This window comes from Rosa rugosa, chromosome 4 (genome assembly GCF_958449725.1).
Source record: "Rosa rugosa chromosome 4, drRosRugo1.1, whole genome shotgun sequence".
Lineage (NCBI taxonomy): Eukaryota > Viridiplantae > Streptophyta > Magnoliopsida > Rosales > Rosaceae > Rosa > Rosa rugosa.
The window spans coordinates 52,162,787-52,234,875 of NC_084823.1; the positions used below are offsets into that span (position 1 = coordinate 52,162,787).

Genomic DNA, 72,089 nt, shown 5'->3' on the forward strand with positions numbered 1-72,089 from the left:
CAAAAGAAAGGGAAAAAAAAAATTTTACTTAGTATCTACAGTTCATGTTCTTTACATTCAATTAGAGTTTAGGATTTTAAAATTTAACCTTTCATATTTGGTCCATTCTTTTTCCATGATGGCTGGTCTATGATTTCCTTGGGGCTCGTCTTTATATGTTTTCAGACCACCAACACTCTAAAACTAACACAGAATCATTCACTGCAAGACATGGAAAAGACAGAAGCAAGATAATATTTAAAAAGATTATATGTTTTCTGTCTAAACTAACAGCTAGCTTAAACAGATTGGTTTGGAGGTGAGAATAGAAAACAAGGAAACAAAGGAGAAAAAGGAATGTGTCAGGTGTCATCTAGAGTTCCCTTGACCACTTCATTTATATATCATCAATAATATTTAAGGTATCATATCCATCAAAGCTAGCACACAGAGAATAACACTACCTCTAACACTACCTCTCCAGTACAATTCATATTTTCAATTGCCTAAACCGAAGCAACAGAACTCACAATCCTTTTCCAATTGATAGAACTCAAAATCTAAATATCCAAGTATCCAACCACAATCTCATTTGTACCCCCACACCATTTCACCACCTCTCTCAGAGCCTAAAATTTGATCACAACTACCCCAATCATACATGCATAACCCAACTAAAGATAAAGTTGTCATTTTTCAAGTAATGAATCTTAGGAAAAGAACAGAAAAGAAACCATACCATTTACAGTACTTATGGGACACTCCCCGAGGCCAAGTTAAAATCCTACATGTATGCAGAGGATACATGAAGACAATGAGATTCTTTAATTGAAAAAAGAAATGAAACACAGGCATAGAAATATAAGCCATGATCAATTTAAGAATGAGAATTACATTTGTGACAGACAAAGTTTGCAGCAGGCAGGCAAAGTGGTAATACCAATCAACATATTAATACAGCAAAAATGGATGACACAACTTTTCAGCTTATCAGACACTATCGACTAACACAAGTTCAATGTCACACGATACATAACCAATTTCAACATAACAGTCAACTCAATCTTAGGCAAGATAGGACAAGCAATGAGAAACATAATAAAAATGCACTAATTTAACTAAAGAGCAGTATAACTTACATCTTCTTCCATTAGCCTGCTGGACATCCTGAGCTGAAGGTAAGGTCTTCTAGACTTGATCCAGGAACTGCACGTCAAAACCTGCCAAAGAATACATCAACCAGATAAATCAAATCGACATATCCAGAGTATAAATAACATCTTAGAAACAGACAGTATGGGTATCTCATAGTATAAAACTTACAAGAACATACATAACAAGAACATATATCATTCCTAAACTATAGATACTGTCATCATAAAAGGTATAAGTTAACATAACTTAGCCCAACAACTATGACCATCACTCGAAGCTCTTAACAACTGAATTAACAAAGTAACAAATACTTCATAAAAATATCAAAATCATACAACCAAAAAAGCACAAAGAGCATCAATCCCTATATAAACAAACAGTATTGTGTGTATGTATAATTATTCACATATATTGTACGCATAATGAAGCCTCTTCAGTTCAAGTCTCCAAAAATTTTCCTCATGGATAATCTCGGAAGAACGAAACTATATTTGAATCCTCATCAAAGGCGGTTATCTAAAACACTATATTTCAAACCCTAAAAGACAATCAGGCTGGTATAGCACAAGAGCTACCTAAAATCACAAAAGAGCTATTGATTCCTATTATCAAAGCTGTGAAAGTCACATACAAACTGTGAAAGTCAAAGAGCAAAAAAAATTATCAAACACTCTTTTGCAAATAAATTCTTGTCATCTCTCTCAGGACTTTTATCAAACATATGGTATGCACAACTCACTAACTCAGATTGGCCTGTAACAAAACTCATATTCAAAAGAAGTGCAGGGAATTGTGAACGGGCATACATGAACCTTCCTCCAGAACTCTAACCATTTCCAAACCCAGAAATGCACAACTCTCAAAAACAACTTCAACTTCAAAATGAATTTTCAGCTTAAATTTCCTCAATTAACTACAAAATAGAAACAGAAAACCAAAACTCGGAGAGATAACTTGGCCCTCACTTAGTTCTACAATCATTCCACACAATCAAACCCTAATCGAACCACAAAATCAACAAGAAATTCAAAACGAGCTGAATCAACAAAATGCAGGAGAAGAGCTAGTGAGAATTCAAAGCAGGAAATCGAAGATGCAGAGAAGACGTTCGATGAAATTACCGAGAGAGAGAGAGACTGGTCCTGAGCTCAAGATGAAATTACCGAGAGAGAGAGACTGGTCCGACTGGTCCTGAGCTCAAGATGAAACTACCGAGAGAGAGAGAGAGAGAGAGAGACTAGTCTGACTGGTCCTGAGCTCAAGATGAAACTACCGAGAGAGAGAGAGACTGGTCCTTGAGAACTTGAGCGGGAAATAGATGTGGTTTTGGCGCCAGAACGGTGAAGACGAAGTGAGCTTGACGAAGTGAGAGAATATGGCAGCTGAAATTTGAAGAAGAAGTGATTGAAATGATAACGTAACGTAAAGAATTGAAATCAGATCCCTCTTTTTTGTTTTTCTTTTTTCAATAAGAAAAGAGAAGTTTTAAATACACACCCCTAATTACTTAATACACACTGCTTACTCAATACACATACCATTTAATTTCTCATTCTAACATTTTACTAAATACACAACCCAAATTACCTAAAATATCCTTAAACTTAAAAAACCATGAAATACACTATTATTTAACTACATTAAGGCTACTGTTTAATTTGATTAGTATATATAATTGACCATATTAATTACTTGTTTTAGTTATTGGGAAATCCATAAGGATTCATTATTGTTCCCTTCAAAGTTCAAATAAATGCTTAGAAATAGGTTTTGTATTATTTGAGCTCTCATCCACCAAACACCCTATTGACCAAGTATAAAATTTTGAGTCAAACATTCAACCAAAACTGTATCAGTAGTTTCTCCATAATGGCGGACTACGAAGTTGTCATTGGATGGTCAAACAAATTAACAATTACAAAGTTTTATACCTGTGATGTTTTATATTAGATAATAAATTGACTAATCATAACTTTTAGAAGAAAAAAAATGAACTAAAAAGTGGGAGTAAAGCGATATGTTTTAAAAACATTTAATGCCATTAATTTCGAAATTCTAAATTATATGGTCTCTCACCCCATTTAATTACAATTTATTTAAGGAAAATTTAAATTATATGGTTTCTAACTTTATTCTTGTTTCAAATGAGGTATAGAAATTCATTGTGTTTATAATTATAGAATAATATAACGAAGATATGATTATTTTTATTTTTCTTCTAATACATAGATGTCTATTTTGGTCATTTAACCTACCTATAAAATCTGATTTGAAATATAAAATAATAGGGATGTGTATTAAGTAGTTTGGGGAGTGTATTTAAAATTTCTCATAAGAAAAATGTAATTGACTTCTATAAAAAAAAATAATAAAAAAATGGTTCTCATTTACGACATGCTTGAAATGTATGTCGTAAAAAACAAGTGAAAAAACTCATTTACAGCACACATATTTGTGCACGCCGTTAATAGATAACTAAATTTACGGCACACATAAGTTGCACGCTGTAAATGACCTGAATAAACACATTCCGACGGCACACATGATACGTGCGCCGTAAATGACAGTCTTTTACGGCGCCCGTTTTTTTTAAAATGTGTGCCGTAAAAGACTGATTTTCCTGTAGTGATTCTATGCAAGAATAGAATGAGTATTTTCATATCCTTTGCATAGGACGGTCTCAGTCCTAATTTCCCTAAGGAACGGGCTTTGTAAAACGAGCGAGAGGCCTTAGAAGCAACCAATGAGGATTTTGGTGCTGATAACGTGTTTAAGGAAAACTGAAATTGGGAGAGAATTGAGTCATACTTTCATTGATAATAGGGGCCTCTTTATATAAAGGATTACAAAGCTTAAAATCAGAGTTATACAAGGAAATATAATCGTACAATTAATCGGATATCTATGAATATCTCCGAGAATATCTCTAATTCAAAACCCTATTACAACTAGGTCAAGTAACCTAGAGTTTGGACCAGACACATATTCTGGATTTACTTGAACACTCCCCCTTGTATCGCCCAAACATGGTGCTCCTCTCATTGCCTCATTAAAAACCTTGCCGAGTAACAAAAACCATGTGGGACAAAAATAACCTCGGTCGAAGGGGAAAAAGAGCACAACACACCCTTCACGTTTCGACACCATACATGTAGACATCTCCCCTTAATGTCTGCACATCTCCCCCTGATGACTACGATCCTAGGAGTTCGGATAACTTCCTCAAACGATGCTACCAACATGTTCCTTGAAAGTGGAATTTAGGCAATGACTTAGTGAGTAAGTCTGCCAAACTGTCCTCAGATCGAACCTAGTTCACTTTGATCTTGAGGAGAGTCTGTTGTTGCTGATTATCCTTGGTGTTGTCGCTTTTGATGTAGCCTTGCTTCATTTGTTCAAAACAAGCAGCATTATCCTATACGCTTGTAGGTTCATATGTGGTAGACTTCAAAGCACAATTGTTCGAACATGCGTAACTATGGATCCAATCCATATACATTCACTAACCACTTCGTGAAGAGCAATTATCTCTGCATTGTTCGAAGATATAGCGACTAGGGTCTGTTCTGTAGACCTTCAAGATATCACGGTCTCTTTACCCATGGTGAACACTTAACCAGTTTGGGAAGACTTTTGTGTGGGTCAGAGAGATACCCAATATCAGCAAAACCTTCCCAAACACATGTCGTTTTGGGATGGGGATAGTGGACGCAGGCCAGTGTTGGCGGCGTTCCTGGTGTGTGATGGGTCCGAATCCATCATCTCTCTGTAGGGATAGAACAAGCCCATATCAATCGTACATCTCAAGTACCGAAAGATATCTTTTACACCAATCCAATGGCGTCGCGTTGGCGCAAAACTATATCTAGCTAACAAGTTCACAACATATGAGATGTCCGGTCTTGTGCATTGAGCTAAGTACAATAATGCGCCTATTGAACTTAAGTAGGGCACTTTTGCCTCTAGCACATCTTCGTCATCATCCTTCGGATGAAGAGGATCCTTTTCAGGATCAAGACTACGGACGATCATGGGGGTGCTTGAAGGCTTGACTTTGTCAAAATGCCTAAGCAACTATCAACACGATGCTCAAGTTCCAAACCGAGACATAATCGTGTTTTCCCAAAATCCTTCATCTCAAACTCGGATTTCAAGTGTTCAGTGGTTTCCCTTAACTCTTTAAGGGCTTCCAATGAAGATCATGTCCAACATGAACCGCAATATAATCCGAAACTTGTTATGGAAACGCGCGGGCATATCCCTTCCCAATCAAGTAGTCACTTTAGTGAGCGTTTCAATCTTATTGCAAACGCGCTCCGTGATCTAGAGCCACTTGACTTGGGTAAATGAAGTTCACCATGAACCTTCATGTATATTCCGTATCTAGATCCCCAAAGAGATACGTAGTGACCATATTTGTAAGCTGCATGTTCAGTTATTCGGAAACTACCAAACTGACAAGGTAGTGGAGTGCAATGACATCCATTACGAGAGAATATGTCTCATCGTAGTCGATTCCAGGGCATTTTGTCAGAAGCCTTACGCCATTAGGCGAGATTGCCATCTCTTTTTCTCATCACGCTTTCTAACGAATACCCATTAGTCAATAGGTTTTATGTTAGGAGATGTTGGCATCATTGGTTTGAAAATCTTCCTCTTCGTTAGAGAATCCAACTTAACCTGGATAACATCTTTCCATTTAGGCCAAATTTCTCTACGTTGGCATTCATTCATCAACGGAGCGTAGTTCGATATCATCAGACTCAACAAACTCATGCGCAATGAAATGTGCGATTACATCATCAATCATGATACAGTTTCTATCCCACGTCTCATGTACACTAGTGTAATTTTCAGAGAGCTCTATATTCTCAAGAATAGGTTCTAACGTTGAGGCGTCCCCCAACGATAACCATAATTCGGAAGATTCTCATGAGACGGATTCTGAGTATTGATGATCAAAGGATTGGAATGTGCCAAAGTATCCTTCGAACCCATATGTCTCCCAGGCATCCTAGCTGTGGCCATGGCCTATAACGTCAGAATGCCACTCTTTTTGGCATTGGCCTACCTTCATGTAGAGTGGCGCTACGTCCTCTCGTAGGGACGTACTTCCTTGCAGGCATATTTGCAGCAGATAGGTAATCTCGTCACTTTAGTAAGGATTGAGATGAGACATAGTGGGGACAAACCACGACAATTCCTGTCGTTCCTGTTGAACATCTGTGTTCTTATCTCCCCTTAACGACGGGAAGACTGTCTCATCAAAGTGACATTCCGCAAATCTAGCGGTAATGGGATCGCCTTGCAAGGGCATTAAGTGGCGGACGATTGTCGGAGTATCAAATCCAACGTAGTTGCCCATTCGTCTGTAAGGACCTGTCATAGAGCGATGTGGCGGCGCAATTGGCATATAAATAACACACTCAAATATGCGTAAGTACGATATTTGTACCCTGTCACTAGCTGTAACGCAGAGGTAGATTGAGTGGCAGTGGGTCGTAGACGAATTAGCATAGCTGCATGCAATATTGCATCACCCCAAGCGGATAAAAAAAGGATTTGTGCGCATTACCAATGTCTGGACTACCATCGTAGTCGTTTCCGCGAGATCATTTGGGTGTGTTCATGGGAATATAATGTCCAACATCAGTCCCAATGCAATAACCATCGAAAGTCTACGATGTAAACTCTCTAGCATCGTCAAGTCCAATTGACAGAATAGGATGATCCGGGGAGTGTGCCCGTTGTCATATGATATGTGCTAGGAGTGTAGCATAAGCAGCATTACAAGTGGACAATGGCACAACGCGTGACCAGCGTGTTTGCGTGTCAACCAACATCATGAGATATTTAAACGTCCGCAAGTTGGTTGAACTAGTCCACAGAATCCCCACGGATTCTATATAAGAACATAATGAGTATTTTTATATCGTTTGCATCGGACGGTCTCAGTCCTAATTTTCCTAAGGAGCGGGCTTTGTAAAGCGAGCGAGAGGCTTTAGAAGCAACCAATGAGGATTTTGGTTAGGCCTGAGCGTCTGAAACTCTATTTGAAGCAAGTTGGTGATTGCAGCATCACCTGGGGCACCATCACCATGATTGATGTCATCCATGGCGTCATGGATAGGGACTGCGTCAGCCCTAGGCTGGTGGTGGACTGAGGCGGTGCCCTAGGCAGCAGCGTCGGTCACACTTAGTCCAGGAATCAACTTTTGATTCATGCTTTGTTTCACTCGAGAGAAAGGATATCCATGTGAAGTCTTCAGTAGACGGATCATCATATCATGACCAGGATGACCTATCCTGTCGTGACAAAGCTAATATGTGTCTAAATCCAAGAGATCTTCTCGCATAACTATATTGGATTTAATAGCTGGAATAGTGACACAGAGTCCACTAGAGAGACACATAAACTTCTCTAAGATGCGCCTTTATTCGCAATCGTTAGAGGCATTGCAAAGGAACTCATTTCCGTTCTCTACATGCGTTTTCGCATGGAATTTGTTGTCTATTCATAGGTGCGATTTGCTCTAGGAGCGTAGAGAGTTTCTGTGACAATTATCAAGGTGTCATTTGGCAAGAGGAACTTGGGCTATTCCATGTCCTTGAATTAATACTAATGGCCCAACCATCGAAGTCACAAAGTAATATGCTCATAATCAAAATGGAGTCATAATGAAAATGTGGTGACCCGAGAGGGGGGTCCCACATGGCCGCGACTCCGAGCCAATGAGGAATCGACATGTCACGAATGACATCTCGATAGCTCATCAACCTGAAACCGCAAGGCCTTTTGAGTTTAGGTTGTCGGTCTACAAAACACTTTCTTGGACAAGTCATTCTAGCAACCAAACAACACATTTTCAAAAACGGAATTGAAATGGGCTAAGAGTTTTGGGCTTGCAATCGGAGCCCAATTTGGAAAATAAAACAAATCACTAAGTAACTACAAGTATGGGAGACGCGCCCCAGGGTTACGGGTCTCCCGAAATTTTGGTAAACGAGTAGGAAATAAATAAAAGTAAATAAACAAGCTACGTCAAAATCCGATAAAGGACCAAAACCTTCTTTTGATAAAATTAAAGAAGAATGCGCCAAGCCGGGCCATGTGCCTCCTCTGTACGCTCCCCGACCACATGCTCGAAACCTGCACACTATTGTAGGGGTGAGCTTTCGTCCTCGCATGCCCAGTAGGGGCCGACCCAACCATGCTAGGTTTGAAAATAATAATATACTTGAAAATATTTACTACATAATATTGTGCACGTTTAACGAAAATACTTTAAAAAGAGGCAACCACAAACATTTATCTCTTTTATAAAACATATGCAGTATGTTTCACACAATTTGGAGCTCCGAGATACTTACCTGCCGGCTAAAATAAAATAAATCGGTGACCGACCTGGTTTGTCATCCTTCGATAACCGGCCAACTACTCTGTAGTACTTCCGACTACAAGTAGCGAAAGTGTCCATTTCCTGGCCCTGAGTCTCCTATGACTGGTTCACTGTCTGTACTCACCTTTCCTCGACAAACATAGGAGCACGGCCCCCTCCGGAGGTTCACGGTTATCGACACCGTGGGATCCCTAGGAATCTACGCGTCTAAGTCCCATTCACTTTCAGGTCACAAGTACAAACATACAATGGGGTACAGTATCTCAACATACAAGTCTAGCCTCGGTTTTCGTAATCAGTAAATATCAGTTATGGAAACACAGATATCACGAGGCATTGACTAATGAACAACCAAAAACGTACTTGCAGGCAACAAACTATTTTACTAGTGCATTCCACACACAAAAAAAGCCTCTAACAAGGAAGGGACAGCTCACCCTACCTGGAATTGGAGTGCTCGTCCACATTCGGGTTCGTTCCAGACTTTCGATCATTTGTCCAAATCCAAGTGCACACGCTCGAATCCTTTAACAAAAACTAAATCCGATAAGTACTCAATCCATAACTCATTTGCTTAATTTCTTTATGAGTTACCAATTTAACTTGAATCGATAATTAATGGTAACCATTCCCGAACAATTCACTTAACGTAGTAAGCTCATTTGGGAGATGGTGATCACACTTCTTTCCATGTTAAAATTTCGGTCAACCGGTTTAACCTCATTTTATTTAGCTTTTTAACCTTTAAGCAATTAAATAGCAACCACCATTCCCAAATAATCCAAATGATATAGCATTTAAATCATTTGGGATATGGTGACCATACTTGACACATTCACCTTCATTTGTTTAACATTTTTACTTCAAGGAACCAAACGATAATTACCATTCCCGATGGATTACAATCTTGGGATATGGTAGCTTTAAAGTACTTCACTTGTAATTTACTTCATTTATCGGAATCCAATATCCCAATTTCACTTAATCACATAGAGGTTACCGTTTCCATGACCAATTTCCACTCTCAATTCTCTTAGTTTCCTTATTACTAGCTTCTTAAAGAACTCACCAAATTAACCATTCTTTGTCCACCTTGCATTACTACCTCTCCAAGATTTATAACAACTCACTTCTTTTATTAAACAAAGCCAACCCTTAATTTGCAATAAGCTAATTCACATTCGTTCATTCAAGCCAAGTTTCCAACAAAATCGGTTTCTTATTTAAGCATTAACCATTCAGCAGCATAACCGGGTTTCATTTCAAAATACAATTACCACACCAAATCTCGTAGCTTGTCAGAGACCAATACTTACCACTTCTTCTTTTCCAAAATAGAAACCAATTCGTAGTAGCTGCATTCCCCAATCGACAACCGTTTTGGAACACCTAACGAACATAACAAAAATCAGCAATCCAGCTCTTAACCAAATTCATATCCAAACATGGAGTTCAGGACCCTTACCTTAATCCATTTTCAATGGAGATTGATCCAATAGTTTCTTTTCTCCAAAACTTCAAATTCGTAAAATCCAAAGCTCAGGGTTCTCTAAAATCTCCCAAAACACAGATTCCAATCCCTCACATTCCAAATCAGACAACACAAATCAGGGTTTCCGGTTTATAATAGAATAAAGGCCTCAACCAAAGAGAGGTGTCGAAAATCACCTAGTTAAGTCAGTCTGAGAGTCCGGCGGTCGTGGGCAGCAGAGTTACAAACTTTCACGCCCGGACGGCGGCATGTGCGGCGCGTGTGACGTTTCGGGGCAGCGCCGGATTTTGGGGTTTTGAGGGTTGGAGGTTTTTGAGGTACTGATTCCATTTCTGAAGGTGGTTTAGCTTGCTTTGAGCTGGATATTGGAGAACGTTGAAACCCAGAGCTTTGAGCTCCGGTGATGGCACTTACGGGTTCCTCTGATGTCGGGTTAGTGGAGAGGCTTCTGGGCTTTGACAATCGGCTTGCCCCGAGCTCGTTGGTGGCGGCATGATCCAAGGAAACGGCCGGAAATCAGAGAAGAATGATGAACAGCGATTTCACAGGTTTGGAAATCGAGTGTGAAGGTTGGGGCTGATGCATGGCTGTGATTTCACTTGGGTTTTGGTCGGATTTGGATTGTGGTTCCACTGGTGGTAGCAGTGACGAGAGGTGGTGGCCGGAAATCGACGAACGAGGAGGGCAGTGGCGTCGCAGTTGTCCCGGCATGCATGTGGTGGTTAGGAGTTTTCGATCGGTGGCTGAATGGCTGGGCTTTGATCGGATTTAGGTTCTGGATCGATGGGTGGTAATGGTGTGGTGAGATGGTGGCCGGAAATGGGGTTTTCCGGTGATGGCAGAGAGAAGAAGGAAGAGAGAGAGCGAGAGGTTGTGGAGAGAGTGAGAGGGAGGATGCGGCCGAGAGGGAGATAGGAAGAGAATGGGATTTTAGGGTTTCTAATTTCCTATTTATACTTGCGTATGAGAAATATCGAATTTGCCCTTTCGACGAGTTACAAAACTCCTCTAGCTAATTGCTTTCGGTTTTGGGCACGTAACATTTTTTTTTATTCGTTTTTCATCGGAAACTTCCTAAGTTACTCCTCGACTTCGTCCTAGGCCCAAAACTCAGTTTCGTAAAAACCCAAAATCCAAAACTTTGTCACAACTCAATTTATCGTTTTGGAAACTTCAACAAGTTGTCGCCTCACTAAACTTCTGTAACCTTCTTGGCCCAAAACGAAGGACTCTGGCCCAAACTTAAATTATAAGGCCCAAATCGAAGTCTTGACACCGAATTGATCTCCAAGGTCAATTTCTTCACTTAAATCACCTGGCGAAAAATTACCTTCAAAAATTAAACAAATTTTCGGGGGCTCACAGAAAAGAACTCGAAATTTTATTCATAAGCCAACAGAGTACATCATTGTCTCTTAACCATTAGAAGAATCTAATCCATATGCTAGCTAATGCAAAACAAAGGTAGTCGTTTGATTTCTTTCGGTAATTCAAAAATAAATATGACCAGGTGAGTAGAGAGATGTCGGTGGAGCAAAGCTCACTTAAGTACCACTTATCTCAAAACCTTCCTAGACATCATACTCATTTTGGATGAGCCTATGTGTACATACATGTACATTTGCAAGCATAATTAGCTCTAATAGGCTACGCTCATTCTACCGCCAAAGGTATTAATTCCAACCAAAGGAGTGACATGCAGACACACCGCCAGGCGGGCTACAGCCCCAACGTCGGACCACCTCCAGATCGCCGCCGACGCGCCGCCACGCGCCGCGCCAAGATGGCATCAGAAGCTTCTGAAACTGGAAACTGAGGCACATCAGTCCCACATCGAAAACAAAGAGAAGATCAACCTCTTCCTCACCTATAAAAGGTCCTCCCCTCTCTCCTCATTAATTACGCATTCAACACTTACCTACTGTTACTTTGTCAACATAAATACATTGACTAACTTAGGCATCGGAGAGTTGAAGACCACCCAACGCAGTCTCCCTCTGACGCCCTTTGTATTTTACTTGACAGGTAGCGGAGGCTTAGAGAGCATCACAAGTATCGATCCGCCCACCGGATCAGCGTTAACAAAGGTTCAGCTACCGCCGAACTTTTAGACATTAACATTGGCGCCGTCTGTGGGAATCCTTGAACAAAAGGCCATCCCACCACAATTACCATGACTAACGGTAGCGGGGGAAACGCTGAAGAGCAGGCAGACCATCCCGCCGTCCCCCAACCTCCCGACCCAGCAGTAGGCGTTAACCGCGCGTTATTCACAACCCCGGCCAACCCCGGCGGTGAGGCAAATCCAAGCAGCAGCCGCCCACCGGGCCAAGATCTCGTTACTATGTACGAGCTAGCACTGGCGGATATTCACAAGGCAAACAAAGAACGTGAGGCGGAGCGCAAGGAAAAGGCTGAAGCACAGCGGCAGGTGGCTACACTCATGACACGTTTCGAGGAATTAAAGAAGACACTGGAGGCCACCGCCCGCCCAGCACAGAGCGAGCAGTCACATAGCACCAGGCGTAGCCGACCCGGCACCGGAACGTTGGGACCGGGGCCGGTCATACAGATGCAGGTACCGCTGAACCCACCCGAGTTATTGGGAATGGGACCACCGCCCATACCCCAACCAATGTTAGAACAAGAGGCGGAATCACTCCCGCACACCAACTGCTCGGAGGCTAGGGCACGGACCGAGAATAATCCGCCTGTGTCGAGGCGCAGGCTGTCCCAGCGGGTCGTTCAGGATGATTCCACCAACGATGCAACCGCCCAGATATTGGAAAGGATGCACCAACTGGAGCAGAGGTTGATCCGGGCGGAGTCGGGTGTCCCAGCGCCAACTCAGAATCCGCTCTTCGCTTCCAGACCCGGGCCCTTCACCGCTGCAATTCTGCAAGCTGTCAGACCGGCATATGCAAAAACCCCAAAGATGGCGCATTATGGCGGAATGTCTGACCCCTTCGTCCACATTGACACCTTCAAGAAGGTCACCAACAACAAGGGGTTCGACGACGCCACCTTGTGCCACTTGTTCAGCGAAACATTGGATGGCGAGGCAATGAACTGGTTCTTTGAGTGTCCGCCGGGGTCTGTCAGTTCATTCAATGCACTATCCCATGCTTTCCTCTCCCGGTTCATCTTATTATCCGCCGGTCACCACAACACAAGTCAGCTGTTCAGCGTCAAGCAGGGGGAGGACGAGTCACTGAAGGCCTTCGTCACGAGGTGGCGGGCGGCAGCATCTCAGTGCCGTGACCTAGACAAAACGATGGCATCAGCGGCCTTCAAGAAGGGTCTGCTCAAGGGACCGTTCCTCTATCACCTCAACTACAATCATCCCAATGCGACGTATGACCACGTCATGAGTGAGGCGGTCATTCACGCCCAGGCGGAATTCATCACATATGGAGAAACCCCACCACCACCGCCAACACCAAAATCAACACAGCCATCCTCCAGTCATCAGGAAACCGCTAACAAGACCCCCTCAGTACCATCAACTGACAAGAAAAGGGAGTGGCAACAGGGCCACCACCAGAACAAACGGCAGAAGGACCAGCATTACCATAAGGGCAACCGCCCAACTCATGGGGATAACCGCAACAAGCAGGCGGAGTCCTCGCAGAGGTATGCAGTTTTCACGGTCCTGACTGCCTCGTATGAAGACATCTACAATCAGTGCAAGGATCAGATCCCGCCGCCACCCCCTCCAAAATACCCAAAAACAGGCAAACCCAGGAACACCGGCAAGTGGTGCAAATACCACAAGGACAGCGGCCACAATACCAACAGCTGCAATGCTCTCAAAACGGCCATTGAGACCTTGTACCGTGACGGCAAGTTGGAGCAGTTCAAGGTGCGTCAACCACCACCAGTAATTGCGAACGTTGAGACCTTGGGCCGCATCAACACCATCGATGGCGGTGCTCCAATCACCAGCATGTCTCACAGGGCAAGAAAGCGCTATGCACGCGCTAATCACCCAAAGAAAGTCTGCAACATCCGCTACGAAAGATCCGCCAAACTCCCAAGATCAGGTTGGGAAACTATTACCTTTTCGGAGGAGGAAGAGCGCGGAGTGTATTTACCCCATGACGACCCATTTTTGGTCGATGCCATTCTTGGCAAATTCTCGGTGGAGAGAATCTTGGTAGATAGCGGGTCCGCTGTCAACGTCATCTTCAGTGGCTGCTACGACCATCTCAAGCGGAACAAAAAACTACTCCAGGATCACGAGCCACTGCTCAGCTTCTCCGGTGACGTCACACAACCGCTAGGGTCAGATTACATGCGGCTGGTTATTGGCACTAGCCCCTGCATGGCGGAGGTACATACAGAATTCATTATTGTCGACTGCTTCAGTTCGTACAACGCCATCATTGGTCAACCAGCGCTTAACAAGCTCAAGTGCATCATTGCCGGGTACATGCTTCTTATGAAGTTCCCCACGCCCAACGGCACGGGCTGCGTCAGGGGAAGCCAGCAGCTGGCACGAGAATGTTACTCAACGACTATAGCGCGGTCGACGCGCCGCCATGAAATTCTGACAGTAGGTAGTGAGGCACCGCCACCAAACATCTTTGAGGATCCTAGGGATGAGGAGGAGAAGTATGTAAGGAAGGAACCAATCGACCCTGACACGTCGTTAAAGGTTGTCTGCCTCTCAGACGAGCACCCTGAGCGGACAGTCCGCATAGGCGCCCAGCTAAACCCAGAGGTGGAGGCAGAACTCACTCAGTTCCTACGTGATAACGCCGCCGTCTTTGCATGGTCATACGCAGACATGCCAGGTATCTCTCCTGAAATTATCACTCATAAACTGACCATCAAACCCTCCTTTTATCCCATCAAGCAGAAGCGAAGGGCCTTTGATGAGGAAAAATATCGGGCAATCAGAGAGGAGGTCGCCAAACTCCAAGACATTGGGTTCATCCGCCAAGTCATCTATCCCCAGTGGATCTCAAACCTGGTAATGGTCAAAAAGGCCAGCGGCAAGTGGCGGATGTGTGTCGACTTCAAAAATCTCAATAAGGCATGCCCAAAGGATAGTTTCCCGCTACCTCGTATCGATCAGTTAGTCGATGCAACTGCCGGACATGAGCTCCTCAGCATGATGGACGCTTTCTCCGGATACAATCAGATCAAGATGCACCCCAGCGACCAGGAATGCACCACCTTCACCACCGACAAAGGCCTCTACTGCTACAATGTCATGCCTTTCGGTCTAAAGAACGCCGGTGCAACTTACCAGCGGTTGATGAACGCCATGTTCGCTGAGCATCTGGGAAAAATCATCGAGGTCTACGTGGACGACATGCTAGTCAAGAGCATAAAGGCCAGCGGACATGTGGCAAACCTCAAGGTCATAGTAACCATTCTCTTGGCCTACGGTATGCGCCTCAACCCAGAAAAGTGTTTCTTTGCTGTCACCGCTAGCAAATTCCTGGGATACATCGTCAGCGAGCGAGGCATCGAGGCTAACCCAGATAAGGTCCAGGCCATCCTTGACCTGGCGGACCCTGAGTATAAGGTACACGTCCAGTGCCTCCAGGGCAAGTTAACCGCCCTTTCTCGATTCATCTCTCGACTCACTGATAAGTGTGCCCCATTCTTCAAACTTCTCAAAACAACGCACAAGAAGGTCATCGACTGGAACCCAGAGTGCCAGGCGGCGTTCCAGGGCCTAAAGGAATATCTGGCGGCAGTCCCTCTCCTTTCTGTTCCTGTGCAAGGAGAAACACTATTCATCTACCTGGCGGTCTCGGCATCAGCGGTAAGTTGCGCCATTGTCCGGCGGGAAGGCCAAGATGAGCTTCCAGTGTTTTACGCCGGCAGAGGCATGAACAGAGCAGAAACAAGATATCCTCCATTGGAGCAACTGGCCCTCGCACTTATCGTTACCGCCAGACGCCTCCGGCAATACTTCCAGGCTCACACGATCCATGTGTTAACCAATCAGCCGCTGAGGCAAGTGATGCAGAACCCTGAACACTCGGGACGCCTCAGCAAGTGGGCCATTGAGCTCAGCGAGTTCGACATAGATTACAAACCAAGAACCGCCATGAAAGGCCAGGCGGTGGCGGACTTCATCGCTGAGATAACCGAGCGACAACCAGAACCCGGTGTTGAGACAAGGCCCGGAACAGAAATGGTAACCGTTGAGGAGGTAGCTCCCCCACGGTCAGATTGGAACCTGCATGTGGACGGCTCCGCCAGCGCCAACGCCAGCGGCGCAGGAATCATCTTAACAGGACCCGGGGGACTGAACGCGGAGTACGCATTAAAATTCAACTTCAAAGCTTCAAACAACATGGCGGAATACGAGGCACTCATCGCCGGTCTACTCCTCGCCATTGACTCGGGGGCTGACAGCGTCAACGTATTCAGCGACTCCCAATTAGTCGTTAACCAGGTCAACGACAGCTTCCAAGCCAAGGACCAGCAGTTAGCGGCATATTTGGGGTACGTCAAAACGTTGCTAAAAAAGTTCAAATTTCACACCATCACACAAATCCCCAGGGAAAAGAACGCCAAGGCTGATTCACTGGCGAGACTGGCAACCGCCCAGCCACATCAGAGTCCAGCGGACACAAGGGTAGAATACCTTGACAAGCCAAGCATCACAAAAACCCTGGCGGAGATCTTCAACATTGAAGTCAACCCCAGCTGGATGGACGAGATCATTGCATATAAACGCAGCGGCACATTGCCAGAGGATAAGGTCCAGGCACGACAGCTCAAGCGGAGAGCAACCCGCTACAACATTCAGAATGGCAAGCTGTACCGCCAGGGGTTCACCTATCCCAACCTCCGCTGTCTAACCCCAGAGGAGGGAAAGGTCGTCCTGGCGGAAATCCACGGCGGAGAATGTGGAAACCACTCAGGAGCTAGATCATTGGCCAACCGCACATTGCGACAGGGCTACTTCTGGCCCACACTGGGTGATGACGCCCGGCAAATTTCGAGGTCCTGCCACAAATGCCAGCAGTTTGCAGATCTCCCACATGCACCGGCAGAACCTCTGTCAGTCATCATCGGCCCTTGGGTTCACTCCACGTGGGGCCTCGATTTGATGGGAAAATTCCAAACCACCAAGGGCCAGTTCAAGTACATCATTGTAGCCATCGACTACAACAGCAAATGGATAGAGGCGGAGCCACTAACGGCAATTACTACCGCCAATGTCATTCGCTTCCTCTGGAAGAACATCTACTGCCGCTATGGTGTCCCACACACAATCATTACGGACAACGGTACACAGTTCAACAACAAGGAACTCATATCGTTCACCGCCAACTTGGGCACCAAGTTAAGTTTTGCATCTGTCGCCCATCCCCAAACCAACGGCCAGGTCGAAGCAGCAAACAAGATAATCAAGAAGCTGTTAAAAAAGAAGCTCGACAGCGCAAAGGGTTTATGGGCGGAGAAGCTTCCAGAAGTCCTATGGGCCATCCGGACAACTCCAACTACCGCCACCGGCGAAACTCCTTTCTGCATGATGTTCGGCACAGAGGTGGTCCTACCTATTGAAGTAACTCAGCCTACCGCTAGGGTCGAGGGCTACTGCCCAAACACCAACAGCGACGGCATCAACCTGGACAGGGACCTCCTAGAAGAAAAAAGACACAAGGCCCATTTGCGCAATTTGCAAAACAAAAGGCTGGTATCGCGTTTCTACAACGCCAGAGTCAAAGCCCGGAACCTCCAACTGGGGGACTGGGTAATGAAGGAAGTCATTCCGCCGCCAACAAAGCTCCGCCCAACTTGGGAAGGCCCATACAACATTGTGGAAGTCGTGAGCCCAGGCACCTTCTACTTAATGGACAAGGATGGTGCCAAATCGGCCCACCCTTGGAATACTGAACACCTTCGGTATTATTACAAATAGTCAGACCGCTACCCAGGAGCATCTTGACTTAGCTAAATTTTTGTTTAATATTTAGCTAAGGGAAGCTACCCGACGGGTACTACCCCACTTTTGTACGCTGATCAATCAGCTATCAATGAAACGAGGAATTATTCAAACCATTGTTACCAAGTCTAGCACTGAGGGCAACTAGCAACGCCAGCAATCGTCAACGGACCTCGTCCGCTACGAGGTGCACTTGGACCAATTTTAATTCCTTTAATGTGTCATTGATTGGCAAAAGCAAAATGTAACTCAAAGTACTAACGGTACAAACACATCCCAGCAAACACCAAAACTCAAAATTTCATATTATTCAGCAAACACATTACAAAATGGTATGCCTCAACGGCTACAAAAGAAACAGGGAAGTTGAAAAATCGGGAGCGGTCTGCACTGGCCTCAAGGGCGACCTTCGACATCTTCTGCTTCGGCAGGCGGCGGCACGACCGCTCGACTTGTCTGATCAGACCCTCGCGCTGTTGGACTTGGGGTCTCTATGGTACCATCCGCACGGGTGTGCGCCGCCAGGAAACCAGCGCGCGACACCTCCGACGGGGTGGGGTTCGGAGTCTGCTGGGACCCTTCCGCCGGATGTGCACCACTTTCCCCGCTCCCTGACCGGGCACCTCCCGCTGGAGCGGCCACGGCGTCTCTCTCCGAAGGGGTACTCTTGGCTGGCGGCGCATCAGGCTGCGACGCTTTGGCGAAGTCGATGGCGCCCTTCCGCTTCAGCATATCTATGTTTGCTAAAGCCCTGGCCTTCGCCGACTCGGTCATCGCCTTCTTAAACTCCGCAGACCGCTTGAATGCTTCAACAGCGGCTGCCGCGGCGGTATCCCCTTCAGCTCTCACACGAGCAACCTCACCTTCTAACCGCTTCAACTCCGTCGCTTTGGCGGCGGACTCCCGCTGTACGATAATAAGTTTTTTATCCTTGGCGGCAATCCGCTCCTGCAGCAACGCAACGTCCTGCTCCAACTTGGAGACGCGGTCGTTCCTCTCCAAATCGCGCTCGATGGCCACGCAGAGCTTACCGCGGGCGTCGGCAAGGTCACACTCTGCCTTCGCCAGGCGCCGCTCTGCCTCCGCCAGCTTCTCCTTCTCCTCCGCCAACTCCTTCTGGAGACCTTGAATTTCCTCCCTCAGCTCCCCCTCGACCATGGGCTGCTTCGACGCCGCCACGAACATGTCGTGCAGTCCCGCCGATATTTGCCCAAACGCCAAGTTGAAGGGCGATTGGTCAATTGCTGTCGGGCGTGAGATACCCGCTAGGCCGCCGAACCCTAGCCGTTCGCAGAGGTGGAAGAGGAATTCCCGCTCCCCATCTGTCATGAACGCCGCGTACTCGGCAAATGAGTCCAGCTCGCTAGCGGCGGGCTCTTCTCCCTCCACAACAACAGTCTTCGGCGGAGCTTCTCGGGCCCTCTTCTGTCGGCGGGACCCGATCACCTCCACGTCCTCCCCCTCTTCCTCGTCAGGAGAGTCAGCCTGCCGACGTTTTCTCTCCAGCACCCTTTGGTTCCCGGCGGCAGTCTTCGTCACCCTCACCGGCGGTTCCTCCCTTTGCTCAATGACGGTCTCCACCGGCGACACCACCCTTTCCTTTTGGAGGCCACGCCTGTTGGCGGGCATCCGCTCTTTCTGCTGCCCAGCCGCAGCGCCTCCCTTCTTCCCGCCAGCCACTTGGACCCCCGCCTGCACTATCGGTAGACCATCCTCACCAAGATGGGAGTGGTGCGGCATTGGCAGCACCACCGGAACCTCGGACTGGCTCAGCGCCAGCGTCTCGGGGTTCACCAGCGTCTGTTGGGCCGCCAACCCCTCGGCGTACATGGTCTCCAGAAAGTTGTCCACCTCGGCGCGGTCCATTGCTTTTTCGAAAGCGTCGCGACTCGATTTATTACCTGGCGGAGTTTCTAGGAAAATATACATAAACCAGTCAGTCTCAGCTACTTATTACAAATGAGACATCAGTCTGACGGAAAATTCTTACTAACGGAGCGAGTAAGTTTCTGGTCGACTAGCAACTCCCAGCCAGTCAGAAGCCTAAAGTCCAGCAGGTTGCGGTTCCGCCAACAGCCTCTGATCCGAGCAATGCGACACTCCTCCTCCCGCGTTAGGTTGTACCGCAGTCCCGCTGCACAAACAAGTGAATTAGTAAGAATACCAAATCTTCAAGATAGAAACCCCGCCGGCTACCTCCAGCGGAAATTGGTCACCAACCTCGGATAGGTTGGAACTCCGACTTAATCCTAAACGTCGGCCCTTCTTCGTTCACTCCAGCCTGGTACTCCCATCCCTCCGTGGCGACACAGAAGGTCCCCCGCCAATAGGACATTGAATCCCTTAGATTCTCGATCAGCTTGGGCGCTCCCTGGCGGCGGCTCAGGTTCACTTGCCCTCTGCAACCTTGGCGCTTCACGTACACCAGCTCGTAGAAGTGAAGCACTTCCGCCACGGTAGGCCCCTCACACCCGGACAACCGCCACAATGAGTTCATCGCCAGCAGCAGGCGCCACATGTTGGGACAAACCTGACCGAACGCAAGGCCGAATTCACACACCAGGATTTGCAGATTCGGCACCAGCGGTAGTGTTACTCCTTGGCGGAGTATGGCTTCGTGAACGGCCGCAAATCCCACTGGAAGAATCGACGCCTTCTCATCCGCTGTCGGCGGGCGCAGCTTCACAGAGCCCGGCAACCGGAACGTCCGCTTCATCTTGGTAACAGCGGCGAGAGACATCCGTCCTCCTGCCTCGTCGACGGGGGTGCCATCCCGGAGGAACCACGCGGACTCAGCGTCCTCCCCCGCTGTTTCCTCATCCCCAGCGGATCCGCTGGCGGCGTTGTTGCTCGCCAAGCGCTCGTCGCGCCTAGCTTTGGCCGCGGCCACATCACCCGCCTTAGAGCTCTCCGGACGTGACGTACGACCCATCGCTACTGCCCAAGGTATGGTCTGTAGCGGCTCAACCTCTAGCGGTTCTGGCAGTGAGGTTCCTGCATGGGCAGACGGACGCAACGAGTCAATAAATATCCTATCCGCCGCGCTGAACGACACGTCAGACCCGGAATCCTCACTGCTCGATATCTCTATGACGTTAGCCATCCCAAACCCTAAAACCCACACCAGTTAGCACAAACACAGATCTAGCCTATTCTTACATCAGTTATCGACAAGAACATCAGCCACAGTTTACCCAGAAAACACAAAAACAAGAACAAATAACCTACAAACACTAAACCCAGATTCGACCATCTAACAAATCCAGAAATCCCAACTGTCAAAAACACCAAAACCCATCCCCAAAAGCCCACTTCACACACTCAGAACACCCCAAATTCACAAAACCCAGAAAACTGACAACAGCAAGTACATAGAAATTCAATGGAACAGGGATAAGATTCCGAGCACCAACCTTACTGATGAAACCTTTGCTGTGATTGCAAGCGCTTGTCCTCACCAATAGAAACCTCGTCCCCAAGATCCGATAACTCCACAGCTTTCGCCCCGCAGAACTCTATTCGCAAATCGCAGAGAGCTTGAAGACGACAACTCGGGTTTGAAGTTTTCACAGTGTCAAATCTCGCTAAGGTTCCCCCCCTTTTATGTCAACATCAACGCATTCTAGGCCGTCCGCCAAAAAACGACATCACATACCAGCCGTACACGTGTCACAACTCTTCACTTACTCTCCGGATTAACCGAGGCGTCGCCTCGGTTACGAAATCCATAATTACTATCATTAATGGCGAGAAGACAGCTACGCTTAGGAGACAAGCCTCCGCACGCTAACCCTCTACGGGTTCAACACGTGTCAACCACCACCAGACGAAGCGTCTGGTGGAAGCAACCACTTGGGAAGAGTTCACCAATCGTCGTCCGAAGTCTCCGCTGAGCGAAACCCCGCCAGCAGAACTTCTCCCTTGTCATCTGTCAAGTGACGAAATCTCCGCTGAACGAAACCCCGCCAGCGGAACTTTTCCCTTGTCATCTTCCAAGCGACGAAGTCTCCGCTGAGCGAAACCCCGCCAGCGGAACTTCTCCCTTGTCATCTGCCAAGTGACGAAGTCTCCGCTGAGCGAAACCCCGCCAGCGGAACTTCTCCCTTGTCATCTGTCAAGTGACGAAATCTCCGCTGAACGAAACCCCGCCAGCGGAACTTTTCCCTTGTCATCTTCCAAGCGACGAAGTCTCCGCTGAGCGAAACCCCGCCAGCGGAACTTCTCCCTTGTCATCTGCCAAGTGACGAAGTCTCCGCTGAGCGAAACCCCGCCAGCGGAACTTCTCCCTTGTCATCTGCCAAGTGACGAAATCTCCGCTGAACGAAACCCCGCCAGCGGAACTTTTCCCTTGCCACCCTGCAAGCTGGGCATCTTCCGCTACGCACCTCTAGCGGAACCTCCGTTTCAGCTTGCTAGCTACGTATGTTGTTCAGCACTATCGCTCAACAAAATACCGCCAGGCACGTCTACCGGACGCTGCTTCCTACTGCATTTAGCGGGGGGATATCCGCCAAACGGCGAATCCCGAGGCCACGCCTCACTCTGACAACGACCGCCACGCGGCGTTACCGTCAGACCGTCCCTACGGGACACGGGGACTTGTCAACAGTCTACGACGGCCCTGATCAGGCACGTTGACCCCCGTCATTTGGGTTCTAAAGCTTGGGCTCGCTACCCAACACCCTCTGCTCCGTGCAGCTCCCCCTCAACAAACAATTTGCCGACCATCCGGAGGTCTATCTTAGCCGGGGAGTGGGGGACTCCCTGGGGGCCTAGCAGGGGCCCACCCGAAAGGGTATAAAGCGTTTGCTCAGTAAAACCAACGGTTGACAACGCACTGACGCTAATTATGCTCTTGCAAGTCTAGCAGAAGAAAACGCTTCAAACCGCCGAACAACTCCCCAACCAAGATTGCCCTCCTTGACTGGGGACTTGGGGGACTTGTACATACATGTACATTTGCAAGCATAATTAGCTCTAATGGGCTACGCTCATTCTACCGCCAAAGGTATTAATTCCAACCAAAGGAGTGACATGCAGACACACCGCCAGGCGGGCTACAGCCCCAACGTCGGACCACCTCCAGATCGCCGCCGACGCGCCGCCACGCGCCGCGCCAAGATGGCATCAGAAGCTTCTGAAACTGGAAACTGAGGCACATCAGTCCCACATCGAAAACAAAGAGAAGATCAACCTCTTCCTCACCTATAAAAGGTCCTCCCCTCTCTCCTCATTAATTACGCATTCAACACTTACCTACTGTTACTTTGTCAACATAAATACATTGACTAACTTAGGCATCGGAGAGTTGAAGACCGCCCAACGCGGTCTCCCTCTGACGCCCTTTGTATTTTACTTGACAGGTAGCGGAGGCTTAGAGAGCATCACAAGTATCGATCCTCCCACCGGATCAGCGTTAACAAAGGTTCAGCTACCGCCGAACTTTTAGACATTAACACTATGTGAAGAAAAACTAAACCAATGACATTTACTACAAAGTATATGGCAATTGCCTATTACATCTCTTGGAAAAATAAAGACTTAAATAGAAAATAGAATATTTAAGGGAGAAAGTATATTTATGGATATAGAAAAATGGAGAAAGGGAAAATAGAAGAATAACTTTGAGGTACGACTTGAGTCGTTTCCTTAAAGTGTTATTTGCCCCTACTCAATGAGTTTGCTAAAGGGTTCTTGGCAAATCACTTCCAATATATAACAAAGTTTCGAATCTGCGATAAGCAAAATCGAATAATTCCCTTAGAAACTACTAGAAGGAAATTGTATGATTATAAGAGAAGAAGAGGGAGAAGAGGAGAGTCAATTGCAGAATGATTTGATGATTGAAACTGGTGGCATGTACTGCTCTTTATATAGAGATCAAGAGGTGCCAAAGACACCCTTTCAATTTAAACATAATTGTTCAATATAAAGTATGTACCTCTTCATAATTTTATCTTGTCTTTTCTCTATAATCATAAATCTGATTATATATATTTTCAACCATCATGCCTCTTCAATTAATTATGTAATATATTTTATATATATAACTGAAATTTCCAACAATCCTCCCCAATTTCAAAATACATATAAAATATGAAATTGACATAATTCTCTCAGTTCAACTCTTCTTATAGTCATACATATATGATCACACATACAAGAAAGGTGTCTTTAGAATTAAACCTTCAATTAGTGTAAGTAAGTCAAAGTATGAACGAAAACCTTGGTGGTCGCAACTTAAACCAAGTCCTCTTATGTTAATACCGGATTTACCACACACATGATCATATTAAATTTCCTTAAAGCAAATTCTGCACCAATTAAGCACTATTATGGCCTTGTGCTTCATCCCGGTTTCATGAACATTTACAAGATAAAACCCAACTCTTGGTAGAAGCGGCACCACTTCTTATGTTCATCTAGGTGAGGTTTCTTCTCATGTCCCTACTACTATAGACATAAACTATGAACCTCATTAAGAGAAATTATCTCATCCTCCTCAACGTAGCAGTTTTGCACTGATCATCCTGGAATAGGCTCTGTAATTAATTTTCAGTGCTTCTACAATCACATACAGTAACTTGTTATTACCCATTAAACTTTTAACTAGTGATGTTCTAGAGAAAGTTGGGTTACCATTACAGGTGACTTAATTAGGTAAAGGTTTTAGCCCTATTCCACTAGATGTTTTAACTACTAAATTTCTCGAGAGTGCTTTTGTAAACGGATCCGCCAAATTATTATTCGACTTAACATAGGTAATATTAATAATTCCATCTGTTATCAATTGCTGGACATACTCATGTCTCAAGCTAATATGTCTAGACTTTCCATTGTATATCTTACTATATGCTCTAGACAATGTAGCCTCACTATCGCAGTACAAAGTAATGGATGGCATCGGTTGTGGCCACAACACTATTTCCAATAACAAATCTCTAAGCCATTCCGCTTCTTTACCTGCAGCAGCTAAATCTATAAATTCAGATTCCATAGTTGAATGTGCTATACATGTTTGCTTCTTAGAAGCCCAAGAAATCGCTCCTCCAGCGATTGTAAAAATCCATCCCGATGTAGATTTATTATCATTAGAACTTGTTATCCAACTTGCATCTGAATATCCCTCCAGTACTGCTGGGAATTCAGAATAAGATACACCTAACTTTATGGTTCTTTTCAAATAACCAAAAATTCTATTGATTGCTTTCCAATGAGCAACACCAGGGTTACTAGAGTATCTAGAAAGTTTGCAAACTGAAAATGCAATATCTGGCCTTGTACAGTGTGTAGCATACATTAAACTTCCCACTGCACTGGCATACTCAAGTTGTGCAACTGATCTACCAGAGTTACTAAGTATAGTGCCATTAGGCTCATAAGGGGTTGTTGCTTCTTTAATTTGTAAATGATTAAATTTAAGAAGTAGTTTCTCTATATAATGTGACTGACACAATGCATAACCCCCATTATGCTTCTTTATCTTAATTCCTAAGATAGTATCTACTTCATTCAAGTCCTTCATCTTGAACTTTGATTTTAAGTACTCCTTAGTATCAATTACACCTTTCATATTTTGGAAGGAATGCTAGCAACCTTCCCCATCTACCTTCCCTTTCTACCTTTCCCTCTCATTAACTGACACTTGTCCTCTTATTTCACTCAAAACTATAACATTAATGTTTATCAAACTAACTTTTGTATTTTCCGAATGTACCCCTAATTATTGCACAGTTAATTCTTATTTTCATTTAAATCTCTCTCTCTCTCTCTCTCTCTCTCTCTCTCTCTCAGAACATGTCGTCCTTCTCCTCTTGGTCTTCTCTTCATCTTCTCTTCTTGTTCCTATTCCTTACCTCTTCCTCTTTCTTTTTCTTTGTATAATTCTTCTTTGTTCAATACCAATTCTTACTTGTTTCAATACTCATCTTCTGGGAACAATTGCATAGCCAGATTAGAAAAATTCTTCATCTTCCTCTTCCTCCTCCTTTTACTTTTTCTTTGTATAATTCTTCTTTTGTTCAGTTACTAATTTTTCTTTGGTTCAATACCCACATTCTGAAACAATTGTATAGCCAAATCAGTCTACACCCAAACAAAAAAAAGTTTCCAACACCCAGATAAAAAATTTCTGCGCGCAATACCAAATACCAGCTTTGTGGCTTCAAGTCTCTAGCACAGATCAAAAGAAAAATTCCCATGCCCAGAAACAAATTTCCTGCACCCACAACATAGGAAAAAAATACAAATAATGATCGAAAGCCATAAACCTTCATTGTTAATTGTCTCAGCATTCTTTGTACTCAAATCATGTAGTTAATTTGTATTAGATTCTAGGTTTTAAACAAAATTGGATTAGAGATGAATAATAGGTCATCAATCTTATTGAATTATTAGTTGATATGATCATTTGAATTTGGAGCTTGTATTGAACAATGAGAGTGGGGAAGAATTTCTCACCGGACAGAGAGAGAGAGAGGAGAAAAGAATTTAAATAGAATGAAGGATGAAAAATATAAATTTGTTGATATGCAATAATTATGGGTACATTCGGAAAATATAAAAGTTAGTTTGATAAATATTAATGTTATAGTTTTGAGTGAAATAAGAGGACAAATGTCAGTTAATGAGTAGGAAAGGTAGAAAGGGAAGGTAGATGGGAAAGGTTGCTAGCATTCCTCTTGTTCCAAATATGAGTAGTTCATCAACATATAAGCATATAATGACACCATAGTCATTTGTGAATTTAGAATATATGCACTTATCAGCATTATTATGTCTAAATCCAAATGACAAAATGACAAAATCAAATTTTTCATGCCATTGTTTTTGTGCTTGTTTCAAACCATATAATGACTTAACTAACTTACATACTTTCTTTTCATGTCCAGGAAGAACAAATCCTTCTGGTTGTTCCATGTATACTTCTTCATCCAAATCACCATTCAAAAATGCAGTTTTCACATCCATTTGATGTACATGTAAATGATATAATGATGCCATCACAAACAATACTCTAATGGATGTAATTATAGCGACTGGTGCATAAGTGTCGAAGTAATCTATTCCCTTTTTCTGCTTAAAGCCCTTGGCCACTAGCCTAGCTTTAAAGGTCTGAATAGATCCATCTGTATTATACTTTCTTCTAAATACCCACTTACAACTTATTGCTTTTGATCCTTGTGGTAAGTCCACTAAAACCCATGTCTGATTTGAAATTAATGAATGCATTTCATCATCAATAGCCTCTTTCCAGAAGGCTGCATCTCTTGAAGCCAATGCTTCACTTAGACTTTTAGGATCATCTTCTACATTGAAAATTATAGCTATTTTCTTCTTAATTTTATTTCTGTCTCCTTCTACTAAAAATACAATAGACTGAGATGAAATAAAATCCGGGTCTAGAGTTTTTTTTTTTTCTAACTCTTTGACTTTTTCTAGGTTCAATGACAGTTTCAGGCTGTTTTCTTTTCTCACTTTGAGAAGAACTCGGATTTACGTTAGGCAAAGGTGCTTCATTATAGTCTATATCAGTGCCATAATCGTTGTAGAATTTATTTTCTATAAATTCTACATCTCTAGACTCAACTATTGTATTAGAGTCCAAATTTAGCAACCTATATGCCTTTGAATTTTCTGCATATCCCACAAATATGCTTTTAATCCCTCTTGGACCCAGTTTAGATCTCTTGGGATCAAGTGCCTTATAAAAGGCTAAACATCCCCATACTCTTAAGTATGACAAATCTGGTTTTCTACCTTTCCAGATTTCATAGGGTGAAACACGTGTTTTTCTAGATGTAATTCTATTGTGAATATGGCATGCAGTAAATAATGCTTCGCCCTATAAGTATAAAGGAACTTTGGCATTTATCATCATAGAATTGATCATTTCAGTAAGCGTCCTATTTTTTCTTTCGGCTAATCCATTTTGTTGTGGAGTGTATGGTGCTATTTTTTGATGTACAATACCATGCTCTTCACAGAAAAAATTAAATTCATTTGAAAAATATTCACCCCCTCTATCACTACGAAGACATTTAATTTTCTTTCCTATTTGATTTTCTACTTCAACCTTGTAACGTTTAAAACATGCAAATGCTTCATCTTTACTAGACAAAAGATATACATATATAAGTGAATCTAGAGAAATCATCAATGAATGTAATGAAATATCTTTTTCCTCCTCTAGTCAAAACACCATTAAACTCACAGATATCTGAATGTATCAAATCTAGTAAATTAACATTTCTTTCAGTCATTATTGGAAAAGGTTTCTTAGTCATCTTTGCTTGAATGCAGATTTCACATTTATCGCTAATATCATTGTTGCAATTAATCAAACCCTGTGTATGCATGTATTTCAAAGATTTATAATTTATATGTGCTAAACGTAAATGCCATAGATGAGAAGAATACTCAACAATATAAACAGAAGAATTCACTTTATTATTAATAATACTAAGTTTGTACATCCCATCACAAGAATAACCCTTCCCAACAAACATCCCATTCTTAGACATTATTACTTTGTCAGATTCTAGCACGGTTTTTATACCGCTTTTACAAATGAGATTTGCAGACACAAGATTCTTTCTTATTTCTGGAACATGCAGAACATTCATTAAAGTCACTTTCTTTCCTGAAGTGAACTGTAGTTCAACAATTCCTTTTCCTAAGACTTTGGCAGAATTATGATTTCCCATTAATATCTCTTGATTAGTTGTTGTCACTTCATATTTCTTGAATTGTGCTTTGTCATTGCACACATGGACAGTAGCTCCAGAATCATACCACCAATCAGAGAAATTTATTGTTGATGCCATGTTGAGTTCAGTAAGCATGCCTATATTCATGGTGGATATCATTGCCACAATATCGCTTTCAGTATCTTCCACCATGTTTGCACCGTTTGTCTTTTTGGCATATTGCTCGCTATACTTTCTATGTCTACAATTACGAATGTAATGGCTTTTCTTTCCAGAATGGAAACAAGACTTGTTTTCATTCGACTTCTTGTTGGAGTAGTTGGTTTTCTTGAACTTCCCTTTGTCATTTTTCACTTTGAAGTGCTTTTGATATTTTGTTGCTTCCACATTGTGAACTTTGGAGAAATCTTGAGAAGAAAAACTCTTATCCCGATTTCTAGTTTCTTCTTCAATTTGAATGCTCTTTTGCAGATTCTCCAAACTCATATCTTCTACCATGTGCAGAAGTTTCTTTCTATAATTATTCCATGTTTGGGGTAATTTATGCATAATAGCCCCAACTATCATAGTATCAGGAATAATTATTTTCAGTTCACGAAGCTTTGATACCAATACCAGTAACTCGTGAACTTGGTCTAGGATGGGCTTATCGTCAAACATAGTGAATTCATAATATTTAAACATTAAAAATTTATCGGTACCTTTCTTCTCTATGGTGTATTTGTGCTCAAGAGCTTCCCATATTTCTCTTGGAGATTTGATGTGTGTGTACAGATCATACAAGCGGTTTGTCAAGGTACCCAAGATGTGTCCTCTACAAACCAATTCATCTTCCTCGCGTTTCTTTCGATCAACAATTATTTGTTCAGTGTCTTTATCACTTGGTTCAGGCAGGGGAGGCAACTTTGGATCCAATACACATAGGACATTTAGAACAGTAAGCATGAATCGCATTTTGTCCTTCCATCAAGTGAAATTTGTTCCATCAAATTTGTCTAACTTGTAGACATCTTGGTTGATAATACTCATAGACCTATTTCCAGACTTGTTCTCCATAATGAACATAACACTTTAAGAATGTTGGGGTATATAGAAAATAGAATATTTAAGGGAGAAAGTATATTTATGGATATAGAAAAATGGAGAAAGGGAAAATAGAAGAATAACTTTGAGGTACGACTTGAGTCGTTTCCTTAAAGTGTTATTTGCCCCCACTCAATGAGTTTGCTAAAGAGTTCTTGGCAAATCACTTCCAGGTTACAACAAAGTTTGGAATCTGCGATAAGCAAAATCGAATAATTCCCTTAGAAACTACTAGAAGGAAATTGTATGATTATAAGAGAAGAAGAGGGAGAAGAGGAGAGTCAATTGCAGAATGATTTGATGATTGAAACTGGTGGCATGTACTGCTCTTTATATAGAGATCAAGAGGTGCCAAAGACACCCTTTCAATTTAAACATAATTGTTCAATATAAAGTATGTACCTCTTCATAATTTTATCTTGTCTTTTCTCTATAATCATAAATCTGATTATATATATTTTCAACCATCATGCCTCTTCAATTAATTATGTAATATATTTTATATATATAACTGAAATTTCCAACAAAATAGAATTTGCAATCTATTGATCCCATCAAGATTTGTAGTCTTCAACCCTTCACTCTAGATCATCTTTTTGATCTTCTTATTCCACATAGTGAGCTTCTCTTGCTTCACAATATGCTTTGTAGGCGGTGACAATTTCTTCACGAGCTCTACAAATGTGTGCCCAATGACCGGATACTCCACATCGAGAATATACATCTCTTTGCTCAGACTCCATTGATTGAGGCTCTTTGAAAACGTCATTTAGATGGCTCTTAGTGTTGGTGGCACCACCAACACGACCAGAGGCGTTGCCTCCCTCTCTCTTTCCATGTTGACCTCTTCGGTTCCTTGTTCGCCTATTTTGGCGGTTACCTTACCAAGTAGAGCGATTATGTGGACTAAAACGTCCAGAAGTATCCCTAAGATTAGGGTTTCGCTCTTGACGCCCTCTCTAAGGGGCACAACTATAATTGGATTCCGGAATATGCTCTGTTTCCATGGATCTCGAATTATAGTTCTTCACAAGGATGTTGTCATGCTTTTCAGCGACATTCATGGCTCCAATAAGCTCATGAAACCTTGTGATCCGTCCTGCAGTAACATTTCGATAGTTCTTAGCAACTATCAATGCAGAGACGGGGAAGGTAGAGAGAGTCTTCTCAACCAACATCGCATCTGTGATCTCTTTACCACATAATTCCATTAAGGATTAAGGATTTAATGCGAAGTGCTTCCGAGTTGTAGTCAAGAACTGACTTGAAATCACATAAGCGGAGGTTATGCCATCTCACTTCTAGATCAGGAAGCAGGGAGTCACGGACGTTGCCAAATCTTTCTTCGAGTGAGACCCACAGCCTTTTGGGGTCTTCTTCATTCATACACTCGTACTGGAGCGAATCATCCATATGACGAGTCATTAAGATGATGGCTTCCGCCTTATTTTCCTCTAAGGCTGCTCTATTTGCTTCCAAATCTTGAGCTTGCTCAACAATTAGCACGTCCTGGCTAGGCTCGAGAATCGTATCCAGGATTCCATCGGCCTTGAGATGCTGGCGGACATCACGAACCTACCTGTGATATCCAGAGCCAGTTGTTCCCAATGGAGCAAAGTCCAATTTGTTCAGGTTACTCATCCTGAAAGAGAACAAGAAATTAGGGTTAGTTTCGGAGAGTAAACGGCTACCACAAAAACATATAAAATTTCTAAGCATAGTTGCTCCCAAGAAATTATGAATTTCTGAGCGTAATCGCTTCCAAGAAAGTCAATTCCAAGAGGTATTGGATTAGATCAAAACAATGACGTAAGTGGTCGATCATAAATTCTCTACAAACTCTAAGTTTGGAGATCTCAACAAGCTCCAAGCTTGGAGTGAGCACGAACCCCCACAGTTTGGCTTAATTAGGTATCCCCTATGATGAAGAAAGGGGGTTAGAAGAAGGGAATTTGCAAGTCCCCGAGAAAAAGAAGAGAAAAGAAATAAAAACTTCAAAAACGGGAACTTTTAGTAAAAAAATACCTCGAAATAGGTCGCCGGAAAATTTGGTCGGAAAAAGTCGTCGGCGGTCACTGTTGCCGGTGATGATGTGGCGTTGTTGACGGTAGTTGATGTGGCAGGCTGAGCTGGCGTTGCTGGCTGAGCTGGAGTGGGCCAGGCTGCTGTCCCCTTTTTTTTTTTCTTTCTCTTCAGTGGGCTGCGGGCCGAGCTCTCTTTCCTTCTTCTCTGGGATGGGCTGCGTCGCTTCCTTCCTTCTTTTTTTCTCTCTGGGCTCGTCTGGGACGGAGGGAGAATTAAAGGCGGCTGTTCACTGATTCAGCAATTCTGGTGGCCGGTTCCGAGGATAATTTTTTCGGTTCCCGGATTGTGGGATAGAGATGCCGCCTCTGACAAAATATGATGGTCAAAGGTGGACCGGAATGGTTCTAACCGGACAGGGGATGTTCTTCTTCTTCTGGTGGCCGGTTCGCCGTCTTTCCGGTCTGTTCTTGGGGTGGCACCGCCGGTTCTGGACTCCTGGGATTTGGTGCTTCAATATATGCAGCGGTGGTTGCTAGGGTTTGAAGGCTACGAATTTAGGGTTTCAGGGTTAGGGTTTCGTGCTGATAACGTGTTTAAGGAAAACCAAAATTGGGAGAGAATTGAGTCGTGCTTTCATTGATAATAGAGGCCTCTTTATATAGAGGATTACAAGACATAGAATCAGAGTTGTACAATGAAAGATAATCGTACAATTAATCGGATATCTATGAATATTTATGAGAATATCTCTAATTCTAAACCCTATTACAACTAGGTCAAGTAGCGTAGAGTTTGGGCCAGACACATATTCTGGATTTACTTGAACAGAAAGAAATTTGTTTTAATCTAACCTGACATACATAATTAATCTATATGTATATTTGTGCTGAAGTTGGGCTAAGAGGTGGTTAACAACTACAGGCTGTGCGTTATATATTTAGATGTTCAACGGGGCTTGAATATATTCTTTGAGGGAATAGCCTATAGGGTTAGCCTATAATTACAGGAAAAAAAAACGTGTTTTTGATGAGAAAACGATGTAGAACAGCTTGTAAAGAAATTTCTGGAACAATTAGATAGGTGTAAGAGTTCTTTTTGCAGAATTTAGGTCTGTGGTGTCCAATACAAGCCTATAATATAATGTTTCTAAGGTATTAGACGATTCAAACTTGGGTTCGGATCAGAAATTAGTTGCTATTTAAGCACTGATCATGATTTGTATTATTCATTTCATATTCTTTTATTGGAAAATCGAGAATTTTCTCTCCAAGGTTTAAATTCTTATTTGATACAGCTTTCTTCACATTTATCCATAGCTCTCATTACGTAACCAATTTATTTAGTGTTGGTATATTAATTTGTTATTTTTATAACGATCTCGTTTTGAACTTAAGGGTGCACCAGGGGCGTAAGCAAACGGCAGGTTATATAGGCTGTAGCCTAAACAATATTTTGGCCCAAAAACTTCCAAGTATATGTATATTTCCCTTCAACCCATACTAGCCCAAAGAAAAAAAATAAAATAAATAAAGGACTAAACACTGTTTAGTCCTTGACTTTTTTATCATAAAACACTTCAGTCTCTGACCTTCTAATTTCACAAACTTAGTCCCTGTACTTCAAAATTTCAGACCAATAAGTCGCGGCAAAATGTCTATTATGCCCTCAGTTCTTTTTTTTTTAAAATTAATTAATTTATTTATTTTTTTTAGAAAATGAATTTTTTTTCCCTTTCTTTCTTTCTGTTTTTTTTTCCTTTCTTTCTTTCTGTTTGAAAAAAAAAAGAATAAAGAATAAATAAAAAAAAAAAGAAAGGAATAAATTTATTTAAAAAAAAGAACTGAGGGCATAATAGACATTTTGCCGCGACTTTTAGACAGCAATGACCTATTGGTCTGAAATTTTGAAGTACAATGACTAAACGTGTGAAATTAGAAAGTCAGGGACTGAAGTGTTTTATGGTCGAAAGGTCAAAGACTAAACAGTATTTAGTCCATAAATAAATATCTGTAGCTACTCGACGACAGTGCGGCACAGCAGGTCACTAGGTCAGTGGTTGCTTACTTGATTAGTTGAACTATTGAATACTCCCATAAACGGCCGCCGGAAATCGCCCTGAACCCACAATCCGATTTGGAGATCCTTGCTTCCACTACTAGCAAAACAACAATTACCCACAGATTTTAATTTGTGGGTAATAAGACTTTCTCACACGGATTTCAGTATATGATAGCTTTTACCCACTGTACACGCACAGATTGAGTTACCGTGTGGTTTGAAGGGGGGTAATGCTCATCTCACACGGATTATGTTGTCCGTGTGAATATTAGACGTGGGCCCCACTATCTTTCCATAAATATAAATTACCGTAATGAAACACAGTCTGTGTGAACAACTCTATTTCACACGGATTTCTGTAGCAAATGTATAAACTCTATTTCACACGGATTTCTGTGCCAAATGTGTTTCACACGGATTTCTGTGTCAAAACCTATAACCTTATTGACACAGATTTCTGTGTGAGATCCATGTACCCTAATTCTCACTGATTTCTGTGTGTAATAGTGACAGCATTTTAAAAAAAAAATTTCTGCTAATTAATTTGCAACCCAAACATAATAATAGTTTTGATTTCTGTACAATAAATACACTTCAAATATTTACAATCAAGTGAACAAATCCACAACTCAATCAAACATGAATAAACTTTACATTCATAGCAAGATGTTCTTTACATTCCTAGTATACATTGTTGTTCAAGGTGGAATATCACTAAGATTTTCCCCCTTTAACAACATAATCCTTGTCCAAGAATGAGCATACATCAAAATGCTTTGAGGACTACCTCAAAGTAGACATAACCATCAAACTAGATAATGGTAGGTGAAACTAACACTTTTAGGCCGTGTTTGTTAGGGGGGATTGTGTTACCCCGGCTTAATTTCTTTTAGAGTCCTCCACTCTTCAAGCCAGGTTATGCTATAGAGTTCCTTGACCCATGTTTGGTGCCAGCGGGATTAAATATAGAACCAACCTGCAAAACCACCAACCTGCAAAACCTTCAACACCAGCAAAGCTTCAACACCACCAACCTGCAAAACCTTCAACACCCAGACACAAACCCCATTGCATTGTATTCTATACACTCTCTCTTCTCTCTCTGTCAATGCAAACAACAAAAATAATTGCCAGAAGAAAACACACAAAGCACTTGAGCACACACCTTCCAACCTTTTGCTTTTAATTGCTCTCTTTTCTTTTCGAACCCACCTTTTGCTTCTCTTTTCTTTTCAAGAACCCACCTTTTGCTTTTAATTGCTCTCTTTTCTTTTTTTCCTTTCCTGAAAATCGCGCTCTCTTTTTCTTCTCTTTACACCCAACACTGCACCAGATCGAGTGAGTGGTATTATGGGTCTGAGATGGCCGTACTGAAAATGGCTCTGCCCAGCAACAATGCCAGTACCCAAAAGCAGCAGAAGCTGAAGCAGGAAGAAGAAGACCAATTAGTGAAGCCAATGTTTCATGACTTTCTGGGTATGAAGCCTTCAACACCAGCAAAGCTCCAAAACCAGCAAAGCTTCAACACCACCAACCTGCGAAACCAGCATAGCTCCGAACGGTGACCTCATCAGAAGGGAAGAGTAGATCGAGTGAGAGTGGCTTCCACAATCCCATGGTTTTTGGTGGGTTTGTGGTAGACGGTGTCGGGGTGGTTTTTGGGACTGTGGAGTCTCATTAAAAAGAGTCCCCTTGCTGCCAAACATGGGATAACTGGGATTGGACTAGATAAGAATGTCCAATCCAGTCCAATCCCGTGTAACAAACACCACCTTAGTTCAGCTGCGAGTCTGGAACAGTTTGAAGCATTTCATGTCAATACACATCATTGATGGCTGAGGATGGAACCACAATAGAATGGTTAAGGCATTGCAACTTTGCAACCACACCCCACCTAGCTGGTGAAAATCCTCTTTAAGCTTCTACTACAAATGTAATACTATAATCAGAGGAATATTTTCTTAAGGAATATATAATCTGCAACTACCACGAGCTCTAATAGCACGAATTACCATTACCTATTCCAAAAGTGTATATACGAGGGGATATCGCATCCTCACTTGCAAGATGCTTTTTTATTTCATCGCATATTTGTCTCTCATCTTCAACTGCCCCATCAGTAACCAGGAATATGATACGAACTGAACCCCTAGAGTTGGATAGCATATCTATTGCCTGAAACGACAAAAAGAAGAAAATGATTTAATCCCAATTGTTGTTTAGATATCTTACCACCAATGCAGAATATATAAAATGAGAAAAGTAGTTGGCCCCTCAAGAAGGGAAACTCGACGAATTACCATGTTTATTTGCTGTATGAACAATATTTTATCAATATTACAAATAGTGTAAGAAATTTGAGAATTAAAAGAATTTGTACAAAAGATTATGTTGAACCTGTTGGAGTGAAAATTCTGCAATGGGATTCACATCTCTCGCGCTCCCAAATAATCAACTGGAGGTTTTTATTGTTGGGAATCCTCGCATCCAATAGAGTTTCATATATACAATCTTGGCTACTATTAGCATAAAAGTAAATCAACTTGTGATCTTCCCATTACCATCATTACCAAAAACACTCCAATACTTGCAATCCTGCAGCAAGCACACAGGAACCAGGAATGAAACCAACAAAATCTCCATTGAGTTCTAAAGCATTGCTACATTGTCAATCTAATACTCAAAATTTATTATTGCAAGAGTGACCATGAAAAGAACCTGAGCAAGGGACTTGTATGCATCAGCAGCAAGGGCCGCTATGGTGGTCACACCTTTAACAGTAGAAGCTTTCTCCCATATAGCTGTCAGAGCTTGACAGCGTTCACACCACGCTAACCAGAACTACTCTGTTTGAGTACAGAACCTGCCAACGTTTCAAAGGATTCAATTCAAAGAAATACTAGTTATATACTGCCAGATCCAAACCTCCATTGACCACCACAGAAACAATTTCTCAACCATGATTCAATATAGAGGCCCTTCTTCACTCAAGTCACGAAAATTTGATTCAAATCCTTGTGATTGTATCAACAACAAGCCTTTGAATTCTGCATTAAACATCAATAACAAACCAAATTAAGGATTTGAACAGCTCAATACACCCAAAAAGACAACAATTCAAAAAACACTTGACTTAGGAATCCGACCCCAAATTTTTAGAGTAAAATAGGCAAATATTACAATGTAAGTAGGAAAACTTGATTCATGGACTGATCACAAATCAATACAGAACATGATGACAGATTAAGAAGACCATTTACAAATCATAAATCTCAACCTAGACCATTAAATAAATAAAAAATAAACTAATGAACCTAGATGAACACAAATAGAAGAAAAATTAAGACTAACGAACCTAGATGAACACAAATAGAAGAAAAATTAAGTAAGAAAGCCTAATGCATATATAGGGAGAGATGTAGATCTACAAGATCAGAGAAAGATGGGGATAGTATATTTGGCAGCCCAAAACACTACAGATCGGAACATCTATGCAAAACTAGCACACAAAAGTCATTGAAATTGAACATTTGAAATACTCTTGAAATAAAATTGGTATCCCAACTGAGTTAATATTCACTTGCTCACTTACCCAGAAGCCGCAAAGCCCGCAATCAACTCGAAGCCACAAAAACTGATTCGCTAAAGCCCTAGATTCATATCACGTCGCACAATTGGCGGTGATGGGCTGAGATTAATTGAATCGAATGAGAGAAAGATAGGCAGAGATGGGCGCAGATTGAAAGAATGAGAGAGAAAGGGCGGGGTTGAAATGGAATGAGAGATGGGGTCGTGGGTGGAGATTGAAATATGAGAGAGAGAGAGTGTGTGAGAACTGAAGCGAAGCAAATCGAGATATAGATGTAGCTGCTTCCTTAAACGATGACGCTTAGCAATAAATTTAAGCGACGGCAGGCTTTGCCGAAGTAAATATCGGCGATGGCGGTGGGACGTCGTACGGCATCATCGCGGCGGTGCAGGGGAGGTCGAGAGAGAGAGCGGGGTTTACCCTTTGAAATGAGAGGGAGAGATTTACCTTTTTCCTGTAGTGTTTGATCAATATGCTAATTATAAGTAGAATTCTCACGGAAATCCGTGTGAAATACTTACACAATTGCAACTATATCCGTGTGTATTTACCTCAGTAACTAATAACTATCATGTCAATTGTCGTTCGATTGTTTACACAGAATTCTGTCTCTAATAAACTTTTTCATACGGAATTCTGTAGCTAATTGTTCTTTTCACACAGATATCCGTGTGAAAAGGTTTTAGTTTTTACATATACATCTGTTACTGTTATTTATTCACACGGATTTTAGTGTTAACATGTCACACAGTATCCACAGTAATCCGTGGGAATATTCAAAATATTGAGCGGGAATAAATTGATTAGCCCGCCCTTATTTTTTGAAACTAAATAATTAATCATTAACTTTTATTTTTATTGATAATAATTTTCTTTCAAGTTATTTTGCCACAGAAATCCGTGTGAAATACTTACACATTTGTAACTGATATCCGTGTATATTTATCTGAGTAACACATGCAATGTCATTCAATTGTTTGCACGGAATTCTGTCTCTAATAGACTTTTTCACACGGAATTCTGTAGCTAATTGTTCTTTTTCACACGGATATCCGTGTTAACATTTCACACTGATATTCGTGTATTACTCATTTCACACAAAAATCTGTACCAAAAACTTATTGCAACGGAAATCCGTCCCTCCATAATTCACATAACATAAAAAATTAACGATTTCTCAATAAATTTGGCATTACCCATCTATTTATAGCGTATTAATAGGTATTGTGTAAAAAAATTAACCCGATCCGCCATTATTTTGACATGAAATAAACCGGTCAACCCTTTAAACGCTTCCACTTCCTTAAGGGGAGCCGACCCTTGAGGAGATAAAATTTCAGAAATTTTTACATTAGTTGATATAGCTTCTACCCATTAGAGCATGAGAGTTTACAAATCAAAAAAATAAGTTACGAGTGAGCGGTTATGAGCATATTAGTTTTATGTAGTATTTAAGGTTTAGGGTTGACCTACTAGATCGAAACCCAAACGACGACGAAAATAGCTGAAATTTTGAACACAACCATTTATTATTATCATGATAACATCCTACGGTCGATTTTGATAAAGTCTATTTCCTACGCATTGTTGCTTATGGAAGGTATACTTTTCATTATAACTATTATAACTAATAAACTAGTTATACCACATTAGAAGACATATAAGAATTTTGTGCAATCCAAAAAATAAAAATCTAAAATTGATAAATTTGACATTACCCATTTATTTATAGCCTATTAATAGGTATGGTGTAAAAAAATTAACTCAATCCGCCATTCTTTCAATATCAAATAAAGTGGTTAACCTTATATACACATATACTTCCCTAAGGGGAGTTAAATCACGAGGAGATAAACTTTTCAAAATTTTTACATATTTGGTATACCTCATATTCATGAGAGTATGAGAGCTGACAGATCGAAAAAATAAGTTGCGAATGAGCGGTTATGAGCATATTAGTTTTATGTGGTATTTATGGTTCAGGGTTGATCTAGTAGATCGAGACCTAAACGATAACAAAAATAGCTGAAATTTTGACCATAACTATTTATTCTAATCATGACAACATCCAACGGTCGATTTTGATAAAGTCTATTTCCTCCACATTGTTGCTCATGGAATGTATACTTTTCTTTACAACTAATAAACTAGTTATACCACATTAGTAGACATATAAGAATTTTGTGCGAACCAAAAAATCAAAATTGAAAATTAATAAATTTGACATTACCCATCTATTTATAGTGTATTAATAGATATTGTGTAAAAAAATTAACTCAATCCGCCGTTATTTCGATATCAAATAAGTGGTCAACCTTATATACATCTATACTTTTTCACACAGAATTTTGTAGCTAATTGTTCTTTTCACACGGATATCCGTGTGAAAAGGTTTTAGTTTTTACACAGACATTTGTTACTGTTATTTATTCACACAGATTTCGGTGTTAACATGTCACACAGATATTCGTGTGATATTCATTTCACACAGAAATTTGTACCAAAAACTTATTGTAACGGAAATCCGTCCCTCCATAAATCACATAACATAAAAAATTAACGATTTCGAAATAAACTAATTTATAATACGTACAGAAATCAGTGTGAATTGATTTTCACACAGATATCCGTGTGAAAATGTTTTAGTTTTTACACAGATATTTGTTACTGTTGTTTATGCACATGGATTTCCGTTGATATTGTTATTGTATAAATTATTGTGGGCCCAATTATTTTCATTTCACACGGATTTCTGTTAGTATTTCTATTTCACACATATTTCTGTGGCTTTTAACTACAGTAAATCCGTGTGTGTTGTTATTTTGCTAGTAGTGTTCACAGGTACATATACTCTATTTTTCATCTTCATGAAGATTTAAATTCCGATTTGGGAAAATCCCATGAATCTACTCTAAAATTTCTAGCAACAATCTTGAAGCCCAGTAGCGTGGGTTTAATCTAAAAAAGCTCTAATCTTTGAAACCATCTGGTTGGGTTTGTGGTTTTGTTGTAGACAGACCTGCTGCTTGTGCGTTTGAATGGATTGGAGTTGCTAACTTGCTGGCGGTTGCTACTGCGTTTGATTGTTTGATTTGGAGAAGTGGAGTTGTTGATACGTGTACGTCTCTGTGCTCTATATTGTTTGTTTGTTTCATTCCTTTCGTTGTTTGTTTGTTTCATACTTTCATTCCTTTCATTGTTTATTGTACGTCTATGTGATCTTCTTATTTGCTTATTTGCTCTATATTGTTTGTTTGCTTATTTGCTTTCATTGTTTAATTGTTTGATTATGGCTTCTGGGTATTGAGTCTCTTGATCTTTTTGGAAGATGGCTTCTGGGTATTGACTATTGAGTCTCTTGAACATCATAAAAAAATAAAATTAAAAAAAAAATTCGAAATAAGATGGAAGATGAGTTTCTTGATGATTTGATGGTTCTCTACATTGAAAAAGAATTTGCCGATAACATAGTGATTGCAAAGTTTGAAGTGAGTGGGCCTTGGAGGGTATGATTTAGTCAGTTTATTGTTGGTTTACAACAAATGTATGCTTGTCGTTTTTAATTTACGAGGTTTGATTTTATGTCCCCTCCGTTGTACGTTTTGATTGAAAATAATAAAGGCGTGAGGATGAGCCTCCCACTGCGTTCCAAACCTCAAAAAAAAAAAAAATTGTGCACTTCTAATTAGCCTAGATAAGTCTCGGATCCTGAATCCACCACTGCGATGCACCATTTCAAATATAGACTCTAGTGCTTAACACCAACATATACAGAGAAAACTAGTTGAATAGAAGTTGATCGATAACTTAAATTACAAGCACAGGAACTATTTATACCATAAAACAAATGAACTGATCCATCGAATCCTTGTTTAAAGCTATCCCTGCAGCGGCTAAGCATGCATTACTCATTGTTTGTGGCTAGTTTATAAGGAACTGGTGTGCTTAACTAGCGTCTAACTAGTGTAAGAAAGATCAAGTTTTTTTTTTTTACTCTTTTCTTGGCTTATTAATTATCTCCGCCCATGCTTATCACTGTTTAACATGATATTAGAGCATGTCTCTCTCCAATTATGTCTCCAATTGTCATGGACCCGATTTGGGTTCATTAAGTTGGTCATTAGAAAGATTCCAATTGGATTATTTTGCTAGCGTACAATTTATAGCATTCATTTTCTTGAGATGACTAGTGTTAAACAACGACAAATATGGCTCGTGGTCTACTATTTTATCGATATTGTCCCAACTTAACCACCCAGTAGGTGTTGGATTTTAATACAAAATGTCTCGGTACAATTGGGTAAGAGTCACCCACTTAGAAGTTATATTTTTTTTTTGTCACTTTCCAAATGTGAGATCTTTCCTCTCCAACACGCCTCTTCACGTGCAACCTAACTCTAGATCTGCACTTGATATCAAGTAATAGTCCAATTCTTACATTAAATAACTGGTCAATCACGAAACAATCCAAGACCCACATCGAACACTTGGTAATAATCCAATCGGAATCTTTCCGATGACCAATTTAATGAACCCAAATTGGGTCCATGACAATTGGAGACATAATTGATGTTAAACAGTGATAAGCATGGGCCGTGGCCCACCATTTTACCGATACTATCTACTTAACCACCAAGTATGTGTTGAGCTTTAACACAAAAGGCCTTGGTACAGTTGGGTAAGAGTCACCTACTTATAAATTATATTTCTTTTTACTTTTCAAATGTGCGACCTTTCCTGTTCAACAACTAGGGTGTATGCATGGATGTGGTATATGAACAAATTAACTGATCGCTCAAATCCTTGCTCAAACTGTTCCTGACATGACTAAGGCCCAATTTGAGATAACTTAGCTTAAATCGTAAGCAATTGTAGTTTTTAACTTCTTTTTTTTAATTGAAATTGTAGTTTTTAACTTATGAAAGCTGTATTTTATCAATTTCTATAAGCAGCAGCTTAGAGCATCTTTAGCAGACTGTCTATTGTGACTCCTTAGCTATTTTGGAGAGCATGTTTAACTTTTTATCTTTTTTAGCAGCTGCACCAGACTCCTAAGTGGCTCTCTATTAATTATAACTTTTAGCTATTTTGCTCCTAAATATAGAGAACGGAATGAGGCTCTCTATAATTTAAAACATTCATTTTAAGTTATTTTATGTAATTTATAAATACATATAAACTATTTAATATTCATTTAAAAATAATATAAATTCAAAACTAGTTAAAATAGAGAGCATTGATGCAGACATAATTCTAAAGTGGCTAGCTAAAATGACTTTTTAGTTACTGTAGCTAAAATTTGACTCAAAAATGACTAGCATTGCTAAAAATACTCTTAATAATATAACTTTTGAAATATGTTATTTTATTTTATTTTACCACACATTTTTTGCTACCAGCATTTTGCAAAATATAAGCTATGTCAAATTGGGCCTAACATGCAGTACTCATTGTTTGTGTCTAGTCTGCAAGGAATTGATGTAATTAACTAGTGTCTAGCTAGTGTTAGAAAGATTAAGTCTCTCTCTCTCTCTCTCTTTTTTGTCCATATATGAAGCCAATTTTTCAGCAAATTAAGCTACCTAGCGTACAACTTAGCATTCGTTTTCTTGAGACGGTTGGTGTGTGTGCATGCATATGGTAGATGAACATTCAAGCCTTCAAGAAGAAAGAAATCACCACATGTTTCTCAACTTCTTTGCTTGATTCATATATGGTGTGTTGCATGTGTGTGGGGTGTACGTGTTTCAGTGATTATAGAACAGCAACCTCATTTTCATATGTTTCGTGCGGTCATGCCATAAACATCATAGTACTACGAACTGTACTATTGGAGGAAGACGACACCTCGGCTCGAAAATGATTGAAACCAAACCAAATAAGTACAATAATTTCATGCTTTCTTTAAGTTTGGAATCTTCTTTCTCTTTCATAATTTGTTTTGGGAAAATTTCACAAATGGTCACTCAACTATGACTCATTCGAAACTTTGGTCACTGAAGTTTCAAATATATCACTTTGGTCACTCAACTATTACACTGTCAATCACTTAAGTCACTTTGTTAATTTTTTTCATTATAAAAAATACTCTTTGGGTGACTTAAGTGATTGACAGTGTAATAGTTGAGTGACCAAAGTGATATATTTGAAACTTCAGTGACCAAAGTGTCGAATGAGTCATAGGCCCAATTTAGGATTGATTTTGGAGCTGCTTTTGGGACCAAAAGTGCTTTTACAATTTAGTTGGGCTGTTTGGTAAAACCTGTAGAATCAGCTTCCATCCGGAAGCGCTTCCTTGAACCGCAGAAATCAAGAAGCTCAATTTCTTAGCTTTGGAAATCTGCTTCTGCGGGAATCAAGTTGAAGACGCGGAAGTGTTAATGAAATTTCTGATATTGGCGAAATTGTCCTTCTGGTTTTCTTGCTTCTTCTTTCACGTCCACATCCTCCGCTCTCTCACTGCTTCTTCTCTCTGACTGGCAAGGAGCCAATCCATATCGTCAAAGGTATGCCTCTCAGATCCAAGTGCAAAATTTAAAGCAAGATGAATAATTCTTCGTCAATTCTATATGTATTTTGCAATTTTTGGATGATTTTTTTCTTCTCCTTTGTCATCAATATTTCATTAACCCATGGGTCTCCTCCAAATCAATTGCTAGAGCCATTTGGAATTGATATCTGCTGGGAATTGATGTCTGTTTTGAGTTAGCCCAGGGTTAGTATTTCATGAATGCATGGTTTTTGCTTTGTCAGTAATTTGTATAATGATTCTGAAAGGCCCCTGCAATTTTGTTAAAATTGATATGGCAATGCTGCAATTGACATCTTCTGTTGTTAATTGAGGACTTTGGGGTTGAGCATCTGTTGCAATTGGTATCTCATTCATTGCCCTTCACCTATCTCAGTGTCCCTATCTATAAAGGGTGTCCGAAGCCATCCTATTTCAGAACCATTGCAGACAAAGTAAGATGTAATCTCTCTTCTTGGAAGGGTAAACAACTCTCCCAGGCTGCCAGACTTCAGCTAATTTCTTCTGTTATTCACAGTCAGCTCTTACATAGCTTTCAGGTTTATGCATGGCCCCGGTCTCTCCTTTTGAAGGTGCAGCAATGGACACGGAATTTTTTCTGGTCTGGTGACCCCTTAAAGAAAGGCTCTGCACTTATTGCTTGGGATACATGTTGTCTTCCGCTTGAGCAAGGAGGTTTGGGTTTAAAAAATTTATTTCATTTTAACCGGGCTTTGCTCCTAAAGAATTGTTGGAACATAGTCAATGGCTCATCCCCTTCAGCAGCCCTCCTGAGAGAGCGATTCTTTTCTCATGATTTGCTCCCTATTCAGTATTATCAACGATCCTCAGTGTGGCCTGGTCTTAAAAAATTATGGGATTCTTTCTACTCTAATCTCCAGTGGTTGGTGGGAGATGGTAGCAGAATTTCTTTCTGTTCGGACAATTGGTTGGGTGCTTCAATTTCTTCCATTCATCAGCTCACGCCAGTGGTGCAGTCCCTTATGCCATCCAGAGTTAGTGGTTTTATTAAAAATAAGCAATGGGCAATTCCTCCTATCTTTTCTTTTTTCTTTCCAGATCTTGCTTCAAGAATTTCTAATGTGGTGTTGCCTCTGGAAAATGAGGGGGACCAAGTCATCTGGCCTTCTAATGCAGCAGGCATTTTAACAACCAAGGATGCTTTCATGTTTCTCTCGCCACCTAGGCCTTTAGTAACCTGGTGCAAGTTGATTTGGAATAAGGCTTTACAGCCCCGCAAGAGCCTAGTGACTTGGAAGGTCTTAAAACAGAGGATTTTAACTGATGACTTGTTAGCAAGAAGGGGTATTTGTCTCTACTCTCAGTGCTCTATTTGTCAAATACAGGGTGAGTCTTTAAATCATCTTTTCTATGAGTGCGATTTAATCCATGATTTTTGGAGTTGGCTTGCTTCTTTTTTCCACAAGAGTATTATGCCGGGTACATCTCTTGCTAATCTTCTCTCCCCAGATTTTCTAAATGGGATGACTAGTGCTTCAAAAACTCTATGGAGTTTTGCTTTTTGCAATGCTCTGTGGTGCATATGGTCGGAGAGAAACAAAATCCGGTTTCATGAAGCTACTTTTCATTTAGCACGGTTCAAGCATTGGTTTCTACTTTCTCTGAAAGAGTCTGCCTCCATTCACTTTATGCCATGCTCTAACCCTTTGAGAATGCAAGGCCTATTCGCCGTGCTAGGTCTTTCGTCCCTGACTGTAAAGGCTCCAAAATATATCCCAGTGCAATGGATCCCCCCCCCCCCAATGCATTGGTTGAAGGTGAATACTGATGGTTCTTTTCGAGACAATAGCACAGCTGGATTTGGGGGGATTTTTAGAGATTATGAGGGTCAGTTTAGAGGAGCTTTTGCTAAAAAAGTGGAGACTCTCAGTGCAATTGATGCGGAAGTGTTGGCAGTTATTGAGGCTTTGAGGATTGCTTGGGTTAAGAGTTGGACTCACATCTGGCTCGAAACCGACTCCATGCTGGTGGTTCACTATTTCAAGAATCCAAAGTTAGTTCCATGGAGGCTATGGAGGGCATGGTCTAACTGTTTGTCTTTCACCCGTATGATCCATTTTCGAGTCTCTCATACTTTCCGGGAGGGGAACACTGTTGCTGATGCTCTTGCTAATCATGGTGCGTTCAATGCGGGTTATAGCTGGTGGGATGACCTTCCATCCTTTATTGCTGGTCATTATGGGTGCGACCTGTCTTCTATGGTTTATTATAGATTTCGGTGATGATTTTGTTTGTCTTTATTTTTTGTCTTTTCCTTTGTTTTCGCTTGTTTTGCTCGTACAATGCAAGAAATGCTTGTATTTTCCTTCTTCAGGTTGGGTTTTGGTTTGGTCCCCCCAACTATTTCGTATTTCTTTTTATGATTTAATAAAGGGTTATTATCACAAATGGTACCTGAACTTTTCCTCTATTTTATCGATGGTACCTGAACTTCAATTTTGATCACAACCAGTACCCGAACTTTTCGATTTCATTTTAAATGGTACCTAAGGCCACCTTCGGTCACTATTCCGGCCAAAAAACCCAAATCTAAAAAAATAAAAAACAAAAAAACAAGTTCAAGGAAAGTCTATTACCAAAAAATCATCACTATATATGATCGCAACCCTTGAAATCATCAAAAATCATCACTATGATCGCCTCCCTTGCCGTTTTTAGTCGGAATAGTGACCGGAGGTGGCTCTAGGTACCATTTAAAATGAAATCGAAAAGTTCGGGTACTAGTTGTGATCAAAATTGAAGTTCAGGTACCATCAATAAAATTGAGATATAGTTCAGGTACCATTTGTGATAATAACCCTTTAATAAATTAAGGGGATGGGGGGTGGGTTCCCAGAGTGTGGCAGACCCTTCTCCTTCGGGATTGAGGGTGGGACTTGCTCCCTACATTGTCTGCCTCCGAGGAACTAATATCGCCTAATCCCTTATTTATTTAAAAAAAAAAAAAAACTCAGGCCAGTATCTATAGCTAAAAGTTTAAGCTTTGAGATGCCCAGATCGTTGCTACCTCTTGCTTCGTTTGGCTTCCCAGTTGGCTCAGTCTCTCACGACGACCTAGAGAGAGAGATAGAGATAGAGAGAGAGAGAGAGAGAGAGAGAGAGAGAGATGGGGGCAGCGTGGATCGCAACGACTATGGTAGTGGTGGTGTGTTTGGTAGGTGCATCATCATCGGTAGAGTAGCTGAGCACTAGAGAATGTGAGAATCTTGGTTTCACTGGGCTTGCTTTGTGCTCTGATTGCAACAGTTTGGCTGACTATGTCAAAGACCAAGGTTTATTCTCTCTCTCTCTCTCTCTCAGCTTTGATTTCTAAATTGTTGGGCTGATCCTTGTGGTATATGTGAATACTTCTCTTCATCTAATTTGATGATGATTATAGTTTAATATATGTTCTAGTTTATATATATTGGAATTTTGGGTGTTTGGATTAGAATTGATTGGTAAATGATGGACTGGAAATCGAAATGTTCTTCTTTTTGAAAATGCATTGCAGTGTGGATCTGGTTTCCTTAATGTGGGTTTCCCCATTTAGACATGCTAAGGTTCCATGTGTTTTTAATGTAATCCAATTTGATTCCAGTTTCTTTAACTGTGCAGCAGACATGTACCTGATTCATAGCACCAGAGGAACTTGACTCGAGTTCCATTGTTTCTGTTGCTCCAACTAACCGGGAAGAGGTGCATACTCTCTATAGCCTCATATAAACGCAAAGAGTTGTAGGAAGGAATTGAACTAGTGTCCTGCCTCGTACATATGCAGAAAATCTGTGTTGCTGACTCTCCTGCCTTTCATTGTATAAGAGCCTTTTGGGAACCACTTCTGCTCTGCACCAGTAAGAAAATAAGTGTTGCGTTTTTGAAGTTAGGTATGTCAAGCACCAAACCATTGGTGTATCTGACCTTGCATAGTTGTGGCTGTACTAAGGCTTCTAGAGCATATGGCTGATGGTGTGATATCTATGTCCGTCATGCACTCTAAGGATGGCATGAGTTAATAGCTGATGCAACATCTTGTTGAGGAAATCGTTAAGCTTTTCTCATAGTGCTGGTTGAGAATTCTCTTAAATCAGTAGGTAAGGATAGTGGCAGACTGGCAGTTAATGTGGATTGTTTTGTTCCTAAAAAAGTTGCAGCCCCTCATACTAGAGGTTGTATAAACGGTCATTTCATTATCAGCTAGATTTTTAACCCCTATGAATTGCTCACATCAATAATAACATTACGTTGTAGTTCAACTGAGATTTTTTGGTGTATACTTCCTTAGTTATCTTATGATCTGTGGTTTTCTCACCAAAAAATTTCTGAACTTTTTTCCGTGTTTATTGCAGCTCTATTGCTTTACCACGTATACCTTGCATTCAATTGGAACCAAACTTTGTATTTGATGGATAAAAGATAATCTTGCAACTGCCACGAAGTTATATGAATCTGCCTTAAAACCTTACACCAGGATTGGAGCTTATGGCTATATTACTATAATGTCTAATGAATGCATCTACTTAGTATTTAGTTGCAAATTTCAAGTGACTTTAATATATTTTGTGTAATGGTTCCGGTTGAACTATGGTTGAGAAATTAATCTAAATATTCTAGACTTATTTTGTGTAATAGTAAAACATAATATGCATATTAAAGGGTTTAAAGTAAATCTTTTATTCGGTCCAAGCAAGGGTATAAGGATAATACATGAGAAATTTTTTTATTTGGTATGGTTACGTAATCAAAAAACAAAATTATGTATTTTAGTAGCATATCTTGCCATGTATGACCATTTTGGTAATTATACTCAGTCAAAAGCACTTTTGCCATGCAACTTACCAAACACCTAGAAATTGCTTTTCGTTCTCACAACACTTTTAAAAACAGTTTACCAAACACCTCAGTTGCTTCTTCTCACAGCAAGTTCGGAAGTGCTTCCTCTCACAGCAAGTTCGGAAGTGCTTCTTCTCACAGCACATCAATCCCAAACTAAGCCATAGTTGAGTGACCATTTGTGGAATTCTCCCATTTGTTTTTGTATTTTCTTATCTTCTGTTTTTTGTGTTGAGACACAAAAGACACGAAATAAAGCGGGTTGAACCCGCACGATTAAACAGCGGGTCGGCAGTGGGTCAACCTGTAATAACCCGAAAATTAGTGTCAACTATAGAGTACTATATTATTAGTTATATTCGAAATGTCTTACTTTGTTATTAAGCTCAAGACTCTCATCCATATTATTTTTATGATGCATGTCATTTTAGTACTAATTATTGATATTTTCTTTTTACCTTAAGAAAGCACTAAAGTTCTTTACTTATCAATTAGGTAAATGTGTATCTATATATTTATGGATGTGTGCATGTATATATATATATATAATTGGCAAAACTGCTTTATGTTTTCTTTCTTTTACTACTCTTTTAATTTTACTCTTCCTTTTAATCATTTAACCTAACTAGTGGATTAGCCACTTGCATTACAATATTAGTCACTCACTTATCTTAGTGCTTAATTCTAGCCTATATATATCATTATGATCTGATCATACTCAACTTGAAGATCAAATGCAAAATTTGATCAAAAAACTCCCTTAGTTGAAGAGAAAACCCAACTAAAAGTTCCTCACACAAATCCTTCATCCTATTTCCCTTAAGAAGTTTCCTTTTGTGAAAGAAGTCCAAAGTTTGATCACAAGACCTTCTGAGTTCCTTAAGTAAGTACATGAATACATTTCTATATTCTTTTGTCTTTAAGATTTATCAAACTACATAATCAATGATAAAATGGAAAAGGATCTGCTTTGCTGCAAACCTGTATTTTCGTATATAACAAAGTCTGTTTTGTTAAAACTATTTACAGTATTAAATTCCTCATCAAAAGTTCTTCAGTTTAGGCTTTTGAATCACTAAAAAAGGTTAAGAAATGAAGAAGTTATGGCTAATCAAAGTTTTCAACTTTTAAACTCGCTGGAAATCTCATACAGCCATCACAACTTCAAAAATTCATATCTCCCTCATTTCTTATCCGTTTTCTACAAACTTTATATCAATTTGAAGCTTAGGACCTCTACTTGTGATCTGGAGAGTTTGAGAATTAATGGTAAAATACACGGAACGTAAAGACTTAAACACCAAAGGTCAGTATCAAAAATATCGGTTTCTGCACTGTTATGGTTCTTCACCATTTCTGGACTATATCCCTCTGATCTGGACTACATGACTTATTCCATTGAATTCCTTGTGAAAAACCCTTTGAAATGGTGTACTCATTTGACTAATTCGGACTTGTGATGGACAATATAACACATCTTGAAGTTTGATGACTCTAATCGGAGAAACATGAACACGGTTGATGAACTTCAATGGATTTGGACATAAGAACTGAAACACTAACTATAATATAATTTTGTTAAATTCTGTATATTTACTTATTTAATGCTTGTACTTTATTATTTTACTTTATTTCAGTTATTTACAAGCTTATTAATTGTGTATAGTTACTCATTTAATGCTTGTGCTTTATTATTTTACTTGATTTCAATTATGTATAAGCTTATTTATTTTATTATGTTGCTTGCAAGTGAATTTACTTATTTGTGTTATACAATTATGTTACATATGTTTTCATATGAGATTATTGCTAAATATATGTATCTATATGTGTGTGTACATATACATATATTACGATCTATAATTCATAAAGATTGTATTTTGCGAATTTGATTATGTTTGAAAAGTACAGTTGTGAAGCCGGGTGATTTCTACAACCCCGTGCTTAAGTGAATTACTGGTAAATGTGTTTTGGTGTTATGAGACGTTAAGCCTGGGCCCTAGTCCCTACAGATAGTGCACTATTATACTCTTAGGAAAGAGGTGTTCTCCTTGAGTATACATACTTTGGATTTGTCCTCTGTATGCTGCGGCTTACCCGTGCTTTGGTATTATGGACCCTAGCACGTGGATTTATGATTTGTTACCAGTCAACCTGGCTTACTCGTGCTTTGGGTATAGTACGTTGGACCCTAGCACTTGTATTTATGATTTATTACCAGTTAATCCGAAAATTCACTAAGAAGAGAAGTGTACTTATATTATTTCGATCAAATATCTGTCTGCGATATATTATTAATATGTTACGATGATAAGTGAAAAAGAGAATTGAGCATGCATTTCTTTGAGGTTATTTCACATATTAATGCTGCAATATATTGTTGGTTCAATAAGGAGATGTGACTATATGATTTATTATAAACCATTCACACGGATGAATATATTTGTATATATGTGTGTGTGTATTGTGCGTATACATATACATATTTAAGAATTCGTATGAACATATAAATGGTTCCCGGTACATTTTTACTTGGTTATTCACTTTGATTTCCTATAAGACACATTAATATAAGAATGTATGTTGTGTACTTACTGGGCTTGTGTTGCTCATGATGCTACACCTTCTTGTTTTCAGGTAGCGATTAGACGCTTGGGGAAAATGGGGCGATTCTCTAAATAAATGAATGTTTTATTTTCTACCGCTTTCTCAAAAGAAATAATGTAATATATTTTGTTCAGCTTTAGTATTGTAAAAATAATAATTTCAATTTCTAATAAAAGTATTATTCAGACTTATTTGCAAATTCTTTTACTTTAATTTATCCATTGAGGAAGTTTTATTTGTAATAACCCACATCACGAATTCGGGTACCATATTTCAGTATAATATTGGTCTCGGGTTTGGGGTGTGACACAACCCGTCATGACCCATTTAATAACCGGGTCAATCGCAGGTCAACCCGCCAACACGAAGTGAACCCGTATAACCCGATTATGCTATACTTCTTCTTGAAATTTTGGACGTTAGAAGTATTTGATCCTAGGATTGGATTGGACAATTTGAAATATTTTGCTTCATCATTATTGGATTTAATTATTTATGAATTATATATCATTATTTATATTCTTTGTCTTATAGAGTTTTTAGTGAATTTAATCAATTTATGCATATTTTTTGTTAAATGGGTCGCAGTGTTAACCCTTAAATGGGTCATTTTGCCCAACATGACACAACCTATTTATTAAATGGGTTAAGCGGGTTGGAAACAGGTAACCCGTTTAATAAATAAATTGAGTTTGAGTTTAAATTTTCGACACGATTAATATTTGGTTGGGTTTGGGTTTGTCTCTTGTGACACGACATATACCTTGACCTCCCGACATGACCCATTAACAGCCCTAGTTGAGTAGATACCTAGTTTTTTTTTTTTTTAGAATAAATGTCAACTCCATTAATAATAAGAAAAATTACAAAAGACATATGTAGAAGCTAGCAAAGATACGATTGGATGTGAAACTGCATCTGAGGACGCATCGGGTGTAAACCGTGCAATATGAAAAGTTACTAATAGTATGACCAACCATAAAAGGGCAATCTTCTATCAAAGTAACCGGTGGTATGACCGACCAAGCAGATTCATCGTACATCTTACATCAAAAAGAGAACAATCTTCCACCTATGTTACCGCTAGTGTGACCGACCACGAAATGGCAATCTTCAAGCAATGTAAATGGTGATGTGACCATCCAAACATCTTCCATGTAAAACATACACCAAACAAAGATCAATTTTCCACCAAAGTGACCTATGAACCAAAAAGGTGAAAACCAAATGAAAGTCAACCTCAAAGCCCAGATCCAGATCCGACCCGTGATCTAGATCCGTCAAAAAGATACCTAGTTGGCTAGCTATTCCATTTCAGTTTTTGTATAGCATTAGTGAAATAAATAAAAGAATTTGTAATCATTTAAAAACGTGATCAAATTAAATTAAATTCTTCATCTCAACCTGAGAGTAAATAAGTCATAGTGAAATTGAACATTATTTTTCTTTTTCTTTTTTTTCTTTAATTTAAAGAGGATCAAAGGATTTCACTCTTACCCCCATTACTTTATTTTTTTTAAAGAGGATCAAAGAATTTCACTCCTACCCCATGATGACTCGAACCTATGACTTCGATTTTAGGTAATGAGCGCTCTAACCACTGATCTTATGATCAAAGAACTTGCTTGCGATTTCGTTAAAAATCTTTAAAGTACAACTATGAAATAAATAATTATTTTACAAAGATAAACTTCGAGATTAAGATATATTGATGGAAAACTATTTTTCCCATTATCTACCTAGGGAAAGTTTGACAATCTTTTTATAATGGCGGTTCTCATGGCCTCCTCACTTGTGAATCCAAATGGAACTCGTGCCACAACATCTTGAAGCATAAACTCCTTCACACTTGAAATGCTTGCATGATAAATATGCAATTCGAGGTCTTTGAGTGCATTCATCAATCTTGCATATGGATAGTCCTCATTATCCGTACTCCGAACTCGAATCATTGCTTCAGAGCCTACAAATTTCACATCCACTTCCATAACAGCAGATGCTCTGTAACTTATGGAGTTGGTGCTACCCACTTTGGGTATCTTGGTTTGTGCTTGGATTTTGGCCTCCAGTTTATCAATCTTTGTCTTCAGATTATTGATGTACTCAACTGCATCAGCAAGTAAAGAAGCTTTGTCCATCCTTGACACATTTGGAACAGCAGCTCTCAGAGCATAGAATCGATGATTCAGCCTTTCACGTCGTTGTCTCTCTGCCTCCACATGGTTTAGTGGTGGTGATTCTCGTCTGCCGTTCACATGGCTTGATGACCTCCCTCTCTTTTTTGATCGATTATTCTCTATATTTTCAGAAGGCCCTGAATCAGATGACAACCCACCTATATTGAAAGTCACTTCTCTCTTACCACGCCCTTATAATACCATAAATATACTTGTCATTTGAAAAAAGTAAGAGCTCGACAATAAGGCTTTCAAATATAATTTACGGTTTTATAGACGAGAGATTATTCAGAGCACCGCCGTGCACTTGCACCAACATAAATGAATGGTTAGATTGCATTAAATACACTTTTTGTTTATTAAAAATAAAGTTGATAATAAATATCAAGGGTTGAGATTATTTTATAAGGATTGAGTCACTTGCACCGTCGGTGCATAGAATAATTTCCATTTATAGACTTGTACACTGAAATTTTATGAGTTTTCATATTTTGATTGAAGGAAAATTTTTGTTTTTTTATGGGGAATGAATAAATTCATCAATTTTAAACGCATGACAACCATACTAAGTCAGTGTCACAGAGATGATACATATGCTAGAAATTAATTTCTTCATAGTGTTTTTCTGGAATTGGCTTTCGTTTTGTCCTACATCCGACTTATACTATTTTTCTTCATTTAATAAATTTCCGAAGGAAGACATTGATTTAGTCCTCTCCTCGTTTACCTAAAAAAAAATATATATATCTCATAATGTTAAAGCCACATACAGCCTAGGAGTTTTTTAAGGAAGCAACGCTCATTAAATCTTGAGTTACATGTTTATTCAATATGAGTTTTCATATTTTGGTTGAAGAGAAAATTGGCCCAATCACTCCCACTCAAATTCTATACCAAACCAAACAAATTTTGTCGTCTGATATGACCAAAAAATTGACTCAATATATTTCAATCTTTACGAAGTTATTATCTCAAAACAAAATATCTAGAAAAAAAAAAACGGTTGTATTTGGGAAAGTCAATAATAAAATCTAAAATAATAAATTAATTAGCAATTCATTAAATAAACAACTAGCATTTCTCTACACATGTTCTGCATGTATAAGTATTTTTCTTTTCAGAAAAAAAAAATAATGGATGAAAAACAACTATTGCAGAGAGAGGCTAGTGGGAGAGAAAAGTGGAATTTGTGGGATTTGTTTTATTTATTTTTGTTAGTAAAAATATAATTTGCAATTATCATAATGGCTCTTGATATTTAATTAATTTTAAAGTAATGTTTTAGGGTCATTTCTGTTAAAAAATTTAATTTTGGCTAACAAAGCATCTTCTCTTAATAATAGTACTAGCAGGGCACACCCACTATTTTTTTTTTTTTAAACCCCACCCCAAGTTAAAAATAGTGGAGAAACATCTCGTACAACTACCACATTTTCTCCTATTTTTTATTCTTTTGTTTTTTATTATACAATTTACCATATTATCCATATTGATTAATTATAATTCATAATTTTTTAATAAATAAAGGTTAAATTGGTAAAAAAATTTCAATTTTGGAGACCAAGCTCTCTTTTCTTAATAATAGTATAGATAAATATTCAATCATGTGTAGTTCCCCATAAAATATATATATATATAACAGTAAATCCGTTCCATAAGAAAAACTAAGGACATCCTTACCTGAGAAAAATCCTATATCAGTCCGGCTACACTAAGGATGTCCTTAGTTTTTCTTAGGTACGAATTTCCGGTTTTCACCCACTTTCCGATCAAATTTTCACATCTTAACCGTTCAGTTTTTAGGTCCTAATGTATAGATCACCTCTGCAAAATTTCAGCCAAACTGGTGATCATTAAGGCATCCAAAACTGCAAATTACAACAATGTAAACGAACGGTTCCGGTTCGACAGATTCGGTTCGTTCGTGTAAATTGCAGTTTTGGACGCCTTAACGATCACCAAATTGGCTGAAATTTTGCAGAGGTGATCCATACATTAGGACCTAAAAACTGAACGGTTAAGATGTGAAAATGTGATCGGAAAGTGGGTGAAAACAGTAAATCCGTTCCATAAGAAAAACTAAGGACATCCTTACCTGAGATATATATATATATATATATATATATATATATATATATATATATATATATATATATATATATAAGAAGAAATTAATATAAAGGATATTATAGAAATCACTGAAAACAGGCATCAGATAGCTTACCATGTGTATTCGACTGCTTTTGAGTTGCTGAAAACATTAATCCATTTTGGGGCAGTGGAACGTGAACATGAGACTCCTGGCTTCCCTGCTTTGAGTTGGAGTCTGATATTCCAAAAAGTGATTTTGCTTGCTGCACAAAACCCCAGTCTTCTTTAATCACATCCAAAGAAGCCACTTCAAGCACCCCACTATAAGTTGCAACACAAACCAGAGTTCGAATTCCATGCATGCGAGCCTCTTGTACTCTCTCACACTCATAGAACTGAAACTCACCATCTCCTGCCAACCAAATGAAAGCACTAGAAGAATGCACACGGCCCAGAATGTTGGAATTCCCATTGTGGCCTGCAGCAAACGACTGTGTTAAAGAGACGGTGTAGAAGTAGAACCACTCGGAGTCAGTCACGTCTCCGTTAATGTCTTCAAATCTCTCCGAGTCCATGTCGTCATGACACAGCGCTTCGATCTCTCTGTTGACCATCCCAAATCTGGGTCGGTAGTTATTATCTGAGTTCTGAATGCTTGATTTTTTGGATGAGAAGTCTCTAATGCCTCTGAAATGGCCTCCGGCCCATGACAAAGAAACGCCGTTGTCGTCGTTACTGTCTTTGGAGGCTTTCCAGAAAATGGAGTAAACCCAGGTTTCAGGGCGGTTCTGAAGTATGAATTGGAGACGTTGTTGAAGCAATGTGGCTGAGGTAGTTTTTGGATAAACATTGTAGGGTGAAGAACATGAGGAAATAATCTCACCCATGGCCTTACTAGAGAGTTGGACAAGTATGTATAAATGCGCGCAATTAAGGAATACTTTTAGAGATGGAAGAAGATCAGAGTTTGATAGATGGATGCTCCGTGTTGTGAATAGTTGGGGGAGCTAAATAATTCAACTTCGATTCAGTGGTCACCTCTGAATGAAGTACTGTAATGTCCATTATTAGGCCATCTATAATCATTTGTGGTCTAAAATTTTAAAAGTACTATTATAATTTTTCCAACTTCAATTATTTGGGGCTAAATTATAGACATTCATATATATTTTTTTAATTTGTATAATTTAAATTTAAATTTTAGTTTTTTTTTTTGGTCAAGTGTAGTTAAAATTTAACTAATTCAAGTGTAGTTAAAATTTATTTTTGAGATAAAAAACTATTTCTAATGTGTAGATTGAAGGAAACTTACTATATAAGAGCATCTCCAACAGTTGAATTTATTTTTTAGTTAAATTTAGCTAAACTTGTGAAATATAGCTATTGATTTAACAATGTTGCTCCATCAATGATAGCTATTTGTAAGTGATATATTATGTTTCATCGAATCGTAAACTGACATGTGGACAAAAGAGGAGAGAGAAATATAACTTTTGCTTTAGCTATGTAGGATTTTCTAGCTAAATATAGCTAGCCAATTTAGCTAAAGTTAAATATAGCTAAGCTATAGCTAGTCTGTTGGAGTTGAATTTTGCTTCAAAAATAGTTAAATATAGCTAAAAATTAAATTTAGCTACTCTGTTGGAGATGCTCTAAGATTTAGTATCTAAATTGGTAGGAGGAAGAAAAGAAGTGAGAGAATGTGAAGAAAGTGTGAAATTATGAGAAGGTGAAGAGAGAATTTATAGAAAAAATTGGTAATGTTTATAAGCAGTATCGTTAGAATTATATAGAAAAATAATAATAATAATAATAATAATAATAATAATAATAATAATAATTAGTAACTGCGATAGTGTGAGATCTCAAATTTTGAATTGGGTGCGGCTATTGCCACCCTACTATTTTCTTAGTTCACCCTACAAATATTTGAATTATTGAAAGACTATATTATCTAAGTGCAAAATGACTAATAAGTACACTAATTTCAAAATATAACCAAAAAATAAGTATACTTAAATTCTTATTGGATAACATTAATCATCATCTTCTCCACCAAAATCTAAATTCATTACTATTTTATTGTCTTTTTGTTCCCTCCTTATGGTTAATTCGTTATTTAGTTCACAAAACCATTAGTATTACCTTCATCAAAATCTTTGCAATACTGTTTGTGAACACCGAAAGTAAAGATTTATAACACAAAAAAAAAATATTATCTTCTTCATTGCTCATTTGTAAATAGGTTCGATACAGCTCGGGCTTAAGAAAAATATTCAAGTCGAGCCGAGCTTCAGCATGGAAAAAAAAATTCAAGCTTTAGCCCGACTCGAGCTCGATAAAAAACAAATGAGTCGAACATGATTATCTTAGTATTTGCTCCGGCTCGGCTCATTTACAACCCTAATTGCTCATAGTTGTTAACTTTACTAATATTCTGACATGGATTCCAATAGACGAACATTGAAAGTGAAATAGAAAATTAAAAAATGGAAGTAAATCAGATTATGATTTTTTTACGAAAAAATATTATATTTTAGTTCTCTTATTAGTAAAAATTAAATAAGATATTTTCGTTAATTTTTTTTTTAATTGGATATGTCATAGAAGGATATTTCTGAAGAAAAAAAATAGGTTAGATAAGTAAATTTAATACTGAAATTAAAATGTAGGGTGTAGTGAGTAAGTAGGGTGAACAAAGAAAATGATAGGGTGGCAATAGACGCACCCTTTTGAATTTCCTCAGATTTTGTTTTTGAGCGTGAAAAAGAAAAATAGAGGTCGTCATGAGTGCAGAGCATTTTTCGGGTTCCCAAGCTATTTTTAAGAAATTTTTGAAGTTAATTGAAAGAAAACAGAAATACTAACGTGGCGAGTTCTGATTGGCTCCTAGGCTAACACGTGGGGTTGAAGAAAGGAACAATTTATGCTGACGTGACGTCATTGTCAACAAAGTCATGGGACACTTGTCAGAATGTGGTTTTGTTTGGATGGTGTTGTGAAATGTTGCACGTGACACCAGGTCCACAGTCCCTAGTTGACACATGTCATATTGTCCTTCATTTGATCTATGAATAGGAATCAACCCCATCTCCTTACATTTTTCCATTTTTTCCGGGACTCTCTCTCCTCATTTTCTCTATCTAGTTTCTCTCTCTAAAATTTCGGGGAATCATAACTTTTAATTAGTAACTACAATTCAAGATCCGTGAAAGGCTACAGATTCGTCTTCATACCCTCTTTCTTTCCATAGAGGTCTGAATTAGATCAAACGATTAATTCTAAAAAGCTCATATTAGGAGGTTCGGTTTATGATCGGTATTCTAGGATCGAGGGTATGAATGTGTGCCCAATCTTCCACTTTCTTCATCCATTTTGGGTCTATAACATGGTCTATAGATAGACCAAATTTAAACTTTAAACCCTCAAAATACTTTTTTGTAATAGAATCAACCTCCAATTGGAGATGGAAAAGGACTACATGGGGTTTAAAGCACAACTAGCAAAACAACCAAATCACATTGATTTTAATCATACTAATTTAAATTAGCTACAGATATCGGTACGAACGATTAATTTAGACAGATATCTATGTGAAAGATTAATCGACACATATATCTGTATGTAATATGCTAGATTGAGACCACAAGAATATTCATTATAATTATATGTACAGTTGTGTGTGATATTAAATAGAACCCACATCTAAAATGTTAAATTAGTATTTCTTAACATACATTGATATCTATGACAATAACTATATCCTCATAATTTCAAGTATTAATATTGATAGATAAAAATTGACCTAGCCGTCTCTCTGCTAGGGTTTATCGAGGTTTCTTCCTCGATCAAATTTCCATACCTTCTACCCCGATGACTGGCTCAATGGCGGTGGCGCAGGGTTCTGCAAGGGTGTCGCTGGGATCTGCAGGGCTTGAGGCTCTGAAGGCGGATCGTTGGTACATGGTGGGGCGTTTACTTGGACCCAAAGCCATGTTTCCTGGTTTCAAAGGAACGATATCTTCAATCTGGAGGATTAGTTCGGGGTTAATGATTCAAGAGGTGGGGGATCGATTTGTGTTTCAATTTGATCGAGAAGCTGATCGCAACAAAATATTGGATGGAGGCCCGTGGTTTTATAGGAATACCATGTTGGTGTTGGGTGGGTATGATGGTATAGGGCCGGTGGCGGAAGTATCTCTCAATCTTCTGGAAACCTGGGTCGTAGTTAAGGGTCTCCCACTGGTGCTCCGGAACAAGAAGGCGCTAGGGTTGGTTGGGGCGTCCATCGGTCATGTTGTCCGCTTTGACCAAACAGCCCTTAACCGGAAGGAAAGGGAGCAATGTATCCGTCTTGTACTTGATATGCGTGATAGGGTTCGGGGTTGGATGGTGTTTGAGTTCTCACCGGTGGTGGTACCGGAGTTGACGTTGGTGTACGAGAAGCTAAAGGGATTTTGCCGTAATTGTGGACTGTTCATACACGATGCGGTAGGATGTGATTCATTGCTGGTGAAGGAAAGAGAAGAGATCTGCGCGTAAATTTCGGCGGCAGCTATGGTTGGACTCTCTCTACTGTCAGAAGGGAAAGGAGGTAGGGAGAACAACGGCGGTACGGTGCCGGGTAGTAGCACGGGACTGGTGGAGGAGGTGTTGACCTTGATGGGTGATGTGGTGGTATCAGAATCGCTAGGAACTGAATTGGTGGTAGTCCAACCGCCACAAGCAGTCCATGCATCACTTCCCTCCAATTTTCTTGGAGCCACAGGTGCTATTGAGAAAGCTTTTGCAGGTTTTAATATGGCTGAGTTTCTGAAGAATTAGGCTGTGCAGCATAACAAGAGTAAGAGGCCCGGGGATGGCAGTAGGGAGGTACCATCGTTGGTGGTGGCTCAACCTCCGCGCTCGCGGGGTGGTAATGACGTGATGGTGCTGCAAGACTCTCGGGTGCAGCCTTTACTTGGGACTAAAAGGAAGGCGGTGGATATTTTGGGTAGAGTTGGCAATCGATTTGTCAACACCTCTACTCCCCTGCTCAAGGTCGATGATGAACTACAGTTGGTGCTCCAACATAAAAATGGTAAGCTCGTGGTTTCTCCACGGAGGAAGAAAGTGGGGCTCCCTAAGGGGAGCAAGAATAAGCCCAAGTGTGCGAGAATTTTTGATAAGGAGATGCAAGGCAAGAAATAGAGAAAATGGAAAGCACGTGAGGAAGGGGAGGGTGCTATACTACCATCTGTAGCTGCTGAAGTTATGAACCAGGAGGATGCGGATGGGGCGGATGGATGCAGGTTCAAACGATGGGGGTACTAGGGCATCCTCCTCTACTAGCACTATTTAGTTTTGTTTTGGGTCGCAAAACCGGCTACTTGGTTGGATCTTTTATTTTATTAGCTTCTGAGCAGCTAGGTTTTGTTAGAATAATGGTGCGTAACTTCTTAAAAGGTGGGTGTACTTTGGTTGGCGGAGTTTTCTATTTGTCTAGAGTAGGTTCTCTGTAAGTCCAGAAGGATCATTCTTTACTGTCGACTCCATTGGAGTGTGTCGTCTGGTACTGCTTGCTGAATTATAAAATCGGGCTGACCTCTTTCGATTAAAAAAAAAAACTATATCCTCATAAATCTGTATATAATAAACTTAACAAACTGATCAATTGTGAAATAAATTGTTCTTACATATACATGTAAATAAGATGATATTCAATGATCATTCAAAAACAAAAATTGATATTTAATGATATCTGTGTGAAAACATTTATTGATATCTGTGTGGAATAACATTATCATGACGGGGATAAAAAATCCCTTTAAATATTTGTACTTATCACTTCATTCTTCTAGAAAATTAAAAGCAATAGGTAAGAGTTCGCTCTATTACGTACCACATTTCAATGATTGAGTCAATCCTAGCTGATATCTTATACATCCATATCAACAATCATACCTAAAACTCCTCCTTATCTTCCCATTCATTTACTATTACGCACACCTGAATAATTGATTTCCATGAACTCCAGCCTCTTTTAGCCACCATAGATTTTAGATCTGGATCAAAAATGATAGCGTATCCACAACAAAAGCCCCAAGGTTTGAGATCTCTCACGCTCCTTCGCCATAGCTGCTGAGAATCTATATCAAAAATCTTCATCAATATCAAGAAAAAAAATCTTCTTGTTCTTCCCATAATAAGCGTCTTCTTCTTGTGGTTCCAACAAAGAAGAAAGAGTAGTATAAGTGTAGCGGTTAAGCGGTGTTATTAGTGTAGCGGTTAGACAGTGTTAAAGGGTGCCCAGCTCAGTAAAGGCTTCGTCTTTGAGCTCAATTCCAACGGAAATCAATAATTAGAAGCTCAAAAATGCTAATATTATGATTATGAAATTAAAAGTTTACAAATAAAGAAAAGATTTTATTCCATAAAAACCAAAATGGATCCATGTACAGTGATTGTTGGATGGGTGGTTCTAGTTGGACCTCCAAATTTGCTATTTGGACCTCCTATACTTAGTACACCTCTAATTTACTTTTTAGAATACTTGAAAAGCTAAGTAGACCTCCTTATTTTTACCAAAACACCCTTGAACATAAGATACAATAATCTGTTACTCTACTTTTTATCTCTATATTCAACCATGAGAAAAAGAATGAATCAAAATCACATGATATTGTTCTCTTATGAGTAGATCTCTCTTTCACCAAAATTAATCAGAGAGTTGGTTCTCGATCTTGATATGTTCCTGGAATTCCTTTGAATTTGCTAAAAGAAGGATTTCATGGGTTTTGGGTTGAAAGATCGAGTAAATAACTATATCATAATATTCAATGAATATAGTTTAAGGAAATTTCAAATCAGATTGTTTTGAATTTACTTTTGTATTAAATGTGGGCCATGTATAGAAATTATTATTTTTACTTAATTATTTTAGGGAAATTATAAAACTATATGACAATATAAGGAAATTTCGGAAAAAAAAAAATTTAATTGAATGTTATATTTGGGGAAGGTAAGAAGAGTTTTTTTTTTTTTTTCATTTTTCTAACTTTGTCCTTATTTGTTTTTTCATATGACTTGACAAAATCTATTAATAATTGAAAAAAATTGGAGGTCCAAATATCAAATTTGGAGGTCCAACTAGAACCACCCTTGTTGGATTTTGAATCTCTTCCCACGATTATTTTCATCCAAAAACTCATATTGAGTTAGTAAAGTGAACTAAATGTTAATTTAAGGGTTAAAATCAGTTTAGTCCCTGTACTTTGCCTCCAACATCATTTCAGTCCCTGACATTCTAATTTCATCCGAAAACTCTCGGACCTCTCAATTTCCCTCCAATAGGTCCATTCCGTTCAAATGCTCTGTTAAGTCTCTAACGTGGCAACTCAATAGGGGCCATTTGAAGGGTAACATTACCATTCCTGCCTTGTTTTTCTTTTTCCTTCATTTTTTTCTTTTTTCTTTTTTTATTCCCTTTTTTTGTTTTCCTTTTGCCTACCTTCTTCTTCCTCTACCCACTTTGCTTCAAATTTAGTTCAGACGCAGACTTGGCCGTGGTCAGCATGATCGGAAAAACCAAGTTCCATATCGAATTGCACACACAACCGACTGCCATATAAATCAGATTCTACTAATTCTCCGCCACTTCAACCAGTCCCGGAGCTCTTCCTGGTTCTCGATGCTGAGGCTTTTATCCTGGTTGCCCAACCCGAACATATTGTATGTCACGCCCCTGATTTTTAACACAAATAAAAATCGATATATAACCCCATAATCATACATGCGTGAACGTTCAGTCATCAATACAAAATACCTGGAAACTTTTTCCTTTTCAAACTACATACACATTGATGCCCTGAACACACAATGTCAATATTGACCCAACCACAGAGTCATATATTACATAAGCTTACGAATTAAATTGCCAACACAATATAAAACGTAACTGCTCCTCAGAGTTTACTACACAACGAAAGTCATAAAAAAATGGTAGGGCCAACCAAATATGCTTTCTACCCGTTCTGCTGCCAACAAGCCACCTCAACTTCAGCCACGATCACCCTGACCTGCAAGGTTAACCCCTACACCGTTTGAATAGTGCACCGGGTCGTCACACAACAAACCCGGTAAGCTTTTGCAAGCCTGTATGAGTAACTCAAAACAACTCACACCAAATTACGGGATAAAAGCCCGCACAACTCACGCCAACACGAGGAAAATCTTTCGACTCGAGAATAAGGAAAACACAAAAGTCACACAGTGGCAAAATCATATAAATCGTTAACCTAACAATTCAAATATGATAAATCGATCCAACCTGGATAAAACACATCAGTTTGGTCCAACCTGGACAAAATACGTACCCAGGAGTCATAAGTAACCTACTTAGACCCATGAAGTACCATGGCAGACAGACTAGCGCTCTAGCTGATCATACCCACTTACCCGGCCAACTGCGTGATTCCCCATTTCACGCCTTAGTCACTATCTGCGACCTATCACCATCTGTGACCTATGATCATTCAGACTCCGTCTGGTCTCGAAATCAACCTTTGGTCGCCATTTGCGACCTGTCACCATCTGTGACTCTTGGTTTTCAAACCCCATCTGGTCATAGAACCAACCGTTGGTCACCATCTGCGACCAATGCTTTTCAGACCCCATCTGGTCTCAAGTCAACGTTAAGTAAGTCACACCTGACCTAAAACGTTACAACCATCTAGTTCCGGCTTTCTCCATCCCTGCTCACCATCTGTGACCCTTGGTACAAGGACCAATATCTTTAAAATGAGTCACGCTTGACCTCAAAATGTAACATCTAACTCAATACTTCTCAAACAATAGAAAACATCTTTTTCCACAATATTGTTTCTATGAAAAGTCTCATTCAACAATAATATGAACCCATCATGCATATTATTCATCACATATCATCCACAAGAATATATATATTTCACGTAAATATATACGTAGTCATTCGCTCAGGAATGCCTACTAATACCAACTATAGTTTGCAGTTAAATAATTAACGCCAAAACAATAATGGTAATTCCGTTCATAATGAACCTTGTGAGATTACTCACCTCGAAACTCCCGCTGCGTCTTCAATACAAAACAAAGCAGCCAATCACAATAGCCGTCCAAAGAATACTTCGTCAAGTACCTAAGGAAACACAACTCTGATTCAGTTAACGAATCACAAGGAATAACGTTCGAAACCCTAAATCGAACCAAAATTCCCAAGGTGACGCCAATCAAGGCGAAACCACATCCGAGACCTCCCAAAGTCTCCAGAACACTTCCACGATCGATGTGTCCAAGCCACAAGTCGATCCGATGCTTAAATCCTCACGGATCGAAACATCGAACGGTCCGAAACCGTAAAAATCACAACATGCTCATACGATCTCCAAAAATTACAAACAATATATCGAAATGCTCGTATCGACGAGTAGATCGAACTCAGGAACAGAAACTATCCCTGAGGTGGCCGGAAACTGCCGGAAAACACCACCACAGTGGCGGCACCGCCGCCAAACCAAACTCGGAATTTGACAAAACTTCCAACACCAAAGTTCTTCATCTCAACCCCAATTTCAACTTTCATAACTACAACAAAGTCCAATTATAAACCAATCGATCGAATTTTACCTTAGAACAAACCGGACCGATTGAAACCCTAGAATTTCAATTCCAAAATTCGACCTCCACGAGTTGAATCGATGCAAGCCACCTTGTGGGAAGCATCAACGTCCTATGGGCTTCAAAAGCCCTCAAGAATCACCGGCAAAGGTGGCCGGAATCGGAGGTTCACATCTGGGTCCGACGCAGCTCCGCCGCCAGACTTCTCGGCCTTGCACCGCCCTCCACAGCTCGTTTCATGCTCCAATTCTTCCACAGACCTCAAGAGGGGATTAAGGCGAAGAGAACCCACTTTGAATCGCGTCCTATGGTGGCCGGAGGAGGGAGAACGAAGCCGGCGAAGGGGAGAGGCGAATCGGGCTCGGGGAGAGAGAAATAGAGCTGGGTTTCCCAAAATGGAAACCTGGCTTTTTTTGCAATTTTCGGAAAAATCCTCTATATATACCAAAATGGAAACTTTTTCCGACGACCATAACTTCTTCATACGAACTCCGATTTCCGCGTTCCACATGTCCACGAACTCGTATCGACGCGCTCTACAACTTTCGTGAAGGAAGTTTTCGAAGAATCTCAACACTTCAAAAGTCAACCTTTGCAAACCCCCTAAAGTCATACTTTCCTAATAAAAATTCGTCCGAAATACTTCCGCTCCATCCACGAGCCACGAAAACGTCCAATAACCACAATTTAGATTCCGGAAAATTCTCGGAAAATAAATACGAATTTCCGGGGCATCACATTGTAGTCGAGGATCTGATTGATGAGCTGGGCCGAGTGGTCGGTGCTTCGTGACCCAATGAATCCCACCACGACCACGCCGTCGGTAGAGGGAGGGTCTGAGGAGGGAATCAGAATGGTTTGGGAAGAATGTGAAGAATATGAAGAAGGGGGTGGGCGGATCAGATCCGGGAGCCTCAGGCCGGTCATGGAACGTCCGAATCCGGACGGCGGGGAAATCGGGGATTCAATAGCAGATTTTCCGAACTCATTCGATGAGTTCAGTGGAGTGGAACAACCGGAGGTGTGATATGAGACTCTTGCTCGGAGTCATGGGAGCTCCGTTTGCCCCCCTCCACATTAGCACCTTCGACCCTCTGCCTCACCTAAGCATCAAGGACACTCCCATCGTAAGCTTTCAAAATTCATCTAGTCTTCTTTTTCTTTTTCTTTTTCTTTTTTCGTTCAAAGCTTGATCTTTTCTTCTTCTTTGTTTCTGACGAATGGCAACAAAAACTTTGTGTGAGTTGGGTCTATTGCAGTTTTGTAAATTATAAAGGAAATGTTCTATACTAATGGATTCGGGTCCATAACCATGGGTTCCAATGTACGAGATCTTGTAGCACTTACCAATGAGGCCCTATCGATTAGTATTACACAGAAGAAATCAATTATAGACACTAATATAATTAGATCTGCTCTTCATAGACAAACTTGGGATTTGCGATCCCAAGTAAGATCGGTTCAGGATCATGGGATACTTTTCTATCAGATAAGAAGGGTCGTTGCACAAAATGTACTTCTAAGTAATTGCTCCATAGATCCTATATCTATCTATATGAAGAAGAAATCATGTAACGAAGGGGGTTCTTATTTGTACAAATGGTACTTCGAATTTGGAACGAGCATGAAGAAATTAACAATACTGGGTTCTCGGATGAAGAAGAAGAAGAAGAAGAAGAAGAAGAAGAAGGTAGGAAGAAAAAGGAGGAAAAAAAAAGGAATAAAAAAAGAAAAAAGAAAAAAATGGAGAGAAAAAAAAACAAGGCTGGAATTGTAATTTTACCCTTCAAATGGCCCCCATTGAGTTGCCACGACAGAGATTTAATGGAGCCTTTGGATGGAATGGACCTATTGGAGGGAAATTGAGAAGTCAGAGAGTTTTCGGATGAAATTAGAATGTCAGGTTCTGAAATGATGTTGGAAGCAAAGTACAAGACTAAACAAATTTTAACCCTTAATTTAATTATGCAAAATTGAAATATGGGTGGGTCCCCTTAAATGTTCTCACAAACTCTTTTTTTCTATGGGGAGAGACCAAAGGTCACCCCCTCAAATGCCACAAAAAACTAATTTGTGAATGTAGGGTAGATAATAGGCTTTACCCACATATTTCAGTATGTATAGAGTGTAATACCTACTGATTGTAATCAGTGTGTAATAGATGTTTAGTTAGTAGTTTAAGATTGAATTTTAAACCAACCATTGGAGATAGCCTTATGGACCTCTGGACCATTGTTGTGTGTGATAGAAAATGCACTGTACCACAGTCTAGAGTGTATATGTGGATTCAATTGGTGGGTTCGTTGAGGACTCATCTCCTTCAATTTCTCATCAGCACCGATGGAGATGTGTTTGAGCCAATCTTCTAAAAGTTGCTAGGCAATAGGCGAGCAATGGGGAGGAGTCTAGCGCCTAATTGTTTTGGTATGGATTAGGCGGGCGCTTAGGTAGATATTTTTTATATTTTAATTTTATTATATATATATATATATATATATACACACACACACAGCGGTTCTCCACTGCGGACGTCCGCAGTTTTTCGATCCGTACGGATTTCCAGTTTTGACCCACTTTCCGATCACATTTTCACATCTTAACCGTTCAGTTTTTAGGTCCTAATGTATAGATCACCTCTGCAAAATTTCAGCCAATTTGGTGATCATTTAGGCATTCAAAACTGCAAATTACAACAATATATACGAACGGTTCCGGTTCGACAGATTTGGTTCGTTCGTGTAAATTACAGTTTTGGATGCCTTAACGATCACCAAATTGGTTGAAATTTTGCAGAGGTGATCTATACATTAGGACCTAAAAACTGAACGGTTAAGATGTGAATGTGTGATCGAAAAATAGGGAAAAACACAAAATCCGTACGTTTTTGCTTAGGTGCGGATATCCGCACCTGAGCAAGATTATATATATATATATATATATATATATATATTGTAACTAACAAGGATTAAGCGATATTAATTCCTCTGTAATGGTTTGAAAGGGATGCCTAGACACCAACACAACCCCGAAGGGGCCCACCACCCATCCCTTGTTAGAAAATTTATTAATAAAAAGTGGCCGAAAAGCCAAATTACTTGAGGTAGGGGACTAGACCAAAACCACTTCCAAAAAGAAAATGTACATAATGTAAGGTAGCGCACAAGTGTAAGGTACATACATGACGTAGCAATTCGATTAAATTGTAATTTTAATTCAATTAGTTGATACATTAAACTCAAACACTTTATACTTTAAAAAAGTCTTGATTTTATTAATTTATAATATCTAATTATCTATTATCAAGTAATATATTCTACTCAGGGTGATAACAGATTTATGGTTATAGCATGCCTTGTTCGTAGGTTTTTAGGACCTCAATTGTATTTACTTACTAATTCATGATGCCAACATTAATTGAGTCGGATTGTCGTAATTACGTACTTAATTTAATGACCACTTTAACAGCAATCCTATTCCATATAGATCGATCATAATTTCTTCAAGCTTCTCAAACACACTAGCTCATCATGGGATCCCCACAACGTTAACTTCATCGTACTAGACTACTAGGTAGGTATTCCTCACCAAACAATGAAAATGTAAATCCATTTTCGTGTGCATATATACTGATTACACGGTTGACATGCATATACGTCACAAAAAAAAAAAAAAAAAAAAAAAAAAAAAAAAAAAAAAAAAACCATCTAGCAACATTTTGATTATATGACACTACGACTACGACTACGACTACGTCATGTATCTTACGAGTGTCATCAGCTCTTGGTGGAAGACGGCTTAGATAAATTGTATATCAAGTCATATTGCTAGACAGCGTATTGTCAATGTAGGGACCTCTGCAACGTTGAATTCTAGTTTCACATTTTTAATTTACGTACGGATTACTAATAATATAACTAATGAATCTGTGAACATGTGGTTATAAGCTAAACGACGGTATATTCTGAACATGTGGTCACATATGATTTTCCAGTCCTATGTATGGTGTTCAATTTGTCTGATGTATCACGGGAATAGAAGTAAGGGTGCGTAAAGTTATGAAATAAATAGAAGTAAGGGTGCGGCTATTGTCACTCTACTAATCATTTTGTTCATCATACAAATTTATGATTTATTGAAAGACTAAAATGACCCGATATAAAGTTACAATAAAGAACAATATCTTATTAAAAATTATAATTTATTTTTCTTATTGCACCATATAGAACACGTACTTTGTTTATGATTTAAGGTTTAGAATTATGTTTCGTTTTTCAAAGGTGGGTTCTTTATACTGGTCCGTGATTTTCATTTGTTTGATAAATGTGACAGCTTTGAGTTTTGTTTCGTCTCCAATTCCCATAGTTTCAAGAATGGAAACCATAGAAAGGCGAGCATAGTTACCTAAGGGATAAATCCTTATTGGAAGTTCGGAACTTAACCAGCCGAGTCTTGAATGTAAACCATGATCGTCATTGCAATCATGATTGAGACTCCTACGGATGCATAATACCAAATTTTTATTTGAAGAAGCTCTACATGATGATTGCATTATTCGGGTTTTTAGGATTTTCCAATTGGTCTGCACCAAAAGTCATCGAACAAGGTTTGATACCATCAGGTCCGATGGACATGAGAGCAAATGAGGACAACATATTAACATAAGCAAGAATTCTGCTTTGCTTTGGTGAAACACATTTTTCTGCGGATAGCAGATCACAATTCCTTGCTTTTGGGAATATTGCTGTAAACCATATAACAACCATTCCCTACAAGAACAAAAGTCATAATTACATATAGTTTCATATAAATTATTGAAAATTGTTGTTGATGATTGATGAGCAATATAATGACAAACTTTCAGAATAAATGAACTAAGAGTTGCATGTCGGAATAAAAATATTTAGAATAAGTTCAAAATTTATTGAAAATTTTGGGTACTGCAAGTGGATGAACAAAATAAATTTGAAATTAAAAAAAATACATGTGGGGTGAGAAAAGAATGTAGGGTGAACAAAATAGTTAGTAGGGTTACAGTGGCTGCAAGGGTATTTTGGGTATTGCAAATGGATGAACAAAGTAAACTTGAAATTAAAAAAATATATGTAAGGTGAGAAGAGAATGTATGGTGAACAAAGTAGTTAGTAAGGTGACAATAGCCGTACCCTAGAAGTAATTTGATTTTGTGACTAAAAAAGCATATGTGATTAGAGGTTGATTTAATACTTTATCTTATTTTCTCCCACTCACTTTAATGAGTGTTTCTAATCATACCTCTAAATTTCAAAATTGGTGATTAGACCTCCATCTTTTCTCAAATGGTAGTTGACGTTTTCAACTCATATACAATGACCAATAAGAACAAAAGAAAATAAGAATAAAACGCAAATTTGAAGAAAAAATAATGTGAAACTTATCTATGTGGATCACAAATGCTACATGGTATCAGAACAACAAAGCCTTCTCTTTTAATTTTCTTCATTTTTGTTGTACTCACAAGGCCCTATATCATGCAAGGATGTGCAAACCACGACGCAAGAAGGGGCATTTGACAAAATCATACAGATTGAACATGAAAGGAATTGGAAAAACAAAGGGTATGTTGATTAACAACATAGGGTTATTTGATTGAACAAATCTTTCTTGGATGACACAGAGTATATGAAGTCTAAAAAAATTCTTTGTAGCTTCAGTTCCCCAACTTTTTTGGTCATGAATCAAACACTGAATTGTGTTTTTCTCTAATAATCGTTTCAGTAGTTTTTTGCCTTTTTCCTTTAGTCTTTCTCTTTGATTGTATTTAGTTGCGATTTGAATTTCGTAGCTGTAGAACTAATCGACCGTAGAAGTAATATGATGAAAGACTAAGTTTTGATGATTTGCTTCATTTTTCCAAAGGCAAAGAATAAGAAATTGAAGCAATAGTTCACCAACAGTACATGAAGAATGTATTGTGCATGAACGATGATAAGAGTGGCGAATTGGTCAACCACTGTCATAGAAGTGAAATTGCAGAATTTTAGTCGAACATTCCCTCTGTTCTAACTATGTAGCTACTTTGCTATGGAACCTTTCTTATATAAGAACCCTAACTTTGGATAGATTATCTAGGGGTATTTTGGGAGAATTAGGGAGGTGTACTTTTTTTTTTACTTTTGTCAAGGGGAACCCAAAGGCTTCCTAGGCCCAAGATAAACCCCTTCGGCGCATGTGAAATGCTCCAACTGTGCATTGCAGCACAGTGCCTCGCCACTTTGACAGCTTCGGGGTTCGAACCTAGGTTGGGGAGCACACCCAACTAGGCAAGAACCACTAAGCCACTTGCAGTGGTTTAGGGAGGTGTACTTAGCACATTGGTTATAATAAAAAGTAAGTTGGAGGTCCATTTAGTTAAGGACATCCAAACGCCAATTTTGGATGTATAAATAAAAGCACTCCTCTTTCATTTATTAGGAGAATGAGATAACTAACTCTCTAGCAAATTATACGTACTTGACTTTTTTGGTTCGGTAGAATTCATACCACTGTTTGCACAATCTTGTTATAAGAGATAGTATGGGTCTTTCAATGTATAGATTTTGTAAAATTTTGGATATAATCTTTTCAATTATCCGTGGATAAGTTCTAATGTTTAGTGTGTCTATCTTCTTCAATGGGTTTGGAATATTTCATTTCCCTCTCAATCAAACTATTTTTGTTAGAAAAAGAAAAGGAGTAGATAAAAATTTGGAAAACATAATTTATTTATTTATTTTCAGATAGATGGAGGTAAGACATTTTAATTAATAAGAAAAGGTAATATTATATAGTGACC

General features: G+C 39.7%; 3 protein-coding genes, 3 long non-coding RNA genes and 1 other non-coding gene across 16 annotated transcripts; 3 read left to right on the plus strand and 4 right to left on the minus strand.

The window, feature by feature from the left end:
* Positions 1 to 1,561: 1,561 nt before the first annotated feature.
* Positions 1,562 to 1,644, minus strand: LOC133707561 (small nucleolar RNA Z159/U59). Its single transcript, XR_009845177.1, has one exon. It is a non-coding gene; the product is annotated as a small nucleolar RNA Z159/U59 (small nucleolar RNA).
* Positions 1,645 to 8,013: 6,369 nt separating this feature from the next.
* Positions 8,014 to 10,907, minus strand: LOC133707289 (uncharacterized). Its single transcript, XR_009845036.1, has 4 exons — positions 10,000 to 10,907; positions 9,851 to 9,923; positions 8,977 to 9,059; positions 8,014 to 8,291 (listed from the first exon to the last, which is right to left on the minus strand). It is a non-coding gene; the product is annotated as an uncharacterized LOC133707289 (long non-coding RNA).
* A 23,541-nt stretch (positions 10,908 to 34,448) lies between these two features.
* On the minus strand, positions 34,449 to 37,873 carry LOC133745784 (uncharacterized). 6 transcript variants are annotated; one of them, XR_009863778.1, is made up of 5 exons: positions 37,412 to 37,873; positions 36,778 to 36,866; positions 36,538 to 36,682; positions 36,217 to 36,414; positions 34,449 to 35,994 (listed from the first exon to the last, which is right to left on the minus strand). It is a non-coding gene; the product is annotated as an uncharacterized LOC133745784 (long non-coding RNA). The 6 variants fall into 6 exon arrangements; XR_009863779.1 differs by having other exon boundaries at positions 34,449 to 35,609; positions 35,838 to 35,994; positions 36,538 to 36,866; XR_009863776.1 differs by having other exon boundaries at positions 34,449 to 35,741; positions 35,838 to 35,994; positions 36,538 to 36,866.
* A 5,723-nt stretch (positions 37,874 to 43,596) lies between these two features.
* Positions 43,597 to 46,337, plus strand: LOC133743716 (uncharacterized). Its single transcript, XM_062171751.1, has 2 exons — positions 43,597 to 43,914; positions 44,068 to 46,337. Exon 2 carries the CDS (start codon positions 44,921 to 44,923, stop codon positions 46,178 to 46,180), a length of 1,260 nt encoding a protein of 419 aa, XP_062027735.1. The 5' UTR covers positions 43,597 to 43,914; positions 44,068 to 44,920; the 3' UTR covers positions 46,181 to 46,337.
* Positions 46,338 to 46,813: 476 nt separating this feature from the next.
* LOC133743720 (uncharacterized) lies at positions 46,814 to 48,556 on the plus strand. 3 transcript variants are annotated; one of them, XR_009863227.1, is made up of 3 exons: positions 46,839 to 47,230; positions 47,559 to 48,031; positions 48,287 to 48,556. It is a non-coding gene; the product is annotated as an uncharacterized LOC133743720 (long non-coding RNA). The 3 variants fall into 3 exon arrangements; XR_009863226.1 differs by lacking the exon at positions 48,287 to 48,556 and having other exon boundaries at positions 46,814 to 47,230; positions 47,556 to 48,199; XR_009863225.1 differs by lacking the exon at positions 48,287 to 48,556 and having other exon boundaries at positions 46,814 to 47,230; positions 47,559 to 48,199.
* Positions 48,557 to 52,995: 4,439 nt separating this feature from the next.
* LOC133743715 (transcription factor MYC4-like) lies at positions 52,996 to 56,676 on the minus strand. Of its 3 annotated transcripts, none has more exons than XM_062171749.1 (2): positions 55,779 to 56,676; positions 52,996 to 53,673 (listed from the first exon to the last, which is right to left on the minus strand). In XM_062171749.1, the coding sequence occupies exons 1-2, from the start codon at positions 56,530 to 56,532 to the stop codon at positions 53,117 to 53,119; spliced, it is 1,311 nt and encodes a 436-aa protein (XP_062027733.1). In that variant the 5' UTR covers positions 56,533 to 56,676; the 3' UTR covers positions 52,996 to 53,116. The 3 variants fall into 3 exon arrangements, with proteins under 3 accessions (XP_062027733.1, XP_062027732.1, XP_062027731.1); XM_062171748.1 differs by having other exon boundaries at positions 52,996 to 53,712; XM_062171747.1 differs by having other exon boundaries at positions 52,996 to 53,745.
* Positions 56,677 to 59,518: 2,842 nt separating this feature from the next.
* Positions 59,519 to 60,187, plus strand: LOC133745003 (uncharacterized). Its single transcript, XM_062173012.1, has one exon. It carries the CDS (start codon positions 59,519 to 59,521, stop codon positions 60,185 to 60,187), a length of 669 nt encoding a protein of 222 aa, XP_062028996.1.
* Positions 60,188 to 72,089: the final 11,902 nt, after the last annotated feature.

Excerpts from the sequence above, each read along its gene's own strand:
- LOC133743716 (XM_062171751.1), top strand. The coding sequence starts at position 44,921 with ATGCCATCCAGAGTTAGTGGTTTTATTAAAAATAAGCAATGGGCAATT.
- LOC133745003 (XM_062173012.1), top strand. The coding sequence starts at position 59,519 with ATGACTGGCTCAATGGCGGTGGCGCAGGGTTCTGCAAGGGTGTCGCTG.
- LOC133743715 (XM_062171747.1), bottom strand. The coding sequence starts at position 56,532 with ATGGGTGAGATTATTTCCTCATGTTCTTCACCCTACAATGTTTATCCA. Across the intron at positions 53,746-55,778 it reads AAAGCAGTCGAATACACATG|GGCGTGGTAAGAGAGAAGTG; the intron begins GTAAGCTATCTG and ends TGGTATTATAAG.